A 72,089-nucleotide genomic window follows, 5' to 3' on the forward strand; every position below is an offset into this window, starting at 1 on the left:
AATCTTTCCATACTCCTCTGTACTCATCACATACATCACTTCTTACAGCACAGTATATTCCATTACATTCATGTGCCACAATTTGTTTAGCCATTCCTCAATCAATGGGCTTCTACTTTCTTTCCAATTCTTTACTATTGAGAAAAGTGCTGCTATAAATATTTTGGTGCTTATAGGGACTTTCTTTTTATCAATAGCTTCCTTGGGGTATAAGCCCAGAATGGAGTCTCTGGTTCAAAGGGCATGGACATTTTAATCACTTTATTTGTGTAAGTCTAAATTGCCTTTCAAAATGGTTATACTATTTCTTAGCTCCACCAAAAATGTATTGGTGTACCTATCTTTCCATAACCCCTCCTCTGTTGACTGCCACCATTTTTGTAATTTTTGCCAATTTACAGGTTATGAAATGAAACCTCAGGGTTGTTTTGATTTGCATTTCACTTATTATTAATGATTTGGAGAATTCTTTAATCAGGTTATGAACACTTTACAATTCTTTTGAGAACTATTTGTTCATATCTTTTGAATACTTTTGTGTAATGGCTGGTTAACTATACGTATTTATTCATTGTTTATATAGCTTGGATACTAAACTCTTATCAGAAAATTTTAATATAAAGTTTTTTTTCCCCATTTGACCACTTCTTTTCTTATCCTAAGTGTATTGTTTCTGTACAGAAACTAGCTATTAATTTACCTATCTCTCTATTTTTTAAAGCTATTTAACCAATACCAATGGTTTTGCTGACTGCTGCTTTATAATATATCTTGAGATATGACATGCTATTTCCCCTTAATCCCTACTTCATTTCATTATTTACCTTGATGTTCTAATTCTTTTGTTTTTCCAAATGAATTTTGTTATTATACCAAGTTCTATAAAGTATTCCCTTGGTATTGATTGGTGCGGCATTAAAAGTGAAAACTAACTTTGGAAGTACAGTATTGTCATTTTTATTATACTGGCATGGCCTAGCCATGAATACTGAATGACCTTTCAGGTATTTAACTTGTTCTTTATTTTTTATTATTGCTATTTCATTACTTTATTTTTAAAAGAGCACTTTGTAATTAGATTTATACAAGTTTTTTGTGTGCTTTGGTAGGTTAATCCCCAGATATTCTATGCATTTTTTTAGTTATTTGAAATGGAATTTTGCTTTCTTATTTTGCTTCTTGGGCTTTGTTATTATAATATAGAAATGTCGATTTTTGAGAGTTTTTTAGCTTGTCATTTTGCTAAAACTATTAATTGCCTCAACTGGTATCTTTGCTGATTCTCTATGATTTTCTAAATGTGTCATCAACAAATAGGGATAGTTTTAACTCCCCTTTGCCTGTCTTTATAGCTTTAATTTTTTCTTTTGTCTTATTGTTTTTGCTAGCATTTCCAAAACTGCATCAAATAATAGTGGGAAGACTGGGATCCTTGCTTCCCCCCCATATTTATTTAAAAGAGTTCTAGTACATCCATGTTGTATTTGATCCTTGCTTTGGTTTTAGATAGGTTTTTTTTTATGATATTAAGGTCCCTCTATGCCTATATTTTGTAGGGCTTTTAGCATAAAAGAGTACTGTACTTCGTCAAAGGCTTTTTCTGCACATATAAGGTAATCATGTGGTTTGGGATATTTTGGCTTTTAATATGATTAATTATATTAGTTGTTTTCCTAATGTTGAACCATCCTTGCATCTCCTGGTATAAATCCCACTGGATCATGATAAATGATTTCTTGAATAAAGTCTGGTATTCTGCTTGATAGGATTGGTAGGGGAGATAGATATGTGTATGTATACATGTGTACATATATACATGTATATATATTATATATATATATGTAAGATATGTGTATATAATTTGGTACCTCCCCAGGAGCCCGTTATTCAACCTCTCTGAGTCTCAGATCTCTCTCTGAGGGTATAGGCTGTTTATAGCAGAGATTCTTAACTTGGGGTCCATGCATTTGTTTGCATATGTACGTGTATGTATAGATGTAAACATAGATATAGATGTAGTCTATACACACACACAAGTATACATACACATAATGTATATATGTGTATACATATACACATACATATATACACATATATAATATATATATATATGTATATATATATATATATATATATATATATATATATATATATGTACATATAGTGTATACCACATAGTCACTTTATTTGTATAATTCCACATTGCTTTCCAAAATGGTTACACCATTTCACAGTTGCACCCACAATGTATGAGTAGCTATCTTTCCACATACCTATATATGTGTGTGTATGTGTGTATACACATACAAACATATATGTTTATACACACACACACACACACATAGTGATTACTATATTCCAGTACAATTGACTGTCCTTGTTATTCTATGTATTTATTTGTAACTATGTAATTCTAAAAGTTAAGAGCCCCTGCCAAGCAAATGAGAGCCTTGTACTAACTGCTTGTTTGGGCTTGAGTTCCCAAGGGGGCTAATTTGTGAGTCTTTCTCATCTGCAAGAAAGAAGCTTAGCAGGAGGTAGGAAGAGAAGCCTTGGATCAACTCTCTGGCTGTGAATCCCTGTGGATTCACATATCACCCCTCCATCCAAGATGCCAAGTACTTGTATTTGTTTTTTGCCGAAGAACATTAGTCAATTAATAACCATTTATTTAACTACCACCCTATGGCTGGTCACATTGAAAGTGTCAGGTGAAAAAACTACTTTTATTTTCCTTGCCTCAGTTATTTCTGTATGTTGACACTGCCATGAAGATGTAATGCCCCTCACCCCAGAGTCATGAGCCCAGCAGGCTCTCAGCCTATCAAGAGTCATTTCTCCCTCTGAATATGAAGCATGCAGAGTCATGACACTGCAGTTTAGGGAATCACCCAACCTATTCGGGAAGGGGAGAGAAAGAGAGGTAGTGTTACAAAGGTGTGTATATGAGGGTGTGTGCGTACATCAAACCATCATATGCTAAGATTTCAGCACCAAATATTCAAGCACCTAGTTAGGACATTGTGCCAACACTGTTTTAGGATGTTGGAGATATAAAATCTTAGGGAACAAAGGTTTCATTTGCTTTCTAAAGCATTCAGTGTGGTACTACATGTAATGTCCAATGACACACTATACAAAACTTGTAATTTACGTGCTATGCAATATATGAAGGCTATCATTCTCTCTAACATCTTTCACTTCCATCTCTTTCTCTCAACTTATATTGTTGCAGCCCTAATTCAAGCCCTCATCATCTCTTTCTTGCCTGGGCTATCATAATAACCTCCTAATTGGTCTCCCTGCCTTAAATCTCTCACCTCTTCAATTGATCCTCCAGATAGCTGCTATTTCTTAAAGCATAAGTCTCACCTTGTCATCCACCTATAAACAAACTAGACTGGTTTCCTATTACTTTCAGAATAAAAAAAACACACTCATCTGTTTGGCTTTCAAAGCCCCTCACAAACAGGCTCCAACCTACCTTCCCAAACTTCTTATGTGTTATTTTCCCTTCACCCACTTAATAGATCAGCAAAACTGACCTTCTTACTAATCCTAACATGTAGCGTTCCACTTCCCATCACCATACCTTTTCAAAGGCTTCCCCTAGTGCTGGAATACATTGTCTTTTCCCCTTTGCTACTGAGAATCCTTAGTTTCCATCTCTGACAGTGAGGAACCAATCTCCACACCAGGACCCAAGAGACAAATTTCCTTCTACTTTAGTTCATGATTTATATCTAGGTTTTTGAAAGGAGGAATAGAAAGGTACTCATCATAAGATATGAATTAAGTATGGAACATGTATTTTATTCTTATGTGGAAAAGAAATGTCAAATATATGACTCACAGTGCACATTAACAGAAAGACTTAAAACAGGCTTCAATAACAACTCATAACTACTTTATAATCTTCAGAGAAGCTTATATTTAAACTTAATCAGAACATGAAACAGCTTGCCAGACTGCTGCTGAGGTATTTTACATTTTATCTCAGGTCTGCACTGTCCAAACAACTTCTAGTTAGTGTATGTCTGTTGACAAAATGGCCAGACATGTGCCAATTCTCTTGTGGAGAGTCCCCTGCACTAGCAGCCATGTGAGTGGGTTCACCATGATGTGGAGAGGGTAAGCCCTTCCCCCTTTGTCTCTCTAAGTCTTTTTTTTTTTAAGAAGGCAATTGAGGTTAAGTGACTTGCCCTGGGTCACAGTTAGTAAGTATCTGAGGCCAGATTTGAACTCTGGTTCTCCTGATTCCAGGGCCAGTGCTGTCTTCACTGCACAACCTAGCAGCACCACATTCTAAGTCTTAAAGTAAAATGATACCAACTGGAGTGTCAAAGCAAGAGAGCACAACTTAGAAGCTATTTCTTCTTTTAACTGACATAGCACCTTACCCTCTCGCCTCCACAGGGCAGAGGAGGACCATTCAGGATTTACTATATTGTACTAAAACACCAAATTCTTTCAGGGCTGGATCACCACATGTCCAAAGGCAGACCCCAAAACCTTCCATATGGTCAACTAGGACAAAGAAATGCAAATGTGAGCAAGATCCCTGAGATGACCCTAGTTGCCATTCAAAAATCAGTTCAAGGGCCTCCTACATGAAGCCTTTCCTAATCTCCCCACAAACTACTAGTATCTCCTCTCTCACAAAAAATTGTCTTGTATTAATTTTATATGTACTTATATATGTTTGTATTATTTCTCTTAACAGAATGTATGCTCCTTGAAAGCAAGGATTCTTTCAATTCTGTCTTCATATCCCTAGTACCTAATAAAGTACCTGGAACATAGCAGGCTTGTTGATAAATGCTGATTGATTAATTATAATTATGAAGTTAAGAAGAAAATTCAGAAAATTAGCCATATAATTCAATCCTTTTGTCACCACAAAGAACATATATTCCCTCCCCCGCCTGCCAAAAAAAATGACAACCAGTTTGCCTCAATTTCCTTTTTATTTTGGGTGAAAGTAAAATTGTTTTAGACTTGCATCATCTGCACAAGTGAATATGAATATATATATATATATATATAGTTGAAGTCAAATATAGCACTTCTAAAATTGCTTTAAAGTAGCAAATGAAAGGGAAGATGTTTAAAAGCAGTAACAGAAGACAGACTTTTTAAAAACACAATTAGGTTCAGTTTTGCAGCTTAAATCTACAATTCCTTAAGCTAGCTATATCTTCAAAATAGATAGGTCAATTCTTACAAAATTCTCATCAGAGAATCTCAGCCTTGGAAAGTACCTGTAAAGTCATCTAATGAAATACATACCTGAACAGAATCCCCTCTAAAAGTTCCCTGAAAAATTGTTATCCAGCCTACATTTGAAGAGGGGGTAGGGAGAAATCTACCTCTTCCCTAAGCAATTCATACCACATTGGGATGGTTTTAATAGTTAAAAAGTGCTTCCTCATATTGTCTCTGCCTTTGCAACTTTCATATCTTCTCATAATTAGTCCTGCCTTCTGGATCCAAGCAGAACAAGTATAATACCTCCATATGATGCCTTCCAATTTTGGGGGATAGTTATTATATCCCACCATCTAAGTGGTACTTGTTGACTTATCTTGACCTATGTCTAAAGATCACCAGTTCCTTTAACCCACTCTCTTAAAACAAGATTTCTGGTCCCCTCACCATGGTGGTTGCCATCTTGGGAAGAATTCCAGCTTTTCAAACCTTCCTAAGATATGTCATCCATGAATGATAACAGAATTCTTGATATACTCTGACCAGGGGAGAGTATGTTAGGACTGTCACCTTTCTGGCCTTACATGCTACTCCTATTAAGGCCATTAGTTGCCATTTCACATTTCTAAGTCATATCAAGTATGTTTAAACAGTTTTGCTTAAAAAATAAACAAAGAATATTGTTGACATACTATAATAGAATTTAGAAATGGTAAAGATTTTAGAGATTATCTACTCTAAATCTTATTTTATAAATGAGGAAATTGAGGTTCAGGGAAGTTAGGTAAATTGCCTAATGTGATACTGTAAAACAGGATTCAAACCCAGGGCCTCTATTCAATGCTTTCCATTATACCAAGAGCCTTCTCATGGTATACCCTAGTTTCAATAAAATATCTGACATAATCTCTCACAGTATCATTATAGAAGATGAAGAGATGTGGCCCGATGAAGAGAAGATAAAGAGATGTGGATGACAATTCAGCTAAGTGGATTTGGAACTGGTTAAATAATTGACTTGAAAGGGTTGTGACCAAAGTATTGATGTCATCCTAGAGGGAAGTGTCTAATTGTGGGCTCCAGGGATCTGTCCTTGGCCCAGTTCTGTTCCACAATTTTATTAATGATTAGGAAAAAATAAGCATGTTTATTAAACTTGCAAATGACATGGAGCAAGGAGAAAAGGATAATACATTAGATGACAGAATTAAGACTCCAAAAGATCTTGCCAGGCTAGGATACAAGCTGAAAAGAATATTATACTATTTAATAGGGCTAAGTGGAATCATCCACATTTATATTAACAAAGCTGTTTAAATAGACTTGATATGAGTTAGAAATGTGAAATGGCAACTCATGGCCTTAATAGGAGTAGTATCTAAGTATTTGTATGACCAGAATTTTAAGAAAGATGAAAGACAGATAGATAGAGCTAGATAGCTAGATGGACTGATAGCTGGATAGTTAGATGGATGAATAATTATAGATAAATAGATAGAACATTTATCAAGTGCTTATTATGTGCCAATCACTCTATTAAGTACCAGCCACAAAAATAAAAGCAAGCACTCAAGGAATGCAGTCTAATGGGGAAAGATAACAGATTAACAGAGTTGGAATGGTAAGTGATATAGCTGGAGGTATCTGAGAAGTGTTGGAAACAAGCAAGAAAAGACCAAAGCTGGCCAATGAAAGCCCAGGGTGGATTCAGGGATGAAGCATAATTTTCTAGGAGGGAGGAAGTAAAGATGGCATAACTGGAGGTGTCCAGAAAGTGCGACTATCATATCCATCCTGAGTGTACTTCTCATGGAGAACAAGGATGTTCAATCTCCATTGCCTGTCATCCAAGTGCCTTCATAATCTAGACCCATCATTTTGTTCCTCTTTATCTCTTATCACCAAATATTCTATGCTCTAACCAAACTGGACTATTCTTGGTCCTCAGATATACCCTGTACATTCCTCGCCTTTCCTTTTTTCCATGTAATTTCTTACACCTGGAATGTCTACCACCTCCTTTTTGTTGGTTTTCTGCCTATTCTTTAAATTGGAACTCAATTTTAACTGCTCTAAAATAATCTTTGTTTATCCTGCTCTGTATGTGTAGTACTCCAACATTCTATCAACTCAACTGGGAATTTGTTTTGCCCCTCCCTTATGCATTCCAAATTTTGTGGAATAGTTGTCTGTGTCTATGTCTATGTCTCTATCTTAACCCCTACAATACTGTGACCCCTGCTTTATATCTTCTTCAGAACCTAACAGTAGAGTTTGTTTGAATTGAAAGAATGAACTGATATGAGAGCTTGGTATCTGTTGAATCGAGGCATATTTGAATTTACAGAAATGCTTGGATACAGTGTATCAGATTGAATAATCATATGTTGTATTTAAGCATTTTTGAAGTTTTTCTTTTTTAAGAGTTATATGAGAAACAGGATCGTTATTAGCAAAAAACCACAAAGTCAGATATGGTCGAATAGGTAGAAAAATAAAACAATAAAAACCAAGAATTGTGTCTTTCTTAGACAGTCAGATGACAAATAAACAACAGCAGCAACAACAACAAAATTAGGACATTGAGCAACAAGGACTCAATATACAGTTGTGTCCAATCCTCTGGGGGTAGGGATTCTTTGATTTTAAGGATTTCCCTCTGGTCACTCTGGTAACTATGGCTAGAATGAAATGGGACATTTGTGGCCCAGTGATCAATGTTTATCTAGCCACGTTAGAGAAAGGACATTCACAACATAGAAAAGATATTCATCAGATATAAAGTGTTGATACAGTTGTACATAGCTTCCTGATGGTGTCCGTGCTGGTGGTTTGTGGTCAGAAGCCTGAGATTAGAAGCTCTTCCTCCTTGTGTCTTAGCTGTATATGTAATCAGATGAGCAAGAAGCTACATCAATAGCCTGAGTCCCTTGCCAATTAAACCTCAAGGACAGTTTCAATGATTTTCAGTGGAAAATTTGCCTAACTTACAACTGTCAAATCTTTGGATATTACTCCCATCACGCGCAATAGACATCCAATTGTATAGGATTATCTTTTACTCTATTATATAACGTGTATATATGAATATATATATATATATATATATATATATATATATATAACAGAAGGGTTCAAGAATAAAAGTGATTTTTTATTTTTATTTTTATTCATAGGTTTTGTTTCATCACCTTCATTTTTGAATGATAATGATAATAACTAACATTATTTATTATATTATTTATATGGCACTTACTATGTGCTAGGCATTGCGCTAAATGCTTTATAATTATCTTTTTTGATCCTCACAACTGTGGGAGGTAGCTGCTATTGTTGTTCCCATTTTTACATATGAGGAAACTGAGGGAGAAGAAGTTAAGTAATTTGTTTAGAATCATTCAGCTAGTCAGTGTCTGAGGCAAGATTTGAACTCATGTCTTCCTGACTCTAGGCCTGGTACTCTATCCACTGAACCACTTAACTGCCCTTACCTCTCTCTTGCCTAGCAAAACATTCCTTGTAGTGAAAAACTAAAAAGAAAGAGAAAATAATAAGCAATCTGGCAAAACTAATCAGCATATCAACTAAGTCTGACAGTATGTGTGATGTTGCACAGCTATGGCTCCCTACCAGTGAAAAGAAGGGAGTGAAGTTTTTTTTTTTAATTATCTCTTTGGAGGCTAAGTCAGTCTCTTTGTTTACATAACATTAATTTTCTTTTCTTTTTGTGTTGTTATTCCCATGACTGTGTATATTTGTTTGTTTTGTTGTTCAGTTGTTTTTTATTCGTGTCCAACTCTTTCTGATGGTATTTGAGGTTTTCTTGGCAGAGAAGCTGGAGTGGTTTGCCATTTCCTTCTCCAGCTCATTTTACAGGTGAGGAAACTGAGGCAAACAGGGTTTAAGTGACTTGTCCAGGGTCACACAGCTAGTAAGTGTCTGAGGCTTGATTTGAACTCACAAAGATGAGCCTTCCTGATTCCAGGCCAACCACCCTATGCACTGTGCCACCTAGCTGCCTTGGTGTGTATATACTTCACCCTTTATTAATTCATATGTCTTCCAAAGTTCTCTGATTTTTTAAAAAATATTTTAGGAATGTCACATAATACCTTTTGCATCAAATTCTGGTTTGATTCATAGCTATTTTATGTATTTATCATACCCACTATTCCCCTTCCCTCACTAGATTGTAAACTGCTTGAAAATAGGAGCTTGGTCTTGTTCAAGGCAAAGAATGAATAGAAGTTACTGGTCATGACCAGCAAGATGAGGAAGAAGCTAATACATTTTTCCAAGATAGTATATTACAATACCTACTATACCATATATAGTAGGTAGATAGCTACCTTCACAGTCAGGAAAACCTGGGTTCAAATCCTTTCTCTGATACATACTAGTCAATAAATCAACAAACATTTGCTTTTTAAATTTAATTTTTAATTTATGGAATAAAACAATCACTTTCATAACAGAGTACAATAAAAATTTGATTGTACATTACACTGCAAATCTACTATGTGCAACTTACTATTCATTTCAAATATACAACAAAATTATCATGCAAATTTCTTTTTTTTTCTTCCCTCCCCTTACCTTCACCCTAGAGACAGCTATCATTAGACACAAATAGGTGTGTAAAGTTAGTCTATACATACTTATATTTATCAGTTCTTTCTATGGATGCAGATAGCATCTTTCTTCATATGTCCTTGACAAATGATTTGGGTATTTATAATAGACAAAATAATTTATTCATTCGAAGTCATTCTTAAAGCAATATTACCATTACTGTATACAATGTTTTCTTGGTCCTGCACATTTCACTCTTCATTATTTTGCACATCTTTCCATGTTTTTCTAAAATCATTGAGTTTATGATTTCTCATAGTATTCTATCAGTATTCCAGCAGTATTCCATCCCAATCATATACCACAACTTGTTCTGCCATTCTCCAATTGCTGGGCATTCCTGCAATTTCCACTTCTCTGCCACCATAAAGAGAGCTACCATAAATGTTTAAGAATGTATAGGTTCTTTTCCTTCTTCCCAATCATCTTTGGAAATAGACCAAGTAGTGATATTGTTGGGTCAAAGGGTATAGGTAGTTTAATAACTCTTTGGGAAAACAAACAGGTGCCAACTGTATGGCAGGCACTCTGCTGAGCACCAGATACATACTATATGATCATGATCAATATGTTAATATCTGACTCTCTGAGACTCTAAGTTACAGATGAGTGACCAGTCTGCTTTGGTGGAAGGATTTTCCTCACTAAAAATTCCTCAGAAATCACAAGTCTAGGCAGCAACAATAATAAAAAGCCTCAAGCAAAGAAACTCAATTTTAAGGTAGAGAAAGCCTCTCATACATTTCTCACACAAGCAAGATTAAATTCAATATCAATTCAGTTCAATAAAATCAATTCTGTGCCTACTATGTAAAAGATTAAGCAAGATATAATCTTTTCCTGAAGGAATATATATCTATATCTATATCTATATCTATGTGTGTGTATGTATACATATACATACATATATATATACATATATATATATATATATACATTCTAGTAAAAAGTGTTATTGTTGTCATTGAGTCATTTTAGTCACGTCCAACTATCTGTGACCCCATTTTGGGGTTTCCTTGGCAGAGATACTGGAGTGGTTTGCCATTTCCTTCTCCACTCATTTTATAGATGAGGAAACTGAGGTAAACAGGGTTAAAGTGGCTTGCTCAGGGTCAAGCCCCATGCTCTATCCACTTCACCAACCTAGTTGCCCATAAGAATAAAAAACTTGCCCAATAAGAATAAAGGAAATACAGAAATAGCTATAATACAATTATGAGAAGAGTCCAAACAAACTAATGTATGATATCCCAAAGGGGAATGATCACTAAAGACTGGGAAGGAAAGTAAGCTTCATGGAAGAAACCATATTACCTGAACTAAATCTTGAATGAGGATTCCAATAGGTAAAGGTAGGGGGAGGGGAGAAATACTGTTGAAAAGCAGCAGGATGATGATCACAAAGCATGGAGGTGTAGAGGTGAATGATAGGATTGTGGAATGATCAAAAGTTTTCTTTGCCTCAAACACAGAATATATCAATAGGAGAAACACACAAGTCTGAAAAAGTAGAGTCAGATTGTGAAGAGTTGCACATGCATAGAAATTTGTATTTTATTCAGCATGCAATGGGGAGCCACAGAAGTTTTTTTACAATGAAGGTGACATGGTCAGACCTATGCATTGGAAAGACTGTTTTGTTACCTGTGTGAATTGAAGAAGCACAGATCTAGAACTGGAAAGAACCTTAACAGTCATCTAGTTTAATCCTCTCATTTTACAGATGAGGAAATATTTTGCCCAAGATCAGAGGGGAAGCAAATAGCAAGTCAGGAATCAGAGTCTCTAATTCCAAATCCAGTATTCTTTCTAATGGACCATACCACTGGATGGAAGAGGGGATATGCTGGAGGCAGAAACACAAAATAAGAAGTTACAGGAGTGTGACTTCCAGGAGTCAACATAGTGGAGTAAGAAGTAAGTTTCTCCCACTAGCCCTTATTGACCTCTAAAAACCCAGAAAATATCACCTCAAGAAAAATCCTGGAACAGCTGAACCAGCAGAAAGAAGGGGTGCAGCAGTCTTTTAGCTTGGGAAGTTTGAGGGATTAATGAGAAAGGTCCCTCCCACTCTGGTGGAAGGGGAGCAATACAGGACAGGAGACATGCAAGCAAGCCCCACCTTGGCAAACCAGCAGGAGATCCTGAGCCCCAGGGTGGTGAAGCAGGCAAGTGCTAACACCAGGACCCACCCTTCCCCAAGTGCCTTGGCACAGACAGGGGAACCAGTAGACTCCAGCAGCCAAACCTCCCCATGCTTCAGTACAATTTCAGGATGCACAACTCAAGCAAGGCAGGTGTCCTCCAGCAGCAAAACCTTCCAGTGCGTCAGAACAGGTTGGGTATGCAGACATCTTCCAGGGGCCAGACCCCAAACCCCACTCCTAAAGCTTCAGTGTTGCTGGCTCCAGCTCAGTACCAGGTAAACTGCCAGACCCCTATAGCCTCCAGCTACCAGCACACGAGGTCCCAGCACACAAAGCTGGTCCCCAGCATAAGAAGTTTGGGACAGTGCCCTCTGTGCTCCAGCAGGAGAGCTCAACTTTAAAAGCCAGGAAATAGGCAAATATCATAAGCAAAAAGCATAAATGGACAATGACCATAGATTCTTCCTATGGGGAGAGGGAAGATCAAAACACAAATTCAGAAGATGACAACATTGTTAATATACACATATCAGAAACCCCAAAGGGGAATATGAACTGGTCTCAAGCACAAAAAAACCTTCTTGGAAGAGCTCAAGAAGGATTTTAAAAGTCAAGTAAGAGAGGTGGAAGAAACATTGGGAAAAGAAATGAGAGGTATGCAAAAGAGAGTCAACAGCTTGGAAAAGAAAGGACAAAAAATGACTGTAGAAAACAAGTCCTTAAAAATACAATTGGCCAAATGGGGAAAAAAAACTATTTCGCTGAAGAAAACAACTACTTAAAAGTAAAATGGGCCATATTGAAAAGGAGGTACAAAAGCTAATTGAAGAAAATCATTGGTTAAAAATTAGAACTGAGAAAATGGAAACTAATGACTCTATGAGACATCAAGAATCAGTCAAACAAAATCAAAAGAATGAAAAAATAAAAGGAAATATAAAATACTTCATTGCAAGAACAACTGACCTGGAAAAAAAGATTCAAGAGAAATAATTTAAGAATTATTGGTCTACCTGAAAGCCATGATCCAAAAAAAAAAAAAGAGCCTGGACAGTATCTTTCAAGAAATCATCAAGGAACATTACCCCGAGGCCCTAGAACAACAGTCTTCGAAAGAATCCACTGATCATGTCCTCAAAGAGATCCCAAATTGAAAACATGGAGAAATATTGTATCCAAATTCCAAAATTATTAGGTCAAATGGAAAATACTGCAAGCATCCAGAAAGAAACAATTTAAGTATCTTAGAACGACTGTCAGGATTATGCAGGACCTTGCAGCTTCTACATTAAAAGATCAGAGGGCTTGGAAAATTATATTCTGGAAGGCAAAGGAGCTTGGAATACCCAGCAAAAGTAAGCATAACATTTCAGGGCAGGTGATGGATATTCAATGAAAGAGGAGACTTCCAAACTTCCCTAATGAAAAGATAAGAGCTCAACAGAAAATTTGATTTTCAAATACAAGACTCAAGAAAGGCATTAAAAAGGTAAACAGGAGAGAAATAAAACAACAACATGTTATTCAATAATGGCAAAATGTTTACATCCTTACATGTGAAGGTGTTATCTGTAACTCTTGAGAATTGTATCTTTATTATTACATTTAGAAGGGGTATACATAGACAGAGGATAAGTGGACTTTGATGTGATGATAAAAAAAATCTAATTAAGTGGTGAAAAGGAATTGTACTGGGAGAAGTGGAAAGGAGAAGGCAGAAAAAGGTGAATTACATCACATGAAGAGGTGCAAAAATCTATTACAGTAGAGGGAAAGAATAGAGGGAGAGGAACATTGTTACTCTCAGCAAATTTGGGTCAAAGAGGGAATAACATACTCAGGTATAGAAATCTAACTTACCTTATAGAAAGTAGGAGGGGAAAGTGGAAAGCAAAGGGAGGTTTGGATAGAAGAGAGGGAAGATTTAGTAAGGGAAATGGGAAAAAAAATGGAGAGAGCTGATAGAAGGGAGGGCAGATTGAGGGAGGTAGTGGTCAAAAGCAAAACTCTAGTTAGGAGGGAAAGTGAAAAAGGAGAAAGAAAAGCATAAAGAGAGGAGGAAAATAGGATGGAGAGAAAGACACAGATAGTAATCATAACTGGAAATATGAATGGGATGAACTCTCCCATAAAACAGAAGCAGACAGCAGAATGGATTAAAAACCATAATCCTACAATATATTGTTGACAAGAAACACAATTGAAGTAGAGGGATACATATAATGTAAAGGTAAAAGGCTGGAGCAGAATATATGATGCTTCAGCTAAAGTAAAAAAAAAACAGCAGCTGTAGCAATCTCATCTCAGACAAAACAAAAGCAAAAATAGATCAAATTAAAAGAGATAAAGAAGGAAACTATATTCTGCTAAAAGGCACCATAGACAATGAAATAATATCATTACGAAACATATATATATGCACCAAGTGGTTTAGTATTGAAATTCTTAGAGGAGAAGTTAAGGGAGTTACAGGAGGGAATAGACAACAAAACTGCACTAGTGGGGGACCTCAATCTTCCCCCCTCCCTCAGAACTAGATGTATCTAACCACAAAATAAATGAGAAAGAAGTTAAGGAGGTGAACAGAATTTTAGAAAAGTTAGATATGGTAGACCTTTGAGAAAACCGAATGAGGATAGAAAAAAATGTACCTTTTTCTCAGTGGTACATGGCACCTACACAAAAATTGACTATATATTAAGGCATTAAAAACCTCACAATGCAATGCAGAAAGGCAGAAATATTAAATACATCCTTTACAGATCATGATGCAATAAAAATTACATGTGATAAAGAGCCATGGAAAGATAGATTAAAATTAATTAGAAACTAAATATTCCTAAAGAATAAGTGAGTCAAGCAAAGAATCATAGAAATAATTACGAACTTCATCCAAGAGAATGACAATAATGAGACAACATCTTAAAACTGATGGGATGCAATGAAAGCAGTCCTTAGGGAAAATTTTATATCTCTCAATACTTACATGAATAAAATAGAGAAAAAGGAGATCAACGAATTGGGCATGCAACTAAAAAAGCTAGAAAAAGAACAAATTTTAAATTCCCAATTAAATACCAAATACGAAATTCTGAAAACCGAAAGATAAATTAATAAAATTGAAATTAAGAAAACTGTTGAACTAATAAATAAAACTAAGCTGGTTTTATGAAAAAGGCCAATAAAATAGATAAACCTTTGGTTAATTTTAAAAAAAGAAAGAAGAAAACCAAATTAACAGCATCAATTTGAAAAGGGTAAGTTCACCACCAATGAAGAGGAAATTAAAAGAATAGTTAGGAGCTATTTTTCTCAACTATATGCCAATAAATTTGACAATCTTAGTGAAATGGATGAATATTTACAAAAATATAAATTGCCCAGATTAACAGAAGAGGAAATAACATATTTAAATAACCCCATTTCAGAAAAAGCCATCAATGAACTCCCTAAGAAAAAACGTCCAGGGCCAGATAGATTTACAAGTGAATTCTATCAAACATTTAAAGAACAATTAATTCCAACACTATATAAACTATTTGGGAAAATAGGTGGAGTCCTATCAAGTTCTTTTTATGAGGCAAATATGGTGCTGATACCTAAACCCAGAAGAGCCAAAACAGAGAACAAAATTATAGACCAATTTTCTTAATGAATATAGATGCAAAAAGTTTAAATACAATATTAGCAAAGAGATTACAGCAACTAATCCGGAGGATAATACACTATGATCAGGTTGGATTTATATCAGGAATGCAGGTCTAGTTCAATGTTAGGAAAACTATTAGCATAATTGACGATGCCAACAACAAAACTAGCAGAACTTATATGGTTATCTCAAAAGATGCAGAAAAAGCTCTTGACAAAATACTACACCAATTCCTATTAAAAACACTAGAGAGCACAGGAATAAAGTGATAAATAGTATCTATCTAAAACCATTAGCAAGCATTATATGTAATGGGGAGAAGCTAGAAGCATTTCGAAAAAGATCGGGAGTGAAACAAGGATGTCCATTATCACCACTGTTATTCAAGATTGCACTAGAAATGTTAGCTTTAACAATAAAGGAAGAAAAAGAAATTGAAGGAATTAGAATAGGCAAAGAAGAAACAAAGCTATAACCCTTTGAAGATGATATGATGGTATACTTAGAGAATCCTAGAGAATCAAGCAAAAAACTACTTGAAGTAATAAATAACCTTAGCAAAGTTGCAAAATATAAAATAAACTCACATAAATCATCAGCATTTCTATATATTATTAACAAAGTCCAATAGCAAGAGACAAAAAGAGAAATTCCATTTAAGTTACTGTTGACATTATAAAATATTTGGGAGTCTGCTGCCAAAACAAACTCAGGAACTATATGAACACAATTACAAAACACTTTTCACACTAATAAAGTCAGATCTAAATAATTACAAAAAATCTCAGTTGCTCATGTGCAGGCTGAGCTAATATAATAAAAATGAGAATTCTACTAATTAGTTACAAATTTAACTAATTCTACTAATTAATTTACTTATTCAGTGGCATACCAATCAAACTACTAAAACGTTTCCTTATAGAGCTAGAAAAAAATAATAACAAAATCCATCTGGAAGAACAAATGGTCCAGAATATCAAGAGAATTAATGAAAAGAAATGCAAGGGAAGGTGGCCTAGCTGTACCAGATCTTAAATTGCATTATAAAGCAGTAATCAACAAAACTACTTAATATAGGCTAAGAAATAGGGTGGTGGATCAATAGAATAGGTTAGGTATACAAGACACAATAGTCAATGACAATGGTAACTTACTGTTTGATAAACCCAAAGACCCCAGCTTCTGGGATAAGAACTCATTATTTAAGAAAAAACTGCTGGGAAAACTGGAAAAACAGTAAGGCAGAAACTGTATAGCAAAATAAAATCAAAATGGATACATTATTTAGATATAAAGGCTGATGCTATACACAAACTGGGAGAACAAGGAATAGTTTACCTATTGAGAACAGCAGAATTCATGACCAAACAGGAGATAGAGAACATTATGAAAAGCAAAATGGATCATTTTGATTACATTAAATTGAAAAGTTTTTGCACAAACAAAGCCAATGCAACTAAGATTAGAAGGAAGGTAGAAAATTGGGAAAGAATTTTTACAACCAGTCTTTCTGACAAAGGCTTCATTTCTAAAATATATAGAGAACTAAGACAAAGTTATGAGAACACAAGCCATTCCCCAATTGATAAATGGTCAAAGGATATGAACAGGCAGTTTTCAGAGAAAGAAATTAAAGCCATCTATAGCCACATGAAAAAACGTTGTAAATCACTATTGATTAGAGAAAATCAAATCAAAACACCTCTGAGGTACCACATCACACCTATCAGATTGTCTAACATGACAAAACAGGAAAATGATAAATGTCAGAGATGTGGTAAAATTGGAACACTAATGCGTTGTTGGTGGAGTTGTGAACTGAAACAACCATTCTTTTTTTTTAATTTTTATTAAAAATTTTTTTTTACCATATGCTTTTCAGTTGAAAATTTTTCTCCCTTTTTCTCTCCCCCACCCTCCTCAAGACAGCGCACAATCTGACATAGGCTTTACATTTACATACCCATTAAACATATTTTCACATTAGTGAAGTTGTAAGTAAACATTAAAACCAATAGCAAGAACCATCAGAAAGATGAAACAAAACTCAACAGAAAGTAAAAATAAGTGAGAGCGATTCGACTTCCAAAGTTCTTTCTTTGGATGTGGACAGCATTTTCTATCCTGAGGCCTCTGGAGATGTCCTAGATCCTCCTAATGCTGAGATGGGTTCAGTTTAACATTCTAAGTCATTGCATAATGTGGCTGCTATTGTGTACAAAGTCTTCTTGGTTCTGCTCACTTCACTCCACATCAGACCATACAAGTCTTTCCAGGTTTTTCTGAAGTCAGCCTGTTTATCATTTCTAGTCATCATAGTATTTCGTTACATTCATATACCACAACTTGCTCAGCCATTCCCTAGTTGATGGGTATCCTCTCAATTTCCAATTCTTTGCCACCACAAAAAGAGCTGCTACGAATATTTTTGTACATGTGGGTCCTTTTTTCCATTTGTATGATCTTTTTGGGATATAGCCCGAGAAGTGCTATTGCTGGGTCAAAGGGTACTCACATTTTTATGGCCTTTAGGGAATAGTTTTAAATTGTTCTCCAAAACTGTTGAATCATTTCACAATTCCACTAACAATGCATTAGTGTTCCAATTTTCCCACATCTTCTCCAACATTTATCATTTTCCTGTTTTGTCATGTTGGCCAATCTGATAGGTGTGATGTGGTATTTCAGAGTTGTTTTGATTTGCATTCCTCTAATCAATAATGATTTTAGAGCACTTTTTCATATGACTATAGATGGATTTAATTTCTTCATCTGAGAACTGTCTGTTCATATTCTTTGACCATTTATCAATTGGGGAATGGCTTGTGTTCTTATAACTTTGTCTTAGCTCTCTATATATTTTAGAAATGAGGCCTTTATCAGAGAGACTGGTTGTAAAAATTCTTTCCCAATTTTCTACCTTCCTTCTAATCTTAGTTGCATTGGCTTTGTTTGTGCAAAAACTTTTCAATTTCATGCAATCATAATGATCCATTTTGCTTTTCATAATGTTCTCTACCTCCTGTTTGGTCATGAATTCTTCTGTTCTCCATAGATCTGACAAGTAAACTATTCCTTGCTCTCCCAGTTTTGTTATAGTATCAGCCTTTGTATCTAAATCATGAACCCATTTTGACTTTATTTTGGTATATGGTGTGAGATTTGGATCTATGCCTAGTTTATGCTATACTCTTTTCCAGTTTTCCCAGCAGTTTTTTCAAAGAGTGGGTTCTTATACCAGAAGCTGGGGTATTTAGGTTTATCAAATAATAGATTACCATAGTCATTGACTACTCTGCCTTGCGTATTTAAACTATTCCACTGATCCACCTCCCTATTTCTTAGCCAGTACCAAGCAGCTTTGATGATTACTGCTTTATAACACAATTTAAGATCTGGAATGGCTAGGCCACCTTTCCCTGCATTTCTTTTCATTAGTTCCCTTGATATTCTGGACCTTTTGTTATTCCAAGTGAATCTTGTTACTATTTTTTCTAACTCTATAAAATAATTTTTTGGTATTTTAATTGGTATGGCACTGAATAAGTAAATTAGCTTAGATAGAATTGTAATTTTTATTATATTAGCTCGGCCTACCCATGAGCAACTGATGTTTTCCCAATTATTTAGATCTGATTTTATTTGTGTGAAAAGTGTTTTGTAATTTGTGTTCATAGAGTTCCTGAGTTTGTTTCGGGAGGTAGACTCCTAAATATTTTATAATGTCTACAGAAAGTTTAAATGGAATTTCTCTTTCTATCTCTTGCTGTTGGGCTTTGTTGGTAATATATTGAAATGCTGATGATTTCTGTGGGTTTATTTTATAGCCTGCAACTTTGCTAAAGTTGTTTATTATTTCAAGTAGTTTTTTACTTGATTCTCTAGGATTCTCTAAGTACATCATCATGTCATCTGCAAAGAGTGATAGCTTTGTTTCTTCTTTGCCTATCCTAATGCCTTCAATTTCTATTTCTTCTCTTATTGCTAAAGCTAAGGTTTCTAGTACAATATTGAATAACAGTGATGATAATGGACATCCTTGTTTCACCCCTGATCTTATTGGAAATGCTTCTAGCTTATCCTCAATTTATCCGCAATTTATCCTCTACCACTCTTATCTCTTTAGATTCTTTCTGGAATTCTTGTTAGGCTTGACTCCACTTGACATTTTTCTTTGACGCTTTCCTTGTAGCTATTTTTCCATTATTATCTTCATCTGAGTTTATGTGTTGGTCTTCACCACAGTAGCTTTTTATGGTCAAATTTTATTGTTGTTGTTTTACTTCTTTTCTTTTCTTTCTTCCTTTCTCTTTTCTCTTTTTTTCTTTTTTGGTCCAGGCAATGGGGTTTAGTGACTTGTCCAGGGTCACACAGTTAGTAAGTGTTATATGTCTGAGGCTGGATTTGAACTCAGGTCCTCCTGACTCCAGAGCTGGTGCTCTATCCACTGCAACACCAGCTGCCTGTTTTACTTATTTTCCCAGCCTATTTCTTGACTTTAGATACAATGTTGAAGGTGAGCTGTACTCACCTGGGGGTGGGGAGGCACTGTCTCAAGCTTCAGGCTTTTTCATGCTGCTGTTTTCACATCCAGTTCTGGAGATCTGCAAGTTTTCAGTGTTTCCAAGATGGAGTGATCCAGAGAGTGGTGTAATCAATTCTGTCCTGATCTACATCCTGGTCCTTCCCCAGTAATGGCCCATGTGCTCCTAAAGCCAAAAGCACTAGCTATTCTCTTGGCCCCAGAACTGTGACCAGATTCCTTCAGCCACAAGTGCCAGGGCTCATCTCTCCCTTGTAAATGTAGCCAGGGTCCCAGCTCTGTTGTGACTAGCCACAAGTGCTCTTCTCTGCTCTGTAACTAATTACCTAAAACTGCTTATGGACAACGAAGTTGCCAGTCAGCAGCAGCAACATCTAGTGCCAGCAAAAAGTCCTCTGTAATCTCTTTCTGGCAAGTTGTCTGACCCCCTTGCTATTGCTGGGCTGCTGCTGCTGCTGCTGCTGCTGCTACTGCCGTTGTCCAGCCACCTCCAATGCCTACAGCTCCTCAGCTTAGGGAAGGCCTCCACCTGAGTGTCACAGACCTCTCCTTCAGACTTCCTAAGTTATCTTAGACTGGAAAAAAGTCTCACTCTGACATTTTATTGGCTCTAGCACTCCAAAATTTGATTTGAAGAGTTATTTTAAAGTTGTTTGAAGGGGAATGTTGGGAGACTTAGCTAGGTTGTTGCCTGTAGTCTGCTATCTTTGAGATCACCACTTTTAGAGTGAGGGAGGAGAAATGGGAGACTATAAAGAGGCAGAAAAGAAGTGATCAAAGAAATAGAGGAGAATAATGAGAGTGCAGCATCATAGAATTTAAGGGATAAGAGGATAAAAGAAAAAAAGGAGTAGTCAATATTATCAAATATGAAAGAAAGGTTAAGGAAAACATGGATTGAGAAAATGTCATTGAACTTTACCAGGGAAGCTAAGGTCCAGTGGTGAAGGTAGAATTCAATTTACAAAGGGTTTCAGGAGTGTATGGGTGGTGAGAAAATGATAACAGTGACTATAGACTGCTTTCTAGAACTTTGGCAAAGACAGGACAATAACTTGAAAAGTTAGCAAAGTGAAAGCAAGATGGTTCTCTGTGCTTGTTTCTTTAGCATAAGGAAGACCTGAACATGTTTTTTAAGGAAAGGGAAAGGAGCCAGTAGAGGAGGGACTATAGAAGGGATAACTGACGATCAAGGTTCCAAAGAAGATAAGAAAGGATGGAGGGTCAGTTTTGTCAAGGAAGAAATCCACTCTGTCTTTGTGACAAGAGGGAACAAGGAAAGCATAGATAAAATGTTTTTGAGGTGTGGAGGAGGAGAATTGGAGTAGTCATATTAATGTCCTATCCTTTAAATAAACTAGGAGACAAAGTCGTCTGCTGAAAAAGAAGGATATGGATGTAGAACTGGTGGTCAGAGAAGAAAGGACAGTGGTTGGAAAAATCATTTTGGAGAATGTGATAAGAAGTCAGGGAAAGATGCATTTTCGAAAGATTTCTATGTACATCAAGGGTCTAGTTGAGATTAGATAACATAAATTTGTAGCAGACCCTAATGACAAGATTTTGTAACTTCCTCCAGTAGCATTTAGGAACTCAGTGGTAGAAACTGAAACAGTAGATGATAGAGATTACTCAAGGCTGAGCAATACTAAAGTGACAATAATAGAAAGCCAAAGGGGCAAAAGCTTCAATGGTAGAGAAAAGATCAACATTGAAATATGGTCAAGCCTGGATTATTCAGTGAAATGAATCCGTAACAAAGGTTATGGAAGCTAAGTAGTATGGTGGATAAGGTGCTGTACTTAGAGTCAGAAAGATGAGCTCAAATCCTGACTCAGAGTCTTACTAGCTGTATAATGCTGGGCAAATCACTTAATCTCTCTGTGCCTCAGTTTCCTTATTTGTAAAACAGGGAGGTTGGACTATGTGGTCTCTAAAGTACCTTCCAACTCTAAATATATGATCCTATGACTAGGAGAAAAGGTCAAGATCAAGAAAGCACATGTCATGATGAGAGTGAAGCACAAGTTTTTGAGGAGTAAGTGAGTAAGAGAGATGGATGGATAGAAAGTTCTTATCAGAGAATGGATGATGATGAGTTAGAGCAGTTTTGAATAGCGATGAGGTCCCAAGATGTGACATAAAGATGGATGAGAGAAATAACATGGAAATGAAAGCCAAAGGCATGAGGAGGTCCAGAAACTCTAATGGCTGACAAAATGCAAACACACCACATTTAGACTAATATGGTGCATTTGTGCATCCAATTAACAGCACTGTCTGTAGTCTGCATTGTGCTACACTTGCCTGTCCGTGTCCTTAGTGCTAAAACACCTGGTGAAATGACATACACATACATCATCTGTGTGAAACCCCAAACACTTTGCATACAAAATGGATAACAAAGTTCCTGTGCCATAGAGACATTATTCTTCCTCCCAGTTTTGCCTAATTTCTCATCATTCTAAAGCATTGACATTATAGTAGATTAACCTTCCCTAGTTGAATGTTCTTTAGGAAATTAAATATGAGTATATAATTTGGAATCTAGAGTATGTGCACTTTATTTATTCCTACTGTAAATTGCTAAATGAAATATGCAAACAATGCCCAAAATAAAAGTACAATTATAGATCTGTAAATGTGAAGCCATTATTATGTCTGGGCAAATACTTCATTCAGTTTGAATTTTGATTGTTGTTTTTGATATTGAAGTCACTAATGCTTTCCTCCCTCCATAATAACTATTCTTAGCATGCAAATTTTGCACTTTACAATTAGCAATTTTCTTTAGTAATTATGTTGGAGGGTTTTTTTTCCCACATCAGATGACAAAAATTCGTTTTTCTCGAGAAAATTAGTTAATGACTTTTTCTCTTGTGGTCCTTTTAATGCCACTTCAAAATAAAAAGGGCATCCAACTTCAATTGTATGACCATTCTCATACCAATATGATGGTAGGGAAAGAACAGTGGACTTGGAGATGGAAACACTAGCTCCAGAGCTTCCTCTGCCATTTACCAGTTGCACTGATGGAGAAGTTGCTGGAATTTCTTGAACTCAGTTTCCTTATTTGTAAGAAGGAGGAAAATAATGTCTACAAGGCTTTTTGTAAAAAGTCTGCAGAAACTTAAAAGTGCTAGGAAAATGTGCAACCTCACATTTTTCTAGCATTTTTCTGCTTCTAAAGTGCTTTCACAATAAGCCTTGTGAGTTTAGGTATGGGGTAGATATGCCTTTAGTGCTAAGGACTTGAAAAGGCAAGTACAGCACAATGCAGATCACAGGCAATGTTGTTATTTGGATCCACAAATGTACCATGCTTGGCTAAATAAGGTGTGTTTGCAGGGCAGGAGATATATTTTGTCAGTCATTGGAGTTCCTTGACCTCCTCAACTTGTTTAGCTTTCATTTCCACTCAAATTCGTAACTAGCTAGCTAGGGATATGCATGTACATATATGTGTGTGTATATATGTGTTGTGCGTATGTGTATAGGTGTATGTATATATAATATGTAACTATATATAAAATGGCATAGTTATATATAACTACATAACTACATACACACACACACACACATATATATATACATATATATATATATATATACATATATATATATATATATATATATATATATATATATATATATATATACACATGCTATATAAATAGTTGAGGCACTTATGCTGTGTAAAATCTCACCATACTCTTTGTCTTCCATACAGTTGCCATAAAACTTTTCCTGAAACACAGATCTGATCACATTACTTTTCTATTCAATAAACTTCTGTGACTCCCATTACTTCTAAGACCAAATGTAGAAGTGGTGACTTCCAAAGGCCAGTCAGACTTCATTAAGAACATGTTAATTTCAGACTAATTTCATTTCTATTTCTAAACTATCAGATAAAGGAATTGCTATGGATGTAATTTGTGTAGATTTTAGAAAAGCTTTTGATAAAGTGTCTCCTACTGTTCTTGGAGAATAGTACGGAAGATGGAGAGATAATATCATATTGATTCAGTACTGTTTGGGTGGCCAGACTTGAAGACTAATTATTAATGATTTAATATCAATGAGGCAAGAGGTCTGCAGTGGAGAGTCCCAAGGGATCTGTGTGCGGCTCTATACTATTCAATACTTTTACCTCCGTTTTTTTTTACTTCAGCTAAAGCATAATATATTCTGCTCCAGCCTTTTACTTTTACCCTGTGTGTGTCACTCTTTTTCAAATGTATTTCCTATAAACAACATATTGTAGGATTATGTTTTTTAATCCATTCTACTATCGGCTTCCGTTTTACGGGAGAGTTCACCCTATTGACATTCACAGTTATGATTACTATCTGTGTCTTTCTCTCCATTCTTCACCCCCACTTATGCTTTTCTTTCTCATTTCTCCTTTTCCCTCCTCACTAGTGTTTTGCTTTTGACCACCACCTGTCTCAGTCCCACCTGCCTCAGTCCTGCCTCCCTTCTATTATCCCCTGCCCTTTTCTTCCCCTTTACCCTTACTACTTTTCCTATTCCTTGTATCCCCCCTCCTTTTTCTTTTCTCTTTTCCTTCCTATTGCCTGTAGGGCTAGTTAGATTTCTATACCTAACTGATTATTTTATTCCCTTCTTGAGCTAAATCTGATGACAATAAGGTTCAGACAATGCTTATTTCCCTCCCTTCTTTCCCTCTGCTGGAATAGGTTTTTGTGCCTTTTCCTGTAATGTAATTTACCCTTGTCTGCCTCCTCCTTTCCTTTTCTCTCAGTATATTTTCTTAGATCACATTAACCCACTTGACTAGATTTTTTTTATGATTACATCAAAGTCAACTTATATCTATCCCCTTTATGTACACTCTTTGAACATGGTGTAATAACAATACAGTTTTCAAGAGTTACAAATGTCATCTTCCCTTGTAGGGATGTAAACAGTTTGCCCTTATTAACAACATATTGTATCTTTCTGTCCCTTTTACCTTTTTATGTCTCTCTTGAGTCTTGTATTTGAAGATCAAATTTTCTGTTGCGTTCTGGTCTTTTTATCAGGAAGGTTTAGAAGTCCCGTATTTTATTGAATATCCATCTCCTCCCCTGAAAGATCATGCTCATTTTTGCTGGGTAGTTGATCCTTGGTTGTAATCCAAGCTCCTTTGCCTTACGCAGCATTATATTCCACACTGTACAGTCTTTTAATGTAGAAGCTACAAGGTCCTGTGTAATCCTGACTGTGGTTTCATGATATTTAAATTATTTCTTTCTGGCTGCTTACAGTATTTTCTCTTTGACCTGGTAATTTTGAAATTTGGCTACTATATTCCTTGGCATTTTCAATTTGGGATCTCTTTCAGGAGGTGATTGGTGGATTCCTTCTATGACTATTTTACCCTCTGGTTCTAGGACCTCAGAGAAGTTTTCTTTGATGATTTCCTGAAGGAAACTGTCCAGGCTTTTTTTTTTCATCATGACTTTCAGGTGGACCAATAATTTTTAATTTTCTCTCCTAGATTGATTTTCCAGGTCAGTTGGCAAAGATACTGGAATAGTTTGTCATTGACTTCTCCAATGTTCATATGTATGTGTGTGTATACACACACACACACACACACACACATATACATATATATACATATACACATATACACATATACATACATATATACACACATACATACATATGTATATACAGACACATACACACCTGTATGTCTCTCTAGATAGAATGTAAGCTCCTTAAAGGCAAGAATATCTGACTTTTGTCTTTGTGACCTATGCATCTAGCATAGTGTCTGATAGGCAGTAAGTACTTCATGCATGCTTCTTAATTGATTGCTAACTGTTTGATAGTTTTCATGTTGTATCCACCAATTAGATTATGAGCTCTTGAGAACACAGAGTCATATTTTACCTTTCTTTGTATCCTCAGAGCCCAGAACAGTGCCTGGCACACAGGAAGTGATTAATAAATGTTTATTGATTACCTGAAAGTTTTACTTCCAATTGACTAAAAATTAGAATTTTAAAATCTCTGAATTTAAAGGATCCTCTGAGGTCTTACAGATCACAACTGGTGGAATTTTTTTTTAATCCATAAATCTCTCTTCGCTAATTTTCAGCTCTGGAGTATATTCAGTTTTGTTGCCTTTGGTCTGTGCCTTCCATGGCACTGACATCTATCAATGTGTTTGACAGCAGGTGAAAAGGGAAGAAGGATTGCCCTCTGGGGTGTATTGGAAATCTCCAAACCACATGACAATATGATCAACTCTCAGAGCGCCTCATTTTTCCCTTGGAGTTGAGGCTATTAAATTTCACTCTCAAACTTTTTTTTTCCTACTGAAGCATTTGGTATGCAACAGTGCTTTTGCTATCAAGGAGATACTGACCTGGGACAAATCTCCTATCTGTATTTGGGGTTTGAACCATAAATACAGAATGTAGGGAATGAAATCTAATATTGTCATCTGAACAAGCATCTCTTTTCTCCCTGCTAGATGCAGACTGGTTCACTTGGCTGCCTTTGTTAATAATATGGAGGTAAAGTATACTTTATCAAAGGATGTGACTCATTGTGCTCTTCCAGTAAAATCCATAAAGATTAAATTGAGACTTAAACAATTTAAATTTTAAATATTCATGCCCTCATCCTAGCCCTGAGATGACATTTCAGTTGTGTCTGGAGTCGTGAACTATTGAAGTGGTTTAGAGGATTTTTATTGAAAAGGTATCTTTAGATCTATTTCTATTCCAGAGATTTATGATGGGGCAAATGAAATTTGATTCTGTGTTCATGAATCTCCCTGGAAAAGGTAACTGTCCAGCACTTAAGGACCCCATGTCATCAAAGGCTGTGTTGTATGAAATTAATACCCTTGGACAAGAGAAACTGGAATTCCTGGGATATTTGTCTAAAGTCAAAGAAATCATGTCCTCCATTCCAAATTGTTTGGCCTGCTGTCACTAAGTGAAGACTTGCAAACGGGATCCATCCAATTTTAATTGACCTCTTGTTCAATTCCCTGGACTAAAGTGTCAATAACCAAATACATTAAGCCATATTGGTCCATTCTAGGCTGAGTTCTTGACAAAACTGTGAAATAGGTCAAGTTGGATTTTGGAGTTCCTCTATCTGATTCTGTCTCATTCCTCCTTTCTACATGGCTTTTTCCCCAAGTGTCTAAGATCCTTACCTTTCTTCCTGCCTGCCCAGGGCCTCTACTCATATTTCTTTCTCTAGAGTCTAGACCTTCCATGTCCCTCAAATCATGCCATAAAGGCAACTGCATCCTGTGCCTGCCATGGGGCCTGCCCTGACCAAGGCATAGCTTCCTATAGCCTCTCTATTGGGAAGATTAATAGAAGGCCACGGCTTAAGAGGAGACATTCTCTTCTAGCTTCCCTTTGGTGAGTAACACATGCTTGCTTTAAACGAAACAGAATAAAATCTGTACCATGGAATTATAATCAATTCACATAAATTATTTTTTTAATACTTTTATTTTTTGTTGACAATGCTTTTTATTATGAATTTAACAAATTCCAAATAAAAGGAGCACTTTCATATACACACAAAAGAACAGAAGAAAAAAAAAGACAGTGCATTGAACTACATTTTAATTGTGCATAGCTTACTTTTCTCTTAAAAGTATATGATAAATGAAATAATAAATATTCTTTTTTTAATGTTTTATTTTCACCCAATTACATGTAAAAATAAATTTTAACATCTTTTGTTTTAGATTTTGAGCTCCAAATTCTCTCCCTTACTCCCTCATCTCCTCCCTCATTGAAAAGATGAGCAATTACCAAGAAATTCTCAAAGCTCTCTTGCTTACCTGTGATTCTTTCTAGCTGTCCTGTTTTCCTCTGGGCATTTTTTCAAAATGTTTAGATGACCTTTTTTATCATTTTTCTTTTTTTTTTTTGGCAATTTTATCTGTAGCCTTCATCTCATCTACCTCTCCATTGAAAAATAAAAAAAAAGAAAAACAAAATCCTTGTAACAAATATAAAAAGACAAAATAAATTTTATTTTAATTTAAAATTTAAAAAAAGAGAACAGTAATGATAATGATAGCATTTACATTTTCAGATTTGGAAAGCACCTTACAAATATTATCTTTGTTTCTTTGGGACTTATTACTGTTGTTATTATTATATTATATGCTCCTCACAATCATGTGAGATTGGTGTTTTTATTACCCCTATCATGGGCTAATATTTACCAGTGTTTTCCCACAACCTAAGTCAGTCCTGTTCTTCCTGCTTCTTTCCTTTGACAGAAATTAATTTTTCCCTAAAAGGAGGCTAAGCTCTAGTGGCCGTTATTTCCCTGATACAGATTCCTGGGCACTCGAGGGCATAGAAAGTTTTCATTGTCCATGTGCAAATCAAGTCCCTCCAACTTGGTGGATTTCTAAAGACCATTCAAGTCACCTTCACCATATCCTTATCAATGACCAGCAATGTTTCCACATGGAGATGAGGGAGAGAGGGTATATTCAGAGAAATTAAGTGCCACTGGTACCTTGTTGCATATGTTTGCTGTGTTAGGGCAAAATAAACCTCTTTTTGTTAACTGTTCAATGACTTCTGAGTCAATGATATGTAAGTGGTTCATTTGGTCCTAATATCTTACCTGAACTAAGGGAAGGCTGGAGGTAGAGAGACCTCCGATGCTCTTCTCTCTACACCATGATGGCTACTCTGTTGCAGAGGGTATTACTAATGAGATACACACTGCACTAAATCGTCTCTAAAGCCCCTTTCAGCTCAGGGATTCCATGCTTCTGTGAAGTACCAAAAGAACAGTATGAACAAGAAATATTCAAGGAATTCTGAAGAGAGAGAGCTCTTTGTGGGGTTGAAGTGGCCTTGAAAAACTTCAGGAAGGAGAAGGAATTTGACCTGATCCTTGAATGGTGAGTAATGTTTGGAAAAACAGAGATTTTAGGAAAAAAATCTTTCCAGGCCAAAAAAGCAGCATGAGTTGTAGGTATAGAAATGGAAATGCATATAGTATATTTGGGTGAACAGTCAGTTAATAAGCATTTATTTAACACATTATATGCTAGATGGTGGTCTAAACACTGGAGAATGTAAAGAAAAGCAAAAACATCGTCACTATCCTCAAGGAGCTGACATTGTAATAGGAGAGACAACATGCAAATAAGTATGCACTACAAAATCTATGCTGTGTAAATGGGAGGTAATCTCACACTAGCATTAAAGGGGACCATGAAAGGCCTTTTTGAGCTGAGACTTGAAGCCAGTAGGCAGAGGTGAGGAGGGAGAGCATTGCAGGCATGAGTCTCAGCCTATGAAAAGGCACAGAGCTGGAAGATGGAGCATCACATGTGAGAAAGAGCAGAAAAGTCAGTGCCATTGGGTCATAAAGTATGAAGAGGGGAATAAAAGGTAAGAAACCTGAAAAGGTAATAAAAGTTCAGGTCATGAAGGGCCTTAAAAGCCAAAAAACTTATTTTCATATTTGATTCTAGAATCCACAGGGAATTTATTGGAGGGCAGGAGATGGGGTAGTAACCAGGTCAGATCATTCTTTAGGAAGATCACTTTTACAGCTAAGTGAAGAATGGATTAGAGTAGAGAGAGACTTGAAGCAGGTAGATTAAATAGTCCATTGGTAAAGTGATGAGGGCCTGCACTAGCATGGTGGTAGTATCAAAGGAGAGAAGGGGCCACACAGAAAAAGTAGGAATGATAAGACTTGGCAACAGATTGGAAATGGGAGGTTAGTGCAAGTGAGGAGTTGAGGATGACACCAAGGTTGCAAGTGCAAGTGAATGGGAGGAGGAGGTTCCCTCAACAATGAATTCACTCATCTGACCCTTCTGTCAGCATTGTAAAGTTGATAGTAAATTTATCATTTGACTCTTCCCATCTGGCAATACTGGACCACTACAAAAAAGCATTTTCTAAATTGTTATAGTCTCTGTCTTTACAGAATGGCACCATCAGTCATTTATAACCAAACCAACTCTGAAAACTAAAACCAAAAATTGCAAGGTAAGTCTTTTGAATTATCTTGCCCACAACAGGGTAACAGGCTCTGGATAGTAGCCATCTGCACACTAGAAGACAATTATTATTTTGGCTGCTGCTTCCTCCTTTTGGGAATAAATAATTTCAATTCCTTTTAAAATTTTCTTCACAGCTTCTGGATTCTACCTCTGAATGTTAAATTCTTATCCTTCAAATTTATCTTCCATTATGTCTTTTATTACAATTGCATACAAACTAATGTATTGATTTTCTTCAGGCAGAATGTCTAAACAGAGTGACTTGGCTTTTCCCACTGCACCACATCACAAATCATCTTATTTTTTCAATTAATTGTCAGTTCATAAAATACCAAAAACACAACACCATTCGCACACCCAATGTAAGTGTGAGTCCCCATGGCACTGCACATTTTGAGATTAGAATGAAATTAGAGAGTCAAGTCATTTTTTCAAGAACAGAGCTTGAATATTAACAAAGTGAATGGGATATTTGCTAATGTCATGTGTCCACTTTCCACTCATTTCAAGTGTACTTAGTCCCCATCTCTTTTCAAATTTCTTTTCTAAGTTCCTATAGATTTATTATCTTGTCCTAAAAGCAGCTAGTTGGTATGATAGATAGAGGATATACGAAGAACAGAATTTGCATCCTGCCTCTAATGTTACCTATACGACCCTGAGTGAGTCAATTGTGAACACCTTGGTTTTTCCCCTTGTAAAATGGGTATAATGATAGCACCTACCTCCCAGGGTTGTTACGAGGATAAAATGAGATGGTATTTGTAAAGCACTTTGCAAGCCTTAAAATGAATATAAATATTATAACATGTGATTATATATAACTATTTCATGAATATTAGCTTTATCTGTATCTTTCACGTGGCACTGGTCATATGCTGCTTTCAACAATTTAATTTGACAAACATCTATTAAACACCTACTCAGTGCAGAACACTATGCTAAGCCTTTGTTATACAAACATGAAATAATCCACACCCTCGAGGAGCTTACATTATCCTGGAGAGATTTGACACGTACTCAAATGAGTTAAAACAAAACATATGTCAAGTTAATACAAAGTAATTTCTAGATGAAAGGAATGCAAACAAATAGAGGAGATGGGGAAAGAGCTCATATAGGAAGTGGTATCTGAGCACTGTTTTGAAGGCAGCTAGAGATTGTTCAAATCAGAGGGGAGGAGGAAGTGTCTCCCAGATATGGAGAGACCACCTGGGCAAGGGCACAGAATTAAGAGATGAGAACTATATACAAAGAACAGTCAACATAACAGTATGGCCATAATTGAAAACATGTGAAGGAGGGAAATATTAAATAGGACAAGAAAATTGGGTGGAGGGCTTCACATGATAGACTGGGGACTTTGTATTTTGTTCTAGAAGCAATATAGAGCAAGTGATGATTATTAATTTTTAACATATCGCTTCTTCCCGGTGCAACTATTAACTCCTTAGGGACAGAGACTGTGTCCTATCCATTTTGATATTCTAAGTGCTTAGCACAGTGCCTTGAATGTAGTAGGGACCCAGACAACATCTGTCAGTGAACAATTAAACAATTAAAAAGAAAGCTGGATTTGGAGTCAGAGGACCTGGGTTCAAATTCTGGCTTTGCTATTTCTTACCTCTGTGACCAGCTAGGTGGTACAGTAAATACAGCATTAGGCCTGAAATCTGAAGATTCATCTTCCTGAGTTCAAATCTGGCCACAGACACTTCCTAGCTGTGTGACCCTGGGCAAGTCACTTAACCCAGTTTGTCTCAGTTGCTTATCTGTAAAATGGCAGGAGAAGGAAATAGCAAACCACTCCACTATCTTTGCCAAGAAAACCCCAAATAGGGGCACGAAGAGTCAGATGTGACTGAAAAAAACTGAACAACAACAACAACACCTTTGTGACCTTAGATAAGTCACCTAACCTCTGAAAAATGAGGGGAGTAGACTACATTGACACAAGGTTCCTTCCAACTCTAAATCTATGATCCCGAGAAATATTCATAGATCCTAGAACACAGTCCTTCCATGAAATCTATCACTGCCTTATCTGATGTGTTATGGAAAATTTCTATGACTTGAGGAAGAAAAACAAAAGTAAACCTTAAATACATAATTCACATTGTGAATGCACTGGATTTCTAACTATGTTGGCATATTTGCCTCACAGAGCTGGGTTGGAGGCTTGTGTGGATGGTCCTGGATATTTGATATTCATCAATTAAAGACTAATATTATGAAGAAAGGCAGGTGGAGTCATGGCTCCACTTTGTAAATGGTTGGCACTTGAGCTTTGATTAACCTATTCATTTGCTCTCTGGAACCTTGGAGTATTTGAAACATTAAGCAAAACATGGCTGCAAACATTTAACTTCCTGAATAAATGTTGTAGCTGCAATGGATTTTCAAGCTTCTTGTACATCTGTGATGACATTAGGCACTAATTAAGCTTCTTTGGACTCAGTAGGGCTGTCTACCAATTGACTAAATCCCCATAAAATAACTTTATTGGGAGTGGCTTAGGGTGTTGTTGGGTTTTGTTTTTGTTTTTGTTTTTTAAAAAAGCCCAGACAACTTGATCTCAAAGAGGAAGATCAAAGAGAGTTTTCCCTCCCAAATTCCCTCAAAATATTTAATAGGCCTAGAAAAACTAACAAAATTCATAGGGAGGAATAAAAGGTCGAGCATCTCAAAAGTAATAATAAGGAAAATGGGAAGGAAGGGGGTTTATCAGTACTGATATGCTACTGTATTAACAAAAAAAATAATCATTAAAATTATTTGGTACTGGTTTAAAAAAGAGAGTGAGAGGTTGGTCAGGGGAACAGATTAGGTACACACCACACAGAAGAAAACAAGCACAGTAACACTTTGTTTGATAAACTTAAAGATCCCTGTTACGAAGGAAAGGACAAAAACTCTTTGACAAAAACTGTTGGGAAACCAGGACAGCAGTCTGGCAGAAATTAGATTTAGACCAACCATGCCATGCATTAAGTTCCAAATAAATAGATGACCTAGATATTTTAAAGATCATGTCATACACAAATCAGAGAAGGAAGAAATTACCTTTCAGATACATGGATAGGGGAAGAGTTCAAGATTAAACAAATGATAGGATCACCCAAGATAAAATGGATTCTAAAAAATTTAAAAGCTTTTGCACAAACAAATCTGCTGTAGTAAAAATTAGAAGAAAAACAGATAAAAAAACCTCTGCAGCAACTTTTTCTAATAAAGAAGATAAATGAGACTGATTCAATTTGATAAAACTAAGACTCATTCTTAAATAGATACATGATCAAAGGATATAAACAAGCAGTTTCAAAGGAAGAAATCCAAGCTATCAACAATCATACAAAAAATGTTCTGGGGCAACCAGTTATTCCTTTTTTTTTTTGAGAAAAAACAGGAAACTATTTTATTTTAAAATAAACATTGAAGACACACACTGCCCCTTCCCCTAAATTCCTTTACAAAACTTCTGAATATGGAATGTTCTCAAGAATACTTCAACAGCCTGTCATTTTAGTGGATTACGAGGTCAGCAAAAATCCAGTTGTCTAACAATGAGTATTTCAAGAATTGTTTAAAAAATTGAAGTAACTGAATACCTACCTGTCAAATTACTGAGCTAAAGGCTGAAAATAAAATCCAGTTGCTAGACTACAAATATCATTAATTTAGCAGTCTTTGCTTAATACATAGTATTAATTCAACATGAAACCAAAGTAGGATGTAACACCGAGCAGCAGAGAAGTCCATGGTCATGTTGAAGGACAACTAGCACTGTTCTTTTACTCTTTTCCTGTTCTAGTCAGGAAAATCCAGTCAGCCATAGACCCCAAACCATGTTTCAAATCCCATCCAAACATCCACCATAGCTATCTACTTGCCATCTGACTTGCTGCTATTTCTTCTAAACCATTGCCCTGAATCTGTGCTGCCTTCAAGAATGGATCATCCAGAATATAGCCCACAATATCTAGCTGGTCCCAGAACCTAGAACATGCAACACATCCTATCTAACTACCCACCCCAGTCATCTGCTCACCATCTTCCTTGCCACTGTGTGCACATACCCTTGCCCTACTCCCTTTTGATTCTTTGATCTAGGAGCAATAATCAAGTCACTACTATCATTGCTCATGACATGGCAATTAACTCTCTTAAAGCTTCAATCACCATTCTTATGACTTTCCCCCCAAAAAAATCCTTCCTTGGACATCACTCCTTATATTGTTATCCCCACAATGAGAATTAGCCCTTGTCCTCCTTGAGAGAAGCAACTGGTTTGCTTTTGAATTTGTATCCCTAGCACTTGAAACAATGCTTGGTAAAAATCTTAATAAGTGCTTTTATTGATTCATTCATTTCACAACTCTTCATTTTTTTCCTCATTGGAACTGTTTCTCTTTATGTCTCCAGAACTTAATTTTTCAGAACATCCCATCTCTCCCAGGATGATTTCTTCTATAGTATCTTTATCTATTAGATCCTACCTTTATTTACAGCTGGTCGTACAGTGGATAAAGTACCAGGCCTTGAGTCATGAAGTCTCATCTTCATGAGTTCAAATCTGGCCTCAGATGCTTACTAGTTGTGTGACCCTGAGAAAGTTACTTAACCTTGTTTACCTCAATGTCTTCATCTGTAAAATGAACTGGAGAAGGAAATGGTAAACCACTCCTGTATCTTTGTCAAGAAAATTTAAAATGGGGTCATGAAGAGTTGAACATGACTGAAACAAACTGAACAACAAACAACAAAATTTATTTATTTGCGACTTTGAAATCTTCTCTCTAAAAATCTAGAATGCATATCAGAAGCAGTGGGGTACAATGGAATGAATACTTGATTTGGAGTCAGACCACTCGGGTTAAGATCACAGTTCTGCAACTTACTACCTTTGTGACCTTAGTAAAGTCACTAAGCTTTCTGGGTCTCAGTTTCCTCATCTGAAAAATGAGGAGGTTAGACTAACTAAATTCATAATCTATGACCAAGCCCAAATTTCTTCTCTCCTACCTCCAAATCTAAGATGGAATAGTAATTTCCCCTCATTTCTACCCCAGCAAACATTTCTACCCACTTCTAGCCTTGAATGTGAGCCCATCATTTGACTATTCTAATGCTTACTCCTGTAATCTGTGTCAGCCACCATCTCCTTAACCAGTTGGCCCACTTCTCAAACGTGACTTTCGTTGTTGAAGGACCAAGGACATCACAAGTGATGTTTTGACTTGCATGTGAATTGGATTCAAGTGAGGCAGAGACATGCAAAGTTGCCAACCTCACTCTCTTTTCCAGTCATCTAAGTCCATCACAAGACAAAAGTTAGGATGATGGCCCAGGATGCAGTACTTAGCTCATACCTGGCACAAAGTAAGTGCTTAATCAAGGCTGACTGATCGATTGATCCTAGTAGACTATGTGTTAGGTATGAATTAGTTGCCTGAGGGCTTCATTTGAAGGCAGAGGTCCTATGTTTAAATACTTTCTTGACTATTTAGGCTCCAGTATCTTTGTCAAAAAAACTCCAAAGACCAGAAGGGTCTGGCATGCTATGGTCTACAAAGAGTCTAAATGATCAAACAAGAACTTTGGGACAGCTCTCCCTGCTTTTAGTTAGTATCAGTCACACAAACCATAGCCTTGAGTTTCTTGCTCAAGACTGTCATCTTTAGCAATGATTTTTTTATTCCTTCTGGCATTGTCATTCATGTCTGTGTGAATCACCAGAATAATAGTAGCTTTTGTATTGTATACAATATATAATAATAATACATATAACATATAACAACAGATATACCTACATAATAGTAGCACTTATATAGTGCCTTAAGGTTTACAAACCACTTATATGATTCAATGCTTATTTCATACTCACAATAACCCTGAAAGCTATTATTCCCATTTTATAGAGGAGGAAACTGAGCTGAAGAGGAGTGAAGTGATTTACCTGGAGTCGAACAGCTAGTGTCTGAGGCAGTATTTGAGCTCAAGTCTTCCTGACTCCAAGTCAAACATTTTATTCACTGGGTCTTGAGTAGCTCTCTGTCATAGCTTAGATGTGTGTCCCAAGAACACAGGCCTCTTTACTGCCATTATCAGTACCCCACCAACCAACAATCACTACAACCCATCTTTTCTCCCTCTGACATCTTACTCTGTTATCATTCACCAGACAGTACCTGTGAATCCATAGCCTCATTCCTTAGAAGTCAAGCAATTGCTTTGAAAAGAGCCTTATATTTGCTTCTGAGTCTCATCTGGGAAGCCATGGTTAAACCAAATTTATTGTACTCTAAATCTATTTGGGGGGGGGAGAGAATACAGAGAAAACCTGTGATTTTTATGGGTATAGAAAACTTTGTATGAAAACTCCCTCTAATGCAGGTCAGCGGCTGTTCTGCAATTTACAGTCCCAGAGAATTGCCTGGGATACTGAGAGGTTGTGACTTGCCCAAGACCCCATAGCTTGAACCTTAAGCCCGATCTCACCATGCCCACCACAGTGCCTCTCCTGAAGTCTGAATATGAACAGAAAAATAAGATTAAATATTTTTGCTGAAATGACTTAGGAGAGGACCATGCCCCAATGTAGAAGGGCACTGGCTTTTGCTGCAAATGACTGCAGAAAATACTGTTCTTTTAGGATGTATTCCATTCCCTTTTCTTATTACCTGGGTTTGGCTTCCATGGCTACAATGCTTCCACCACCAGGGCATCACCCTATGTCCTACTATTTCCCAAAACAGAGCTCCTATTCTAGTCAGGTTAGTCTCCTCAGTATCCCATGAACATGCCATTCTCCTTTACATATTTGTACCTTTAGTCATATTGTTCTCTTTGCTTAGAAATTCACTCATTTCCCCTCCACATCCTAGGCATTTTCCCAAGGCTTGGCCTGAGTCCTACTTCCCCCTAATGACCACTCCAAAGCTACTTCTATTTTTTTAATTCCTATGTAATGGTTGCTCTGGCCTTATTCTCCCAGAGCCAAGCCAGCTATATCTCTCCTCATGACTCTAGAAGCACTCCTAGAGGGTTAGGGTGTCTTTCTCTGAAGCTAGCAGCTTGAGGCCCCATTCTGCTGTGGTTTCCCCAGTGATTAGCTCTCCAGTTCCATGTAACCAATTAGCGTCAATTAGCTTTCACAAATGGATATATACCATAAAGTTTTACAGATTATATGCTGTCTTACCTGGTTTTTAGTCAAGAACAAGAACAGCCATTCTTCCACAAATTAAAATTGTTTTTCCTTAATTAGATTGTAAACCCCTCAGTGGGGGAATGGGGAGGGGGGAGAAGAGAAAGACCATCCCTTATGCTCCTTTATATGCCCATGATCCCAGCACCATGCTGGATACAAAATAGTTATTTAGGAAATGTTTGTTAATTTATTACATCTGGAATCCCTCCAAGCCTTGCTTCTTGCCTTTACCCAACATGAAAAGGTCATGATTAGGATTTTTAAAAGTTATTTTTGGGGCACCTAGATGGTGCAGTGGATAGAGCACTGGCTCTGGATTCAGAAGGACCTGAGTTCAAATCTGGCCTCAGACACATAACATTTACTAGCTGTGTGACCCTGGGTAAGTCACTTAACTTCATTGCCTAGCCAAAAAAATATATTTTTAAAAGTATTTTATTTTTTCCCAATTATATGGAAAGACAATTTTATCCTTCCTTTTTACAAAATTTTATGTTCCAAATTTTTCTTCCTTCCTCCCTTCCCCCTTGCTGAAATGGTAAGCAATTTGATATAGGTTATAGGTGCAATCATCTAAAATATATTTCCATATTAGTTACAGTTGTGAAAGAAGAAACAGGTCATGATTAGTTTAAAGGAAATACATATTAAGATCATAGATCTAGAGCTGCTTTTCTAAACTTAGAAGTCTTTTTTTTTTTTGGTGAGGCAATTGGCGGTTAAGTGACTTGCCCAGGGTCACACAGCTAGTAAGTGTCAAGTGTCTGGTCTGAGATCAGATTTTAACTCAGGTCCTCCTGACTCCAGGGCTGGTGCTCTATCCACTGCACCACCTAGCTGCCACCTAAACTCAGAGGTCTTTCAACAGTCCCTTGACTATACCATATTCACCACTACCCTTCCCCAACCTTCCAAAAGCAGTCATTCACATTTGCAGCCAAAATAATGCACAAGAGAGTGTGGATTTATATTCCCTACACAAATCCTACAGACAATTACAAAGAAAAGCTTTTTCACAATGGTAGGGGAGTAGGGACTCGGCATGCGTCTCTCCCTGCTGTGAAAAGCTATGCTTTCAACTGCACTATTCAGGTCAGAAATAAATGTCTTAAAAGTAGAAGGAGGTCAAGTGGTCTTCATCAGGGAGAACAAAATATACTGTGAAGTAGAAATCTGTCCCTTAAAAGAAAGAGAACAGAAAGAACAGTCTGTAGAAAAAGAAAGTCCAGACTCCCAAGGGAATGATCTCATCAGAAGAGAGTGAGGTTCTGTGATTAACTGTGATAACTAGACCACCTGAAGGAGGTTGACAAAGTAAAGCTTCTGGGTCACTTTGGACATCATTTTGCACTTAAGCCTTCTTGGTGTAAAACAGCATGATATACTTGGATGGAAAAATAAAATAAAATAAAATAAACACCAAAGTACCTTTGATTGTAGTTATGGTGCCTTGACTCTCTAGGGAGTTTTTAAAGGTTTCTCTACGGGGCTTGCAGATGCAGCTTCTTGCCCTCTCATTTAGTTTTACAAGGTTTTAGAGAAGTGAAGAGAATTCAGGTCGAGAGGTAATATAGACTACCACAAAGCCTTGGAGTCAGAAGACCTGGGTTCAAATCCCAACTGTGCTGCTTTCTAGCCGTATGATCTTAGGTAAGGCACTGAAGCATATTGTGTCTCAGTTTCCTCATCTGTAAAATAGAGATGATAACAACTGTCCTATATATATGCATTTGCAGTGTGGAAAATATGGTCATTGTGCCTATTAGAAATACAGCAAAGATAGTTCTAGACTTTGTAAACTGTAAAGCACAATGGAAATGTGAGCTATTTTTATCTTCATTGATACCCAATCCCCTAGCCTAATTGGAAATTCCAGTAAGTTTCACTTACTCCTATATAATAGTAATAATATTATTATTATTAGTAGTAGTAGTAGTTGTTAACATTTATCTAGCACTTACTCTGTGCCAGGCATTGTGCTAAGCACTTTACAATTATTATCTCATTTGATCCCCACAACAACCCTGGGAGTTAGGTGCTATCACTGTCACCATTTTACAGATGAGGAAACTGAAGCAACTAGAGGTTAAGTGACTTGCCCAGGGTCGCACAGCTAGTAAGTGTCTGAGGGTGGATTTGAACTCAAGTCTTTCTGACTCCAGGTCCAGCACTCTATCCACCACACCACTTAGCTGCCTCTATATACAAAGAACAGCATTGTATAGAAGGAAAAAAGTGTTGGACTATGAGTCAGGATTTGGGTTCTAATCCCACTTCTACTACCACCTAACCCTTTGATCTTGGTGAAGTCAATTGCCTTCTGTGGGTCTCAGTTTCCTCATTTGTAAAATAAGCGGGTTGAAGTAGATGACCTCTTTGAGGTCTCTGCTTACTCCAAGTGAGGCACAGAACTAGATGCATGCTCATCAAAAGCAAATGCTGCACCCAAGGAGGACAAGCAACAGAGTCTAAGCTGAAAAGGAATCCCCCCACAGATGCTATGAACTCAAGTATATGAATGAGATTGTGCCAGTTGCATCAAGTACCATAATGCAGCAAAATTTCTTGGATGACATAAATAACAACCCAAAAGAGTATGACCACTATCCACACAAGATAAAAACAAAGATAAAGAATGCCTTTTTGTCCATATTATGACATGCAATTCAATGGATAAACTATAGAACTTGTCCATCAGAATTGATGAGAGATTGAAAGAAAAATGCATAGGCATCAACAGAAAGAAACAAAAACAGGCAGAGACAGAAAGAAACAGAGAAAAGGGGATGAAATGAACAATGAATAGAACCCAGAAGGAGAAGAGTGCCTTTGGAAAAAGGCAAAGCTCATTTCATCACCTCAAACTTCTCCCTGAAATAGAAACCCATCTTTTTATGCCAATATTCTACCAGTGCCATCATAGAGCAGGGAATTATAGAATACCAAAGCAAGAGTTCTTAACTTTTTTTGTGTGTCATGACCCTTTTGGCAGTCTGATGAAGTCCATAGATCCCTTCTCAGAAAAATGTTTTTAATTCATAAAATAAAATCCATAGCATAAACCAATTATATTGAAAATCAACTACCAAAATATAAAAAAGAAAGGTTCACAGACCCCATCTAAAGAGCTCATGTACTCAAGACTCCAAAGAATTCAAAATAATATTAGTCTGAGGCTCTAAAGAGAGAGAGAGATGATGGAGAAGATTATAGTAGAGAGAGAAGACAAGGAAAGAAAAAAGATGAGACTGGAGTAAATGAGAATACTAAAAAACAGAAAAGAAGGAAGAAAAAAGTAGGGTGGGAATCTAGGAGACTAACTCAAACACAAGCTGAAGAAGACAGTCCTTCTACATCACCTTCCCCCTTTGCCTCTAATGTCTAGGTATGGCATAAACATGCATCCCAGATTTTCTAGAAGAGTCCTAATTTCAAAGAAAAAATGACTGAGTGGATTCAGGAGGAGGGTCCAGACCTGTAGTTTCACCTGTCTGGGGAACTTTCGGCATGGAAAATTTTTCCTCAGATGCAAATTGGCAACTCATCTTTAACTTAAATACTTAGACAGTTGCCTGGGCCACTGAGTAGCCCATGGTCACATAACTAGCATGTACTAGAAGGAAGGTTTAAGGCTGAGCAGCAGGAATACCCATTGGGTTCTGACGTGAGTATTATGGATGTCATCCAAGGAACTTTGTGGCATTATGGTGCTTGCTGCAACTGGCACAATCTCATCCACAGACAGGAGCTCATGGAGCCAGAGTCCTGATGTAGAATCTGGAAAATATGGCCATTATTCCTATTAGAAATATTTTGAACATAATTCTACATTTATTAGGCACTGCTGCCCTCCAGACTCTCCACAATCCAGCTAAATTGGACCTCTTGCTATATTCCATCTCTCATTTTTCTGGCTTTGCCTGGGCTGACATGCATTTCCTCTTGGTTTTCTACAGAACTTATCTTAAATGAACCTTCTACATGAGGTCTTTCCTAATTCCTCCCAAAAGGTGACATCATATTCATTTAATTTTCATATATAATTTTCATAAGTGTAAAGCAGGGAGTGTTTCATTTCTACTCTATATACTCAGCACCTGGCACATAGTAGGTACTTAATAAATGCCACATAGTAGGTACTTAAAATACTGATTGGTTGATTGATAAGTTGATAGTGAATTTATTTCTATTAACTAATCAACAAGCACTTATTAAGCATCTACTATGTTCCAGAAGACCCTTGGGATACAAAGAAGGAAATGATTTTTGTTGTTATTCAATATCAGTCATGTCCAACTTTTCATGACCCTATTTGGGGTTTTCTTGCCAAAGATACTGCAGTGGTTTGTCATTTCCTTCTCCAGCTCATTTTACAAATGAGGAACTAAGGCAAACAGGGTAAAATGACTTGCCCATGGTCATACAGCTAGTAAGTGTGTGAAGCCAGATTTTAACTCAGGTCTTCCTGACTCCAGGCCCAGCTCTCTAACCATTGCCCAAAATGAAATGATACCTATTCACAATGAGCTTAAATTCTAATGAGTGAGACAATAAATACATATGTACAGCATAAGTAAAGTATAAATATGTATTACTTAGTTAAATAAAAGGCAGTTTGGGTTAGAGGATACTAGCAATTTGAGGAATCAGGAAAATTTTCATGGAAAACATGGTACATTAGCTGTGTCTTAAAGAAAGAGGGAGACTCTTTGAGGCAGAGGGAAGGACAGAGTGCATTGCAGACATGAGGGATAACCAGTGAAAATTCACAGAGATTGGAGATGGAATCCCTTACAGAAGGAACAGAGAGAAGTCTAGTTTGGATGGATTGCAGAAAGCAGGAGGTGCAATAATGTTCAGTGAGTTTGGAAAATAGGTTGTGACCAGGACATAAAGAGTTTTAAAATCTTAACAGATGATTTTATATTTTATTCTAGAGGCAATAGAGAGCCAATGGAGTTTACTGAGTATGGGAGTAACATGGTCAGATCTGAGTTTAAGGAAAATTACCTTAGCAGGCATTGTCTAGGATTAACTGGGATTGTGAGACACTGAAGGCAAACAGCTCAGTTAGAACCCTGCTATAGTAAGCAGCAGGTGATGAAAGCCTGAACTAAGTTGATAACTGAGTAAGTTGAGAGAAAAGATTGGATATGAGAGGTATTATAGAATATGTGTGACATTACATGTACATATATTTTTCATTATATGTGTATCTACTACATTATGTGTTTATCACATATATATGTATATGTTATATACATGTAGTATTTGTGTATATATTACATTCTATACCCCCTATATACATTCTTATATCCATGTTTACACACACACACATACACACACACATACATATACATGTATATACAGCTATATCTAGAAATAGATGGATGGATAGATAGATAGATAGATAGATAGATAGATAGATAGATAGATAGATAGATGGATAGATAACCATGGACAAGTCACTTAGCTTCCCAGAGGCCCCAGATAACTCTCTAAGATGATAAATTGCAATATGAATTGTAGAGGGAGTTTATTCCTCGCTGAGAGTCCCTTATACTAGTGAAATTACAGGTCCAGTTTATTATACTATACAAATGTGTATATGCATATGTGTATGTGACTCATCTTCTACCCCACTAAAATCTTAATTTTCTTCCTCTAGGAGAAAAGAAGCTTTTTTTTCCCTAATATGATGCAGTTGGTTTTGCCAATGGGATCCTTCCCCTCCCTTTATCATTTGAAATAATCAGACATTATTTTGTGTAGTAGTTTTGATAAAAAGTCAAATGTAAACATGGAGTCTTTCAAAGGTTCAATTCATACAAATTACATAGTAGATGGCACAGACCTGAGAAAAGTTTTGTGTCTAGGAAACCTTGGAAATCTGTGAGAGTTGGGAATAGTGCAAGCACAGTCAGAAAGCTTTAAATATAAATGGCAAGGGGGAAAAATCCTCAGCTTGCAAAACCTTCTGTGTCTCTTTTGCAAGATTACTATCCCCTGGTTTAATTAGAATCAGATAGTGTGCAATCTTAGCTCTATCTAATAACATAATTCCATCACACAGAGAAGATCAATATTCAAGTGACTGAAGCATGAATATAATTCACCTCAAGCAAGAAAGGGAAATTATATTAACAAAATGCTGCAGGATTCTCTAATTAATTTGCTAGATTATTCATGACAGGAAACAGTATTGTATAGGGGGGAAAAGCATGATTTTCTGACTTGGGGATGTATGAATTCTCAGAGACTTTATAATTTATCCCTGCAATAGGTCTATTATTTGATCAAGGATTGGCTTAAAGGAGCTTAAAGGAAAGAAAGCAGGAATATGCCATGTGCTGAGAGTACATATACAGTTAGGGGATGTCAGCATCATAATGCTTCATTTAAAGAATTTCTTTCTCCATCAAAGCATTCATCTGTACTCAGCTTCTGGCCAAACCTTAGAACTAGGAAATTAGCATACACATTCTTCAGCAAGTTCATCTGGATGGGATGATAGAGTCTTCAATTCCATTTGATCTAATGGTATAAATTGTCATGTTTCTAATGAGGACAGGCAAGGACCATTAGAGAGTCATGGTATATCTTGGAAGGGCCAGACCGTAAGAAGAACTTAAAATTGAATAGTTGTTTTCCCACATTGTTGAGTACTATGGGAGGAGAACAGGTTGAGTATCCTTTGAAAAATCACATGTATTTTATTTATTCTTAGAATACATTTTGATGACATCAGCTTTTTAAAAAAAATTATTTATTTATTTTTAGTTTTCAACATTCACTTCCATAAGCTTTTGAGTTTCAAATTTTCTCCCCTGTCTCCTCCCCTCTCCCAAGCCAAGACTGTATGTGAGTTGATATAGGTTCTACATATACATTCCTATTAAACATACTTTCACATTAGTCATGTTGTAAAGAACTAGAACCAATGGGAGAAACCAGGAGAAAGAAAAAATAAACAAAAAAAGAAAAAAAAGAGAGAGCACATTATATGCTTCAATATGCATTTCAGGATACGGACAGCATTTTCCATCATGAGTCATTTGGAGTTGTCTTGGATCCTTGCATTGCTAAGAAGACACAAGTCTATCAAAGTTAGTTGTCACACATTGTGGCTATTACTGTGTACAATGTTCTCCTGGTTCTGCTCACTTCACTCAGCATCAGTTCATTTAGGTCTTTCCAGGTTTTTCTGAAGTCTGCATGCTCATCATTTTTTATAGCACAGCAGTATTCCATTACATTCATGTATCACAATTTGTTCAGCCATTCCCCAACTGATGTGCACCCCCTCAATTTCTAATTCTTTGCCACCATGAAAAGAACTGCTATAAATATTTTTGTACATATGTGTCCTTTTCCCATTTGTATGATTTCTTTGGGATACAGACCTAGAAGTGATATTATTGGGTCAAAGGGTATGCACAGTTTTATAGCCCTTGAAATCATCTTTTTTTAACAGTTACTCTTCTGGCTGTGGTATAGTACTTACTGTTCAGTAGTTTCAGTAATGTCCAACTCTTCATGACTCCATTTGGGGTTTTCTTGGCAAAGATACTGCTGTGATTTGCCATTTCCATCTCCAGCTCATTTTATAGATAAGGAAACTGAGGCAAACAGGGTTAAGTGACTTGCCCAGGGTTACACAGCATGTCTGAGGCCAGATTTGAACTCAGGAAGATGAGTCCTTCTGATTCCAGTTCTAGTGGTATAGCACAGCAGTAGCAAAGTCAAATAGAAATAGATCCTTGCCACTACATACTGCCTTAGAAAAGCACAAATCAACATTATCTGTGTTGTATTGCATTTTCATTTATTTTATTAAGCATTTCCCAGTAACATTTTAATCAGGTTCCCCCATCCCACCCACCTCAAGTTTGGTTAGTGGATGCAGAGCTGACCTCAGTTAGGATGACATGAGTTCAAGTTTTATCTCTGACACATACTGACTGTGTGACCTTGGGAATGTCACTTAACCTCCAAATGCCCTGGAAAATTCTATGAGACATAAATTCCATCACATATCTATCTTCTAGGCTAGGCCTCTTCTTGGCTGACTGCAGAGGAAGAGAAAGATGCTATTCTATCACATGCTGACCTCTTCTTGCCTAAAAGGGATGAAAGAGGGGTAGGGGAAGGGAAAGAGGAGAGGAAGGGGAGAAGAGGACAGGAGGAAGGAGGAGGAGGAGGAGAAAGAGGAGCAAAGAGAGTAGAGGTGGGGAGAGAGGTAGAAAGGAGGGAGGAAAAGAGGAAGGGAGAGAGAGAGAGAGAGAGAGAGAGAGAGAGAGAGAGAGAGAGAGAGAGAGAGAGAGAGAGAGAACATTCATTAAGTATCAGTCTTCTAGGCTTAGTCTCTTCCTCCTTGCAGGGGACCCTACCTGCCAGCAGAGGAGAGAGAGATGCCATTCTATCCTGCTTCCTCCACCTATCTCCAGGCTTAGTCTAGCCTACCTGCAGGGAAATAAGGAAGAGAAATGCCATCCCACCAGCTCCCTACACTGAGACCTTTGTCTGAGCTGTAGCCTAACACTCTGATAGGGCTCCACTCTCAGGCCAAACCCTAGTGATGTTAATAACCTACCTGAGTTCACTCATCAATGATTAACAAACTCCTACCTGGTTATATCCTCCCCATCCCAGTTATCCTGAACCTCTGGTTTGTTCATATTCAAACCCCATTCTCCATACCTCACTGCCCACTCTTTTCCCCATAACACTTCAATTCTATACCTCAATATTCTGTTTTAAAGCCACCCACTCCTTCCACTATACAATCTTGAATCCTTACTCCATCGGTAACAAACTTGATTTCATCTTAACTCTTTTCCTTTACCACTCTTTTCATCTTCTGCCTCTCAATGAGACCTCTCTTGCTGACATAGCCTCCTTGGCCACCTTTTACGTGTATGGGTTGCATTTTCCATCATTCCTTGTGATTCACTAATTAAAATGGAAGAGCTTGAGTACTTCTTGTTCCCCATTGCCAATTTCAAACTCACCTTCCTCCACTGTCATGCAGTAACCTCTCCTCCTTCAAAGTTCATTCAATCTGTATCTACCACCCAATCAGAAGGACACTCTCCTTCCTTCCTAAATGAGTTCAGGGCCTGGCTCATAGTCTTTCTTTCATCCTGACCTCCTGCCCTCATAGTAGGGAACATCAAACATACATGTTGATGCTCTGTCAAAAACTCTGACTTGCCATTTCCCTAACTTACTCATTTCCCATGACCTACTCTTCCATCACAATTCAGCTATACATGGAATTGGTCATACTTTTGACCTTGTAATCACTGACAAATATACTACTTCTGTGTTTGTGAATTCTGAAATTCCTTTATCAGATCACAATCTCCCATTTCCCCCTCTGCCTTGTAGCCCCAAACCTTATTCTTCACCCCTACTTTGACGTCCCATCCCTTGATCCCCAGTTCTTTCCCAGGTCATCACCCCTGTACTGGCTACTCTCTCCTTTCCCCATCATGACTCCTTGGTGAGTTAGTTCAATGGCACACTATTCTCTTCTCTGGTATCTGTAGCCCTCTCATCTTATTGCCCTGCCAAGCCTCTATCCTATAACATCCCACCAAATCTTTACCTTTGTTCCTACTCAAGTGCTATTGAATGAAGATGGAGTAAATCATGAAATATGCTGACTGGTTTCACTACAAATTCATGTTATGTAATCAGAACCAGACTCTCACACAAGCAGGGCAATCTTTTTATACCCCTCTGATTGATTATTCCATTCACCACTAAAATTTTCTCATCCTTTTCATCCTTCAGATTTCCAATAGCGCCCCCTTTCCCAACTCTCTCAGCTGAGAACCTTGACTCATATTTCACTGAAAAAATTGAGACAATTAATTAAGAGCTCTCTCTTCTCCCTACTTCCTCATTTCATGCCATCAGATGCCTTCTGCTACCGTCTTTGTCTTCACCTATCTCACACAAAGAGGCAAACCCCACCACATGCATGAGTGATCCCACTCAATCCCATCTTCTCCAATAGATTGTCCACTCTAATCATCCCCACTCTCATTTACCTTCAGTCTCCCTGTCAACTGGTTGCTTTCCTATTGCCTAGAAATATGTCCATGTCTTCCCCATCCTCAAAAAAACTCTTACTTGATCCACCCATCCTCACTAACTATCAATCCATTTCTGTTCTCCCTTTTGTGGCTAAACTCCTAGAGAAGATCATCTACAATTAGTGTCCTTCTCCACTTTCTTTCATCTCACTGTCTCCTTAACTTCACAGTCTGGCTTCTGACCTCATCACTCAACCAAAACTATTCTGCACAAAGTTATCAATGATCTGATTGTCAATTCTAATGGCCTTTTCTCAACCCTCACCCTTCTTGATATCTGTGTATGTAATCTTTCACCCTGTCAATCACACTTTGCTCCTTAATACTCTCTTCTATTTAAGTTCTGGTGACACTATTCCAATCTGGTTCTCCTCCAACCCCTCTAATCATTCTTCAGGTAGGTGAAACAGTGGATCACTAGGCCTGGGGTCAGGAAGATTGAAGTTCAAATCTGGCCTTGGGAACTTACCAACTGTGTGACTCTAGATGAGTCATTTAACCTCTGATTGTCTGTTTCCTCAACTGTAAAATGTGGGGATAATAACATCACCTACTTCCCAGGGTTGTTTTGAAGATTAAAAGAGGTGATATTTGTAAAGTGCTTAGCAGAGTGCCTGGCAGATAATAAATGCATGTTTCCTTCCTTCCAGTTCATGTCCATTATCTGTAGGTGTCCTGCAGGGCTCTGTTTTCTTCTTTCTCTATACTATTTCACTTGGAAATGGCTCCCATGGATTCAATTATCATCCCTATATTGATGATTCTCAAATCCACTTATCCACCCCTAATCTCTCCACTGACCTCCACTCTTCCATCTCCAGCTGCTTATTGGACATCTCAAAATGAATGTCCCCTAGATACCTTAAATTTAACATGTCTAAAATTGAGCCAATTATCTTCACACACATGCCATCCCCAGACTCTCTCTCCTTCTGAACTTCTCTTTATTGTCCAGGGCACTCTCCCAGTTACCTAGGCTCACAACATAGACTTCACTCTCCCATATTCAATCTGTTGCCAAATCCTGATGATTTCACCTTTGTAACATCTATTGCATTTGCTGTATATACATACACATCTCTATATACGTATCTATCTATCTATATCTATAGATCTATACAGATAAAGATCTATATACAGTTATACCTTCCACATTGCAACTTTCCCCAGTATGGTTTCTATATATCATAGGTCAGCATAAGAAATTAAATGGGAATTTTGGGGGAGTTTTATGGCAGCTGTAGAAACATGTGAAGGCCAGCAAATGACACAGAGCCTATGACCAAATACTTAATCCAAATTTTACAATAATGTATTGTAAGCCTCCTGTAAAAGAAAAAGAAGAAACTCAGATGTCTTCTCTGGTATAAAGGAAGAGCCAAAAAGTTTTACGGGAATTTTCCACATTGCGGGGGTGCTGTGTCCCTAACCCCCATGATGTAAAAAAGATAACTGTATATAGCTATTTCAATGTACTTGGCTTGTTTCCTTCATAATTTTATGAATTTTATTTTATGCATTTAAAATATTACTTTGAGAAGGAGTCTGTAGGTTTCACCTGACTGCCAAAGGGCACAAAAAATATTAAGACTCTCTGATCTAGAGAAAGACTGCCATTATATTGAGTAGATCCTCCTCCACCACTATGGGTTGATTTTTTGACTTTTGAGTGAAGTGGATTTGAGCGAGGGAGAGTTGCATAGAGTCAACAGCCTCACTTTCTCTTCCAGGGTCATTGAAGTCCAGTGACAAGACAAAAGTCAGGACAACCAGCAATGGCTCAGGATGCAATAGATGACCTTGGTGTTTTTGATGTCTAAGCTCTAAGTGTTCCACAGTTCCTATTTTAGCTGCCTTCATGGCCTTTGGAACAAAGTGTTCTCATCTGCCATTCTTTCAGTGGTAGACATGCTTGGCATAGACATTCCCCCAACTCACCAATGGGTTTGGGGTGGGGACCACCTTATGGAGGATTATCAAGAAGACTTAGAGAAGAGACACACAAGATAATAAATCTGAATCTAGAACTCCTTTCTATTTTTCAATGTGGATTATATGGGATGATCATCTATGCAAATCCTATTCTAAACCCCTATCAGGACACTCTATTCAGACACAAAAGTCAAAAATCCAATAACAAAAATTTAATTAAGACATTAAAAAATGAAAACAAGAGAGAAATAATCAAGCAACAGTTCCATTTTGATCTCATATACATAAATGGGCACAATCATCTATATATCCTAAGCTGAACATGAAGGAGAAAAACCCCAGAGGAATATCTTATGTGGAGACAGAGAAACTATCCCACCTGTATATGGGTGAACAGAGAGGTGGGGTGGGGGAAATATGGTTGGCATGGACACCTACAGCATTTTGACATAGAGTTAATCTCCAGGATTTCTGTCCTCCAGTCTCCAGATCTTAAATGCATTAAGTGTAGGTTGCGGGACCAATATATTCTATTTAGCAGACCATATCCCACAATCACTTAGGAACAATCCAGGACTCCCCTTTCTATGTCATTTCCCATCTGTTTAATTCCATACTCTTTGTGGATTCATGTCTCTTGACATCATTCTTGATTCTAGGTTCAAATCATATAGGATTTAGATATCCTAAAACTCCTTCCAGTGAAATTCCCAAATGTTCATCCTCTCCAACCAGAGAGAAGGGGTGCTGAGGAGGTGTGCATTTCAGTTTATTTCATCTTGCAGAATGGTGGATTTCTGGAGATCATGAAGCCCAGGAGAGCAGCCCATTGGGAAAGAATAGTCAAGAACTGCACTCAAGCCCCACTTCCAATTCCCTTTTGTGACCATGGGTAAGTAAGTCATTTAATCTCTCAGGCACCTAAGCAATGGCATCCATGGAAGGAATCTCAGCACTGAAATTTCCCAATGCCAATGACATCATAGCTCTAGACTCCCACCCCATCTCCCAAAATGAAAACCACCATACTGTGCTTTGCTAAGATAGAAACAAAGGCAATTAAGCCAGCAGCCCATGTCTTCCTGGGAGTTTATTCACTGAAAGAAGATAGCTAATCATTAAACAATATAATGTTGAGAAAAAGAGGTTTTGCTGATCATTCAAGGAAAAATCTGAATTTTGAACCTGGTGTAAAGGCTTCATGGTTACCACTGCATATATCCTCCTTGTTCATTTGCACAATGCACATAAACGTGTTTGGTTTTTTCTGCATTGTTTATAGAATCACAGAGGCCTCTCTTTAAAACACACTTGTGTCTAAAAGAAAAAAAATCTTAGTACAGGAATTCCTTGTGAAAAAATAGAGGTATCCTATGTTATTGTTTTAATAGTGACATTCATGTAAGTCCACAATGGGAAGCTGATATGAACAGGGCAGCACTAAGGCTTATTAAGCCAATATTGCATCCTTCTTGCCAAAACAAGCCACTATCAAAGTTCAAAAGGAGCCAGAAGAATATTGTATTGAGGCTCCGCGGCTCAGTAACTGCTCCACATCTGGGTTTTAACACCTGAATCCAGCTCTTACATAATAACAATAGTAATAAATGTCACCAAGCCAGTGGGGCCTCCTGCCAAATTTTAATTTCATTTTTATAGAATGTCTGTTAGTACAAAGGCTCTCCCTTTGGGGGGGCTGAAGGGAAGATAAAATTATTGGCCTGCCTTTGAATTGATACATCAATGTGTCACTGGCCTGCTAAGAAGTATTACATCACTCCTCTCTGTTTTCTTGTTCCCACAAAGGCAGGAGCTAAAGAAATGCTTGGTGAGACCTCTTGACCAGGAATACAGTCTTGTTTTGTTTTGTTTTGCTTCCTTTTTAAGCCAATGACTTTCCAAGATTCTGGTCATACTGCTATCTGTATTTAGAGTGCAGTCTTTGAGAAAGAAGGAACTAAAGGACAATGGTGGCCTAGAATACTGGACTTCAAATCCAATAAAGTCCTGAATTATTATTTATTTACTGAAATTATCAATCAAGGCAATACCAGAGAATGAGTGAGCAGTAATCAAATATCTCTAGCTGGACAGTATTTTATTTCAAGCAACCCCTAAAATTCTTCTGGAAAAAATCCAGATCTATGGAACATAGTTTTGTTTTTTAAAATCTCATGTGAGGGAAGGAAGGAAGGAAGGAAGGAAGGAAGGAAAGAAGGAAGGAAGGAAGGGAGGGAGGGAGGGAGGGAGGAAGGGAGGAAGAAAGGAAGGAAAGAAGGAAATAAGTATTTATTAAGTGCCTCCGATATGATGGAACTTTACAAATATCTCTTTTGATCCTCACAATAACCCTAAAAGATAGGTGCTATCATTATTCCCATTTTAAAGCTGAGGAAACTGAGATGGACAAAGGTTAAATGACTTGCCAAGCTAGTAACTATCTGAAGCTGGACTTAAACTCTGATCTTCCTGACTTCAGGCCCAGTGCTCTCCCTACTGCACAAATTCAAGAAACTGTAGAGAGAAAAGAGACAGAGGGCTCTGCAACTCCCTTCTTATGACCTCTCAAACCTCTCCAAGACAAAAATTATGCACCAGAGATGAAACCATTTCAGCTGTCTTCACACCCAGAATTTAAAAGAATGTTTAAAAAAAAACATCAAGGGACAGCTAGGTGGCACAGAGCACCAGCCCTGGATTCAGGAGGACCTGAGTTCAAATCCGGCCTTGGACACATAACACTTACTAGCTGTGTGACCCTGGGCAAGTCACTTAACCCCGTTGCCTAGCCAAAAAAAACAAAAAGCAAAAAACACCAAAACCCAATGAACTGACACTTACTAACTCTGACACAATGTTTTCTGAGCTGGCCCTTATACTCCCACATATCTCCCTCCATAGGCTTAGTTGCTATGCCATTAAAATCATCTCAGAGACCTCTCTACACCTGCCAGAAATCATTAGCTCCTGTTTAATGGGTTCAATGCTGGAGGAGCAGCAACATCCTAACCCCTCTCCCAAGCCCATGCAAGTTAGTCTAGATGTTCTTTAAAAGCTCTTCCTCTAAACTTAGTTGTCTCAGAGGACTAAAGAAAGAATATTGATGTCACTTCCTCATTGCCCAAGTTCAAGGCAGCTAAGAGGAATTCCAGGGGTGCTCTGATGTTCTCCTGGTGGATCACAATGGGTATCTCAGGCAAGGGAACTTCTATCAGCTGAATCAATTCAAACAGTCTTTAATGCCTGCACTTGTGAATATCCTTCTCCTGCTATGGTTAAATAAAATTTTAAATTATTATTATTCTTTTCCTAACTGTAGAGAAACTTCTGAATATCTCATTTTGTTCCAGTATCAAGTCTAAACTACTAAGGGACTGGCCTGAATCAGGTCCAGCCCTAGAACAATGTCTTAACCCAAAAGACTGAATTTCAAATGTTGAAAAGTCAAGCACCATCATGGAAAGATTTTTGTGCCAGAACTTAGACATGAGGCTACTCCAAGTTCCAAAGACTCCAGTACAATTAAAACCTGTCTGGGAGAGAAGCAGATACTTACATTAATAATCTACATGTTAGTGTCTTAGAGCTATACTTTTAACAACATGCTTTTATAAACATTATCTCATGTAATCTTCATAATAGCCCTACAAGGTGAGTAGGGAAGTTATTTCTATCCCATTCTACAAATAAGACAACTGAGACTTAGAGAGCTTACATGATTTGGATTTTCCATGGTCATATAGCTAATAAGTGATTTATTTGCTATATTATTATTATGTTATAATTATAATTATATTACAGTAAGTGACACCTATACTTTAATACAGGTACTTTGAACTGAAATCCAGGATTCTCTCCACTGTATTAACAGATAGCATTTTATTTCTGGTGACTAACAGCAAATCCACTTTCTATGTCTTGGTCATTAAAATGAATGTTGACCTCATACAACTACATCATAACAAACTTCAGTAGAAAGGAGGATGGGGTGGGGTAGGATTGGGACTCTAAATCTACATTCTGATGCACAATTAAAAACTTTTTCTTTTTTAAATTAAATTAATTTTTGTTACATTTTGTTACATTTGTAACATTTTTTGTTCCATTTGTTACAAATGTTCCATTTGTTACATTAAAAGGTTAATTGTAACCTTTTGTTACAGGTATTTTGTAGTTGATTTGAATATTTATAATACTCAGAATAGCTCAGTCATTCAGAGCTGTTTTTCAAAAAATATTGCTGTTACTGTAGACAATGTTCTCTTGGTTCTACTTATTTTATTCTTTATTATTTCATGCAACTATTTCCAGGTTTTTTCCTAAACTCAACCTGCTCATTGTCTCTTACAGCACAGTAGAATTCCATCACAATCACATATCACAGTATGTTTAGCCATTCCACAATTGATGGGCATCCCCTCAATTTCCAGTTCTTTGCTACCATAAAGAGAGCTGCTATAAGTATTTTAGAACGTATAGGTTCTTTTCTTTTTTCCTTGATTACCTTGGTAAACAGAACTAACGGTGGTATTGCTGGGCCAAAGGTTATACATACTTATGATATCTCCCTTTATATAGATTCACGTATCCATTTTGACCCTATCTTGGTAAATGGTATAAGATATCGGTCTGTATCTAGTTTTTGCTAAACTGCTTTCCAGTTTTCCCAACAATTTTTACCAAATAGTGAATTTTAATCCCTAAAGCTTAAATCTTTTTCATTTGTCAAGCTCAAGGTTAATATGATCATTTACTACCATGTATTATATGTCTACTTTTTTCCTCTGACCTACATTTCTATTTCTTAGAAAGTACCAGATCATTTTGATAGTTACTGATACAGTTAAAGGTCTGGTACTGCTAAACCTCCTTTCTTTACATTTTTTAAATTAGAAACTTTTTCATCCAAATTTATAAAAGACCTAGAAGTACAGACATTGCAGATACTAGTTAAAGACTCTGAAAGGGTTTGATACAACTTTAGGATCTAATAGGCAGTGTGGTGTTAGTGGACAGAGCCCTGGACTTGGAGTTAGGAGTGCCCTGGAATTCTATCCCACCTAAATAATCAGTCAATAAATATTTATCAAGTGCCTACTATGTATCACATCTGGCACTTAGGAGTAGTATGACTTCAATTTCCTTACCTGCAAATTGGGGATCATAGAAACCCAGATTGTAGAATTGGAAGGCACTATAAGAGGTCATCTGATCTAATCCTTACATTTTTATGAGTCCCAGAGAAGGAAAGCAACTTACTCAAGGTCACAAAGGTACCTATCCCTCAGGGTACTTCTAAGGAGCAAATGATCATGCAAGTAAAATATTTTTATAAACATTTTATAAACATTAAAGCTATTATTATTATTTTTGAGATGTGGGGCTAAGACTGCTTTCATTGTATATGTGGGTCTTCAAGATTTGTTTTAAGGATCTTTCACTCACCTTGCAATGTATTATCATATCTCAATTAAAAAAAATAACTGACTTGATGGTACACTTTGTTACTTTCCAATGTAACATCCAGAGCTATTAAATGGTACTAAAAATCATACCAACTAGTCAGATGATGCTGAATCTTACTTACTTACATAATAATAATCACAGTAGCTCCAATTTCTATAGAGAAACTTAAAATTTCTGAGTTCTTTAATAATAGCTAACATTTATATAGTGCTTTTAAGATAGGCAAAGCACTTTACAAATATTATTTCATTTGATACTTACACCAACCTTAGTGGGCTATTGCCAGTCATCTTGACTTTTGTCCTGCCACTGGAATCCAGTGTTGGTGGAAGAGAGAGTGAGACTGATGACCTTGTGCAGTTCTGCCTGACTTAAATCTAATTCACATGCAAGTCAAACCTCACCATTGTGATGTTACTGGTCCTCTTTGAGAATAACATACCGCCACCATTAACAACTGTGACAACCCTAGGAGGCAGATGTTATTATTACTATTCCCATTTTGTGGTTGAGGAAACTAATTCCTACCAGAGTTAAGTAACTTGTTCTGGATCACACAGCTAGTATGTGTCTGAGACTAATTTTGAATTTAGGTTTTACTGACTCCAGGTCCAATGCTATACCACTTTACATATAGTATCATATAAAATTTTCACACCATATATTACCAACAAAGCCTAACAGCAAGAAAAAGAGAAATTACATTTAAAGTTACTGTAGACATTACAAAATATTTGGGAGTCTACCTGCCAAGACAAATATAGGAACTATATGAATACATTTACAAAACACTTTTTTCAAACAAACAGAGTTGGATCTAAATAATTCGGGGGGAAAAACATCAGCTGCTCATGGGTAGGCCGAGCTAATGTAGTAAAAATGACAATTCTACCTAAATTAATTGACTTATTCAGTGCCATACTAATCAAACCACCAAAAAAGTTACTTTATAAAGCTACAAAAAAATAATAATAATTCATCTGGAAAAACAAAAGGTCCAGAATGTGAAGGGAATTAATGAAAAGAAATGCAAGGGAAAGTGGCCTAGTTATACCAGATCTTAAATTGTTTTATAAAGCAACAATCATCAAAACTACTTAGTATAGGCTAAGAAATAGAGTGGTGGATCAATGGAATAGGTTAGGTATGCAAGACACAGCAGTCAGTGACTGTAGTGATTGTTTGATAAACCCCAAAACTCCAGCTTCTGGGATAAGAACTCACTATTTAACAAAAACTTCTGGGAAAACTGGAAAATGATATGGCAGAAACTAGGCATAGACCAACATCTCACACTGTATAACAAGATAAAGTCAAAATGGGTACACAGTTTAGACATAAAGACTGATTATATATAAGCAAACTAGGAGAGCAAGAATTAGTTTACCTGTCAGATCTATGGAGAAGAGAAGAATTTATGACCAAACAAGAGATAGAGAAATCATGAAATGCAAAATGGATGATTTTGATTACATTAAATTGAAAAGTTTTTTCACACACAAGACCAATGCAACCAAGATTAGAAGGGAAGCAGAAAGCTAGGAAACAATTTTTACTTCCAGTGTCTCTGATAAAGGCCTCATTTCTAAAATATATATGGAGAATAGAGTCAAATTTATAAGAATACAAGTCATTCCCCAACTGATAAATGGTCAAAGGATATGAACAGGCAGTTTTCAGAGGAAGAAATTAAAGCCATCTATAGTCATATGAAAAAATGCTCTCAACAACTATTGATTAGATACCAAATCAAAACAACTTTGAGGTACCACCTCACACATATCTGATTGGGTAACATGACAAAACAGGAAAAGAATAAATGTTGGAGAAGATGTGGGAAAATTAGAACACTAATGCATTGTTGGTGGAGTTGTGAACTGATCCAACCATTCTGGAGAGCAGTTTGGAAATATGCCCAAAGAGCTGTAAAACTGTGCATACCCTTTGACCCAGCAATACCATTTCTAGGTCTGTATCCCCAAAAGATTATAAAAAAGGGAAGAAGGACCCACATGTATGAAAATATTTATAGCAACTCTTTTTGTGGTGTCTAAGAATTGGAAATTGAGGAGATGCCCATCAGTTGAGAATGGCTGAATACGCTGTGGTATATGAATATAATGGAATACTATTATTCTATAAGAAATGATGAGTAGGCAGACTTCAGAAAAGTCTGGAAAGACTTGAATGAGTCTTAAATCTTGGGGTAGGGGGAGGGGAGAGATGGGAATAAAATTTGGAACTCAAAATTCTATGGAAGTGAATATTGAAAAGTAAAAATAAATAAAATTTTAAAAATAAAAGAAACCCCAAATAAAAAAAATGAAATGATGAGCAATTGGACTTCAGGAAAACCTTAATTTAGATGAATTGAGGCTGAGTGAAGTGAGCAAAACCAGGAGAACACTGTACACAGTGATAGCCACATTGTGTGATGACTAACTTTAGCTCAGCAATTCAAGGATCTAAGACAATTCCAAAAGACTCATCATGGAGAATGATACCCAGATCCAGAAAAATAACTATGGAATCTGAATGCAGATCAAAGGATACTATTTGCTCTGTTTCTGTTTCTTCTTTCTTGCGGTTCCTCCCATGTTGGTTCTAATTCTTCTTTACAACATGACTAATGTTAAATTTAATATGAATTTAATTAAATTTAATTTGAATTAAATTTTGAATTTGAATTTGAATAATTGAATTAAATAAATTTAATATGAATGTATAAGTAGAGCCTATATCACATTACCTGCCTTCTTGGAGAGGGGTAGAAGGAGGGAGGGGAAAATTAAGCACTCAAAATCTTATGTAAGTGAATGTTGAAAACTAAAAATCAATTAATTAAAAAAAAAAAGAACAAACAAAAGTGCTTGAAAGTCCTCTATCTCATTGAATATCCATTTTTTCCCCTGAAGTATTATCCTCAATTTTGCTGGGTAATCCTAGCTCCTTTGACCTCTGGAATGTCATATTCCAAGCCCTCTGATCTGTGTAGAAGCTGCTAAATCTTATGTTATCCTGATTGTGCTTCCGCAGTACTTGAATTGTATCTTTCTAGCTGCATGCAATATTTCCTCCTTGATCTGGGAACTCTGGAACTTGGCTACAATATTCCCAGGAGTTTTCCTTTGGGGATCTCTTTCAGGAGGTGATAGATGAATTCTTTCAATTTCTATTTTGCCCTCTGGTTCTAGAATATCAGGGAAATTTTCCTTGATAATTTCTTGAAAGATGATGTTTAGGCTTTTTTTTGATCATGGTTTTCAGGTAGTCCACTGAGCCACCTAGCTGTCCATCAGTGAGGAAATATTAGTAACTAAAAGATGGGCTTTGGTGACAACCAACAATTCAGTTGTTATAATCATTGAAAAAACTGAACCATTTTCCAAATGAGATCCAACCTATATTCCTCCTCTTCCTCCTCTTCCATTTTAAGCCAAGTTTATTGTCCATCTGTGATATCCATTCAAGATACAATACAATATATTGATGAACTAACCCAATGACCTGCCTATCCAAGTGCATATTTTAATCTGAGCAACGTACACTTTCAACCACTTAATTGTTCCAAAGATGGATAGTCAGGCCACTTTGTTTTCAATGACTCTAGGTTTCACGAGTAGGCTTTATAATACTTCAGTGATTAAAAGCAGCACTTAGCACAATTATCTGGGTCATCTATGAATAGGAGCATGTAGAGAACCTTGCTATCAGTAGGGAATCTCTATTCTGTTTGGACTCTGCTCAGGGCAACCTCTCTGACACAAGTGAAAATCATGAATGAACATGTCTCCTTGTTTTATGTTTCACTTGAAGCTGATGCTTACTAAATTATTGAACAAAGTTATCTCCATCACGACACCTTTAATAGAATACTCAACATTAAGCATGAAAGGAACTGATTTTGACCTCTATTACAATCAGTGGAAGGTCTTATTATACATAAATAGCTGCTTCTGAAATAATGGCTACTTTAGGAACCAGTCATTTCTGTGTATTAAAATATAGTCAATTTATCTTCGGCAATGCCATTCAGTGCTTTCTACATTTGGTACCTTCTAATCCTTTTCTTGAATAAAGTTTTTATGATTTGCTCTATATGCGTGAAGCATCCACAGAACCTAGAGGTCTTAGGCCTCTTATTTCCTTATTCAAATTTGTTTTCAATCCTCCCCTATGTTCATATTTCTATTGAATTCATTAACTATCAAAGGATGTGTTGATTTAGTTTGCAGGATCTTTCTAAGTTTTTTTTTTTAATAAAATTTTTCTGCCACTTCATCCTTTGCAAGAGATATTAGGATAGAGACTTCTGGTGCTAAGATGGCAGAGTGAGGAAGGAATCCTCTGAAGCCCTCCCAAATTCCCCTCCAAACAACTAGAAAAATCACATCAGGATTGATCTAGAAGCAGGAAAGCAGTTTACCAGCATGGCAGAAAAGATCTCACTCACTGGAGTGGGAAAGGAGTGAGATCCAAAGGCGACAGCACCAATAGACAGCCTCACAGCAGGGGGTCTGCAGGATAGCTCCAAGCCTGGGGCAATCCATCATTGAGATCCCACCCTCCTGCAAACCAGAAACTCCTCAGGCAAGTGAGCAGTCTGTAAAGCACAGCAAGAACCCGCACCAGGGACCTCATCCCCAACATGAGTCACCAACAAGGTATTAACCCCATTGCTTACCAGTAGCGAAGCCTCACCCTAAGGCTGGCCAACAGCTAGACCCCACCACTGGGGCCTACCAGCAGAAAGACCTTTTTTCCATAGCAACCCAGAAGGAAGGCCTCACCCCTGGGGCAGACCAGCAACAAGATCCCTCCTCCCGGGCCAGTCACCAAAAAGACTGTTACCAAAACACTGCAACAGCAGCAGGGTACAACCCCTGGAGCAGGCCAGCAGTAAACCCCACACCCCCAGGAGGCCAAAAGAGAGGACCCACTCCCCAGTACAATCCAGAAGGGAGGTCTACCCTCCAGAGGAAAGAAGCAGTAAGCCCTGAAGCCCAGTGAAAGCCAGCAGCAAGATCCAGAGTTCTAGCACAAAAAGTCTGGGACAATGCAGGACCAGAGCCCAACTCTCACATAAAAACACCAAGTCACCAAAAAAGGCAGAAAAAATGAGCAAAAACCACACAAAAAAAGCTTACTATAGAAAGTTACTATGGTAATAGGGAGGTCAACGCATAAACTTAGAAGACAATAATGTCAAAATGGCTACATGTGAAGCCTTAAAGAAAAATGTAATTTGGTCACAGGCCCAAAAAGAATTCCTAAAGATGCTTAAAAGGAATTTCACAAAGAAAATTAGAGCAGTAGAAGAAAACATAGGAAAAGAAATGAGAGTAATGCAAGAGAATAGTAGAAAAAGAGTCAACAGCATGAGAAAAATATACAAAAATTTACCTAGGAAAAAAAACCACCCTAAAATATGGAATTGGCCAAATATAAAAGGAAGTACAAAAGCTCACTGAAGAAAATAATTCCTTAAAAATTAGAATTGAGCAAGTGGAAACTAATGATTCTATGAGATATAAATATACGATAAAACAAAATAAAAAATTTTTTTAAAAAGAAGAAAATGTGAAATTTCTCATGGGAAAAACAATTGACCTAGAAAATAAATCCAGGGGAGATAATATAAGAATTATTGGATAACCTGAAATCCATGACCAAAAAAAAAATGTCTGGACAAAATCTTTTCAAGAAATTAGCAAAGAAAACTGCCCTGATATATCAGAACCAGAGGGCAAAATAGAAATTAAAAGAATCCACCAATCATTGCCTGAAAAACATCCCAAAATGAAAACTCCTGGAACCATAGCCTAATTACAGAGCTCATAGATTAAGGAGAAAGTATTCCAAGTAGACAAAAAGCAGCAATTCAAGTATTATGGAGCTACAGTCAGGATTACACAGGGTTTGGCAGCTTCCACATTAAAGAACTAGGGCACTTGGAATATTGCATACAGAAAGGCAAAGGAGTTAAGACTACAACCAAGAGTCACCTGCACAGCAAAATGGAATAGAATCTTTCCAGGGGAAAAAAATGGACGTTTAATGAAATGGAGAACTTTCAAGCATTTCTACATAAAAGACCAGAGCTGAATAAAAAATTTGACCTCCAAATACAAGCCTCAAGGGAAAAGCAAAAAGATAAAAAAAAATGAGAAAGAGAAAACATAAGTAATTCAATAAAATTAAACTGTTTATATTTCTATATGGCAAGAAAATATTTGTAACTTAACAGCTTTACAGCAACAACTATAAGAGCAATTAGAATGGATATATGTAGACAGAGGACATGGATATAAGGTGACTTTGATGGGATGCTACCCCCAAAAATATCAAAAACAAAATAAAGGGATGCGAAAGAAAATTGTACTGGAAGAAGAAGGAGGGGGGGAGATGGAATGGGGTAAATTATGCCACATGTTGCTTGTTGATTGGTTGGTTGGTTGGTTGTTGTCCTTTGTTCCTGAAGAGGACCAAAATGACATCACTATGCTAGAATCAAGTTTCAATGTGTCTGACTGTGACTAATCAGACCAAAACGAGATCAGAATGTTCTACTACAGGTTGGGTACAAATAGTCTACGTGAACATTTGGGGTGGATTCTCTAAATTTGTGTATCTTGAATTTTTTTGAGCTATTCAATTCTGCTTTGCTCCTAGACCACAGCACCTTCCTTGATGCGGGCATGTTATGCTGAGCAGTCCTGTGCTAATGTCTCACATGTCACACAATCAATTCCAAAGGTCTTAAGAGAGACCCTGAAAGTGTCCTTTTATCACGTCTTCTGACCACCATATGAATTCTTGCCCTGTGTGAGTTCTCCACAAAACAGTATTTTTGGCAAGCATACATTTTGCAGTCAAACAACACGGCCAGCTCATTGGAGTTGCACTCTCTTAAGTAGAATATGAATGCTTTGGCAGTTTAGTTTGAAAAAGGACCTCAGCATCTGATATCTTATCCACATAAGATGAAGATGATTTTGAGAATCTTCCTAAGACAATTCAAATGGAAGCGATTCAGTTTCCTGCCATGGTACTGGTATACTACCCAGGTTTTGCAGGCATACAACAATAAGGTCAGCACAATGCCTCTGTAGACCTTCAGTTTGGTAGTCAGTCTTCTGTCAGTCAGACTACCCCTCTTCTCTCCCACATTTTCCTTTGGAGCCTCTCAAAAACTGAGCTACCTCTGGCAATGCATGTATCAAGCCATTATAAACGTGTACATCCCTGGAAAGTACATTACCAAGTTAAGTGAACTTATCCAAAGCATTCAAAGCTTCTCCATTTGCTGTAATTGATGGTTCCACATAAAAGAGGCATGAAAGAGCTGTTATAATGGAGTGGAAGATAGGAGGGGCGGGGCAAAGCTTAAATCTTACTCTCATCAAAATTGGCTCAAAGAGGGAATAACATACACACTCAGTTGGATATAAAAATCTATCTTATCTATAAAGAAGTAAAAAGGGACAGGGATAATAGAAGGAGGGGGAGTGTTGATAAAAGGGAAGGTATACTGGGGAAGGCAGTGATCAGAAATAAAACACTTATGAGGAGGGAAAGGATGGGGTGTAAGAAGCTGGTGGGGGAAAAACAAGTGAAAAATAGCATGGAGGGAAATACGCAGTTAATTATCATTACTATGAATATGAATGGGATGAAATGATCCACAAAACATAAATGGATTAGCATAATGGATTAAAAACCAGAATCCTACAATATTTTATTTATAAGAAACACCTCTGAATCAGAGAGACACATACACAGGGTGAGCAGAATCTATTATGCTTCACCTGAAGCAAAGAAATCAGGGGTAGCAATCATGATCTCAGACAAAGCAAAAGCAAAACTAATTAAAAGAGATAGAGAAGGAAGCTATATCTTACTGGGAGATATCATAGACAGAAGTCATATCAATAATAAATATATATACACCAAATGGCATCGCATCTAAACGTTTTTCTTTTTTTCTTTTGAAAAAACTAATTTCTTCATTTTTAGTTTTCAACATTCACTTCTATAAAATTTTGAGTTTTAAATTTTCTCCCCCTCCCTCCTCTCCCCAACAAAGACAGCATAATCTGATACAGGCTTTACATATATATATATATATATATATATATATATATATATATATTATATATATATATATATATATATAATATATTTTATTAAACATATTTTCACATTAGCCATGCTGTAAAGAAGAACTAGAACCAATGTGAGGAACCACGAAAAAGAAGAAACAAAACAAAACAACAAAAAAGAGAGCAAAAAGCATGCTTTCATCTGCATTCAAACTCCAAAGTTCTTTCTCTGGATGTGGATAGCATTTTTCGTCATGTGTCTTTTGGAGTTGTCTTAGTTCCTTGCTTTTTTGTTTTGTTTTGTTTTTTGCTTGTGTGCAAGACAATTGGAGTTAGATGATTTGCCCAGAGTCACACAGCTAGCAAGTATTGTGCATGAGGCCAGATTTGAACTCAGGTCTTCCTGACTCCATGGCTGGTGCTCTATCCACTGCACCACCTAGCTGCCCCCAATCTTTGTATTGCTGAGAGGAGCTAAGTCTATCAAAGTTAGTCATCACACAATGTTGCTGTTATTGTGTACCTTGTTCTCCTGGTTCTGCTCACTTCACTCAGCATCAGTTCATATAAGTCTTTTGAGGTTTTTCTGAATTCTACCTGCTCATCATTTCTTACAGCACAATAGTATTCCATTAAATTCATATACCACAACTTGTTCAGTCATTCCCCAATTGATGGGCATCCCTTCAATTTCTAATTCTTGGCCACCACAAAAAGAGTTGCCATAAATATTTTTGTACATGTGAGTAGCATCTAAATGTTTGGAGGAGAGTTGAATGAGTTACAGGATTAAATAGATAATAAAACTGTACTAGTGAAGGACCTCAACTTTCCTCTAAACAAAAATAAATAAAATAAATAAGAAAGGAGTTAAGCAAGTGAATAAAATTCTGGAAAAGTTAGATATGATAGATCTTTAGAGAAGATTGAATGGGAATAGAAAGAAATATACCTTCTCCTCAGCAGTATATTGCACCTAAAATAAAATTGACCTTACATTAGGACATAAAAATGTCACAACCAGTAGAAAAGCAGAAACAGTAAGCACATCATTTTCAGATAATAAGGAAATAAAAATTGTATTCAGTAATGGACAGTGGAGAGAGAGATTTAAAATTAATTGGAAATTAAATACTCTAATCCTAAAAAAACAAGTAGGTCAAAAAACAAATCATAGAAACAACTGATAATTTCACTAAAGAAAATGACAATGAGACAACATACTAAAATTTGTTAGAAGCAGCCAAAGTGGTACTTAGGGGAAAATTTGTACCTCTAACAGCTTACATCAATAAAATAGAGAAGGGAAAGCTAGGTGGCACAGTGGATAGAGCACCAACCCCAGAATCAGGAAGACTTGAGTTCAAATCCAGCCTCAGACACATAAGACTCACTAGCAGTGTGACTCTGAGCAAGTCACTTAACACCAATTGCCTCATCAAAAAAGATAATAATAATAATAATAATAATAATAATAATAATAACAATAATAATAATAATAAGATAGAGAAAAAACAGCTCAACTAAAAAAAATTGCAAAAAAGCAAATTTAAAATCCCCAATTAAACACTAAACTGGGAAACCTGAAAATCAAGGGCCAGATTAATAAAATTGTAAGAAAGTAAGAAAACCATTGAACCTGGTTTTATGGGGAAAAAACAATAAAATAGATAACTCATTGGTTAATTTGATTAAAAAAAAGAAAACCAAATTGCTGGTATCAAAAATGAAAGGGGTTAATTCACCACCAATGAAGAGGAAATTAAGACAATTGTCAGGAGCGATTTTGCCCAATTATATGCTAATAAATTTGACAACCTAAATAAAATGGGTGAATATCTACAAAAATATAAGTTATATAGATTAACAGAAGAAGAAATAACATCCTTAAATAATCCAACCTTAGAAAAAGAAATTGAAGAAGCCATCAATGAATCCCCAGGACCATATAGATTCAAAGGGAATTCTACCATAAAAATTGAAGAACAATTAATCCCAATACTACATATACTATTTGGGAAAAATAGGCAAAGAAGGAGTATTACCAAATTCCTTTTATGGTGCTAATACCCAAACCAGGAAGAGCCAAAACAGAGAGAGAAAATTATAGACAAATTTTCCTAATGAATATTGATGCAAAAATGTTAAATAAAATACTATCAAAGAGATTGCAGCAATATATCACAAGGATCATACACCTTGACCAGGTGGGATTGATACCAGGAAAGTAGGACTGGTTCACTACTAGGAAAACAATCACTATAATTGACCATATCAATAACAAAACAAACGGAAATCATATCATTGTCTCAATAGATGCAGAAAAAGCCTTAGACAAAATAAAACACCCATTCCTATTAAAAGCTGTAGAGAATAATGGAACTTACCTTAAAATAATCAGCAATATCTATCTAAAATCAACAACAAGCACTATCTGTAATGGGACTAAGTTAGAAACCTTCCCAATATGATCAGAGATAAAGCAAGGATGCTCATTATCACCTCTATTATTTAATATTGTACTAGAAATGTTAGCTATAGCAGACACACACACACACACACACACACACACACACACACACACACATATATATATGTCTTCTCTATACCTATAGAGAAGAGAAGAATTAAAGTAATTAGAATAGACAATGAAGAAACAGAACTATTAGTCTTTGCAGATGTTAGTAAGTCCTAGAGAATCAACTTTAAAACTACTTGAAATTGACTTCCGCTTCCAGAAGCCAAGATATTGGAGTAAAAAGATAGTTGCTCTCATCCTCCCTTATCAGCCTCTGAAAACCCAGAAAATATCACCCTAGGGGAAAAAAAACCCTGGAACAACTGAACTAGAAGAAAGACAGGGAGTAGCAGTGCAGCAGCCCAGCAAACAGGTCTCCCAGTGCCTCAGCAAAAATAAGGGAAGCAGCACTACAAAGGGCCCCAGGCAGATAAGCACCCTGCAGCATTCATCTGAAAGGAGCTTAAGAAAGCAACCTAGAGTCTTCCTAAAGTCCCAGCCTTGCTGATTCCAACCCAACACCAGGTAAGCTGTCAGAACCCTATAGCCTCCAACTGTCAACCAGGAGGAGGTCCTGAAGACCAGGTGGTAGAGCAGGCAAACACCAACACCTGGACCTCTGAGTTCTTCAGTAAGGACAGAGGAACAGGTGGAAACCAGCTCAGAAAACCACCAGGTGCCTTGGCACTCTACCACAAAGGAATCTCCCAGTGTATTACTAGAAACGAGGGAGGCAGCATTTGCAAGGAGCCCCAGGCAGATAAACACCCTGCAGCACCCATCGAAAAGCAGCTGAAGAAAGCTAAAGGAAAGGAAAAGCAGGCAATCTAGAATTGCCTGAAAGTTCCAACTTTGCTGATTCCAGCCCAACATGAGGTAAGCTGCCAAAACCCTACAGCCTCCAATTTAATTGCCAACATAAGAGGCCCCAGTACACAAAGCCAGTGACCAAGACCTAGGCTTCCAACACAAGAAGCTAGGGTCAGTGCCCTCTGTTTGCCAGCAGCAGAGCTCAATCTCTTTAAAGGACAGGGAATAAAGAAACCATGAGTAAAAAGAAATGTACCATAGATTCATATTATGAGAAGAGTGAAGATCAAGACAGAAATTCTGAAGAGGACAACATTGTCAACAAACCCACATCTGCAACATCAAAAAGGAACGTCAACCAGTCTGAAGCTCAAAAAGCTTTCTTAGACTAGTTCAAGAAGGATTTTAAAAGTCTAATGAGAGAGGTAGAAGAGTCCTTAAAAAATAAAATTAGACAATTGAAGAAAGAAGTACAAAAACTAACAGAAGAAAACAATCTGTTAAAAACTAGAATTGGACAAATGGAAACTAATGACTCTATGAGAGAACAAGAATCAGTCAAACAGAAACAAAAAAATGAAAAAATGGATGAAAACATAAAATACCTCATCGGTAAAACAACTGACCTGGAAAATCCATCCAGGAGAGACAATTTAAAAATTATTGGACTACCTGAAAATCATGATTAAAAAAAGAGCCTTGACAGTAAATGGGACAGAAAGATACAAAATGTTGTTAATAAGGGCGGACTGCTTACATCCCTACAAGGGAAGATGACACTTGCAACTCTTGAGAACTGTATTGTTATTACACCATGTTAAACGAGTATACACAAAGGGGGTGGATATTAGTTGACTTTGATGTAATGATAAAAAAAAATCTAATCAAGTGGATCCAAGTAAGTGGATTAGTCTTATCTTAGAAAATGTACTGAGAAAGGAGGAGGCACATAAGGGTAAATTACATTACAGGAAAAGACAGAAAATCCTATTACAGCAAAAGGAAAGAAGGGAGTGGGATGAGCATTGTTTGAACCCTGCTTTCATCAGATTTGGCTCAAGAAGGGAATAACATAGTCAGTTGGGTATGTAAATCTAACTTGCCCTATGGGCAGTAGGAGGGAAAAGGTGAAAGATCAGGGAGGGGGGGATGGAAGGGAGGGAAGAAGCAGTGGGGGTGAAGGGGAAGAGGAGGGACAGGGATAATAGAAGGGAGGAGAGACTGAAGGAGGCGGTGGTCAAAAGTAAAGTACTGGTGAGGGGGGGAAGGGAGAGAGGAGAAAGAAAAACATAAACAGTAGAAAAATGATGGAGAAAAAGACACAGATAGTAATCATAACTGTGAAAGTTGAATTGCTATCTTTTTTTCCTCTTCTGTTGAGTTTTGTTTCCTCTTTCTGTTGGTTTTGATTTCAGCTTCACTGATGTGAAAATATGTTTAATAGGAGTGTAAATGTATAGACTATATCGGATTGTGCACCATCTTGGGGAGGGGTGGGGAGGAAGGGGGGAGAAAGATTTTAAACTCAAAATATATGGAAGTGATTTTTGATAAATCAGAATAAATCAATAAAATTTTAAAAAAAAACTACTTGAAATCTTTAACAACTTTATCAAAGCTTCAGGATAAAAATAAATCCACATAAATCATCAGCATTTCTATATATTATCAACAAAGTCCAGTAGCAAGAGATAGAAAGAGAAATTTCATTTAAAATGACTTTAGACAATATAAAATATTGGTGATATAGGCTATACATGCACATTCATATTAAACACATTCCCACATTAGTCATGTTTTTCTTGTTGTTGTTATTTTTTTGTTTTTTGGTGAGGCAATCAGAGTTGAGTGACTTGCCCAGGGTCACACAGCTAGTAAGTGTCAAGTGTCTGAGGCCGGATTTGAACTTAGGTCCTCCTGACTCCAAGGCCAGAGCAGAGCTGTATCTACTGCACCATCTAGCTGCCTCTACAATAGTCATGTTTTAACATGCTTCAAAGAGCTTTCACATACATAAGTCACTGTACCCAAACCCCATTCCTAAATTTCTATTGGGCAGATAAAGTAATAGACATAGGGAAATATATTGAGAGGGGAAGTGATTGGCCTGAATGGCACATAGATAGTTAATGGCAAAGTAAGACTTAGACTCCAATATGGATGACTAAAACACGAAATTATTTAGTCCCTCCTCATTCCACATCTTAGTACTCCTAGTTTTCTGAAAAACTCAGCTCAGAAAGTCAGTTTCAACATGAGGCCCTTCCTGATCCCTCCAACTATCCTCTTTCCTGAAATTAAGTTGTATTATTTCATACATATTTTCTATTTACTTATGTGCATGCAGCTTTCTTCTGATGGAATGAAAGTTCCTTGAAGGCAGGAATTATTTCATATGTGTGGCCAGTACCTTGTACAGTGCCTGATACATAATAGGTGTTTAATAAAGGTTTATTAATTGGTTTAACTCTGCAAAAAAAAAAGACAATATAAAATATTGGGAATCTACTTGCCAAGACAAACCCAGGAACTATATGAACACCACTAAAAAACACTTTTCACCCAAATAGAGTTGGATCTAAACAATTGAAAAAAAATATTAATTGCTTATGGATAGGCCAAGTTAATATAATAAAAATGACAATTCTATCTAAATTAATCTATTCATTTCTATACCAATCAAACTATCAAAATTATTTTGTAAAGCTAAGAAAATAATAACAAAATTCTTCTGGGAGAACAAAAGTTCAAGGATATCAAGGGAATCAGTGAAAAGGTGTGAAAGAAGATTGTCTAGCCGTACCAGATCTCAAACTATCATAAAGTGGTAATAGTCAAAACAGTATGGTACTGGATAAGAATTAGAGTGGTGGATTAGTGGAATAGATTAAGTACAAATTATAATACAGTAAATGACCATAGTAATCTAGTATATGATAAACCCAAAGATCCAAGCTTTGAACCAGAACATTGTACATAGTAACAGCAATATTATTCCATGAAAAATTGTGAATGACTTAGCTATTCTCAGCAATACAATGATCCAAAAGAATCCCAAAGGACTAATGATGAAGCATGCTAACCACCTCCAGAGAAAGAATTGATACTGATTGAATACAGACCGAAGCATGCTATTTTTCATTTTCTTTCTTTTTATTTTATTCAGATCTTCTTGTACAAAATGACTAATATGCAATTTTTTTGCATAATTACACAATTATAACCTATATCTGATTGCTTGCCCTTTCAGAGAGGGGGGAGAGGAGAGAGGAAGGGAGGCGTAGAACTTGGAACTCAAAATTTTAAATAAAAATATTTCTTAAAATTTTGGGAAAAAAGAAATACTGGGATATATGTCTCAGTTATCTACAGGGTGGTTCATTTGTTTATGCTGATTATTAATACAACACAATGAGATGACCATGTATAGCATGAAATAATGTGTCTTGTTGCCATTGGGTCATACCATGATACTGAATCCAAACCTTTATTCACCTCTTGGAGGAGAAACTATGAAACATCCCTCCATTTGGGAGTAACTTCTTGACATGTCTTCTGGCTCATTAATCCATACAATATCAAAAAGGGATGCGGTTTTCTTTCTTCTAGTAGTGTATCAATTTGTTGATCATAGGACAAAGATTATTTATTAAGGGAACAAACAGTAAAATTATTCTTGTACACTGCCTTCTTTCTACCACACTGTGTGATGGATGTTCCTAAAGCACAGATCTGGGACCCTCGCTGTCTACTAAGAAGAGGGGCATTGTAGCATAGTAAATATGGGCAGATAGGTGACACTGCAGTGGATAGAGCACTAGACTTGGAATAAGGAAGATTCAGTCTTCATGAGTTTGAATCCAGCCTTAGACACTTAGTAGCTGTGTGACCCGGGGCAAGTCACTTAACTCCATTTGCCTCTGTTTCTTCATCTGCAAAATGAGCTGGAGAAGGAAATGGCAAATCACTTCAGTACCTTTGCCAAGAAAACCCCAAATAGGGTCATGAAGTGTTGGGCATGAGCGAATCAACTAAACAACAATAACAACAATAAATAGAGAGCCAACCCTGATGCAAGGAAAGTCTGGGTTTGAGTCCTGCCTCTGACCCATACTGACTATGCAATCCTAGGCAAGTCCTGTAACTCTCAGTGGTCTAGGCAAACTTTAAATTATAAGATGATTCCATCCTCCTTTGGTAAAAAGAGTTTCCTCACCTAGGAGTTTCCTACCAGGTTTAATCCTTAGTAACAGTTCAAATTTATATATTGCTGTACATTTACAAAGCACTTGACCTACAACATCTCATTTGACTCTTACAGAGAGACTTTCTAAGATTGGTATTACAAGTATTATTATCTCCATTTTTCAGATAGAGAAATTGAGACTGAAAGTGATTCAGTTAGTAAGTGGCTGAACCCAGATGAAGCCCAGATCTTCCAATACCAGGCCCAGGCGTCTTTCTATAACATCATGCTTAATCTGGAAGAATAACTGTAGAAAACTTTTACCCACTTCCGTAAACATCCAGAAGGCCTCATTCTTCTTTGTCTTAAGATTCTACTTAATATAAAGACTTCCATTTTTAAGTTAAAGCAGATAGGGAATAATTAATAGAGTCCAGTACATTCATATCTAAATATATATCTATATATATCTATATCATCTTGCCAACCTTCAAATTTCCCTAAGATTTAACAATTTTAGTAGTATAGCCTTATTTATGGTTTACTAGCAATACCTGACCCAGACAAAAAGTAAAACTGATTTAAGTTCAATAGTTCCTCATAACTTTGATGAAAAGGAAGGCACACAACACTGTTTGCTCCTTGCTGCCTCTCTTTTTTGCATGAGCCAACAATTTGTGCCATAATCCATCTTTTTCCCAAATATGTTGCATGAGGTTTTCATTGCCAGTGGAGCAGCTATGGAAGGTAACAATCTATATAAACTCAATGTAATACTGTGCTTTACTTCAACAAAAACCTCAAGACTTGAATTAGCTACTAAATCATGTTAGGCCAGAAAAAAACCCTGCAGTTTCTCTAGGGCAGAGGTTCTTAACCCTTTGCATGTAATGGACCCCTTTGGCAGTGGGATGAAATCTATGGACCTACTCTCAGAATGATGCTTTTAAGTGCATAAAATAAAATCTATAGAATTACTAAGGAAACTAATTATACTAAAAGAAAGATGCAATTTTTCTGTTAAGGAATGTTAAGGCTTTCCTAAATATGCAAGCTTCTGTTTGGACGGTGAACTCTTTGCACTTGCTTAGGGTTCCATATGCGTGTTCATTTCTTTTGTAATAAATCTAGTTTTTTCATGTAACTTTGATGAAGTTGTGATTTGCCTGTTGGTTATTTCCCATCACAGCTCATGGACCACCCTGTTCCCCAGAGCCTGTATTTGGACCCCTTCTTAGAATAATGTTTTTGAATCAAATATATACATACATATAGATAGACAGACAGACAGACAGATAGATAGATAGATAGATAGATAGATAGATAGATAGATAGATAGGTAGATAGAAAGATACAGCTTGCTTTGTATCTATTTATTTGAGTGTTGATTTTCCCATTAGATCGTAAGCTTCTTGAGGCAGGCAATGTCTTTTGCCTTTCTTTTTTGTATAACCAGCATTTGTGCCTGGCACATGGTAGGTGCTTAATACATGTTTATTGGCTGAAAATAAAATATACAGAGTTTCAAAAGAAACCAGTTATAT

This window comes from Phascolarctos cinereus, unplaced genomic scaffold (genome assembly GCF_003287225.1).
Source record: "Phascolarctos cinereus isolate Bilbo 61053 unplaced genomic scaffold, phaCin_HiC Scaffold_4;HRSCAF=312, whole genome shotgun sequence".
In the NCBI taxonomy this organism is placed as follows: domain Eukaryota; kingdom Metazoa; phylum Chordata; class Mammalia; order Diprotodontia; family Phascolarctidae; genus Phascolarctos; species Phascolarctos cinereus.